At 44.3% G+C, this 71626-nt stretch overlaps 3 protein-coding genes and 1 long non-coding RNA gene across 4 annotated transcripts in view; 3 read left to right on the forward strand and 1 right to left on the reverse strand.

Annotated features, from left to right (window-relative positions):
- Positions 1-4372: 4372 nt before the first annotated feature.
- On the forward strand, positions 4373-8258 carry LOC134295953 (uncharacterized). Its single transcript, XM_062969529.1, has 2 exons — positions 4373-4866; positions 5125-8258. The coding sequence occupies exons 1-2, from the start codon at positions 4522-4524 to the stop codon at positions 6883-6885; spliced, it is 2106 nt and encodes a 701-aa protein (XP_062825599.1). The 5' UTR covers positions 4373-4521; the 3' UTR covers positions 6886-8258.
- Positions 8259-10206: 1948 nt separating this feature from the next.
- LOC103281626 (C-type lectin domain family 2 member B) lies at positions 10207-19670 on the forward strand. The gene is made up of 6 exons (XR_010002473.1): positions 10207-10912; positions 13260-13400; positions 13620-13807; positions 17418-17521; positions 18301-18482; positions 19120-19670. It is a non-coding gene; the product is annotated as a C-type lectin domain family 2 member B (long non-coding RNA).
- Positions 19671-31885: 12215 nt separating this feature from the next.
- On the reverse strand, positions 31886-52354 carry LOC134297076 (killer cell lectin-like receptor subfamily B member 1B allele A). Its single transcript, XM_062973700.1, has 6 exons — positions 51298-52354; positions 48153-48239; positions 46695-46811; positions 35769-35923; positions 32362-32477; positions 31886-32100 (listed from the first exon to the last, which is right to left on the reverse strand). Exons 1-6 carry the CDS (start codon positions 51380-51382, stop codon positions 31926-31928), a joined length of 735 nt encoding a protein of 244 aa, XP_062829770.1. The 5' UTR covers positions 51383-52354; the 3' UTR covers positions 31886-31925.
- Positions 52355-71214: 18860 nt separating this feature from the next.
- LOC134295862 (uncharacterized) overlaps positions 71215-71626 on the forward strand; it is a 2654-nt gene continuing 2242 nt past the window's right edge. The window contains exon 1 of the mRNA XM_062969332.1: positions 71215-71626. This exon is cut by the window's right edge and continues 303 nt beyond it. The gene's annotated coding sequence lies outside the window, so the exon portion shown is untranslated.

Below are 71626 nucleotides of genomic sequence, written 5' to 3' on the forward strand. Positions count from 1 at the left end.
GGTCGTTTGTTTGTTTTCCCTCCTTTGCATTTTGTTTCAGCCTCTGGCTGCAAAAGCCCAGGAAAGGTGGCTTGAAGTCTGCAAGAGCTGGCTGCAGTTTTCTTTGCAATGATTGGTCAAAGAGTACAACATCTTAGGACCGCCCTTTTTACCAGGGTCTAGTCTCCATTTTAGAGTTTCATTCTGGCTATAGTCTTCCAACGTGCTGGAGCTGTGCAAGGCTAACTGGGACAAATCATCCTCAAAACCAGGCCAATCTAAGCCTATCCAAATTAGATAAGTATTGAATTATACTGATCTGGAATAGGAAATCTAGTTAGAGGAGCAGGGTTATTCCATCGCTTCTAGAACTAATCTTTGCTGTAAAGATAGGGAAGGAAAGAGTTTCTCCTTCTAATATAGACAGCGTGATTAGGGTATAGTGGTTTTATAATCACCTTTGCCTTCTGGAACCAGGGATAATTCTGCAACTAAAACCTATGGAAATTTGTTTCATTTTCTGCAACTTTAAGATCTGTGCCAGGTTTACAACCTTGTATGAATAAACATCCTTTTTTGAAGTTCTCCAGACTCAGTCGTTCAATATTTTAGGACAGCTTATAGGGATTTGCAGTTCGCCCGGATAAAGGACGGCACGTTTCAGCGTTATAGTTTTTTTTTATTGTCTGGCGGACGGCACAGTTTTGAGGTCGATCAGCGGTTTTCCGCTTGAGCTAGCCTGCACGGCCATAGAGACTTTGATTTTGTTGGTCTGTTGCAGTGAAGCTTGCTGCCATTCCTTCAGCCTCTGCAGTATCCTGCTCTTCAGCTGCGGCTGTTTCTGCAATTGCACGGCTGTGCAAAACCCAGCAATCTACCCCGAGCTCCTTCGGTGGCAGGTATCGAGCCGCGGAGCTCCAGCAGCAGTCTTTGGGCTCACACAGAGGTGGTGAGTCCAGAAGCACCAGGCCGGGACCCAGATAAGCCTGGCAACTCCAAAAGAAAGTTCTGGCTGAGTCTTCACAGTGGATAGGATCTCGGCCGGGACAGTCGCCCGGCGGTGGTGACCTGCCTCATGGTCCGGCGGTGGTGACTTGCCTCATCATCCTGCGGTGGTGACCTGCCTCATTGACCTGCGGCGGTGACCTGTCTCATCATCCTGCGGTGGTGACCTGCCTCATTGACCTGCGGTGGTGACCTGTCTCATCGTCCTGCGGTGGTGACCTCCCTTCACAGCGGGGAGGAGGCGTCTCTTCTCTCCTCCTTTCCAAAGCCAGCCTCGGTGCTCCTTCGGCGGCAGGCCTCGAGCCGCGGAGCACAAGGTGCTTGAAAATTTGGCGAAGTCGCCATTTTGGCAGTTTACGTCACTCGGGCAAGGGAGGTATCAAGTGGCAAGTTGCTGTCAGTTGGCATTTTGCAGCTTGCCTACCAAAGTTTGGCGCCAAAGGTCACAATCTTTGTAAAGTATAGTTACTTAGTGATATATATTGCTATGGTTAAGTGCTGTGAATTGTATTATATATTGAATTTGCTTTTATTGTAAATTTACTTGCAGGTATATTGCATTTGCCTTTGTTGTAAATTTACTTGCTATTAAGAATACATAATGTCTATGCAATTTCAAGATGATGCAGATGGTATACCTCCTTCTGAGGCTGAAAGTAGGAATGAAAGGCCCCAAAGGATAAAGCACCCTTCAGCCAAGATGCTAGCCCATCTAATAGATGAAAAGGAGCTCCTCCATGTGAGGTTAGGTTCGGCATGGGAGCGAATTGTAACATTAATGGACAGAATTGAGAGCTTGGGTATTACAAGGGTGCCATCCATATTACAGACAGACCTTGAAGAGACCTTCGGTATTTGGAGGGGTTTGGTGTCTAAGATAGTCCAGGTCCTCGAGCGCATTAACGCCAAGGATTCAGAGTTAGAAATAGTGAGTGTCTTAGCTGACACTAATGAGAAAGAAAATAAGGTGAGGGCAATTCTAGATGCCTTGGAATTTAGTTCTCCATCTGTTAATCTAAGGTCTGAGCCAAAAGGAAATCAGTCTTCCTTATGCAGCCATGAGACCAATCTTTTAAAATTGCCTGCTGTGGCACTTAGTCTTAAGTCCAACCGCTCTAGCCAGGTATCTAAACTAAGGGAGTGTGCATCATCTAAACATAGCCACTCTAGCAAGTCTTCTGCTGCTGGGAGTGCCATCTCTTCCCTAGCTGCCTTGCACATTAAGGAGGCTGCACGTCTAGAGCTAAAGAGCAAGGTAGCGGGGGCGGAGGCTGATGCTAAGGCAGCTGATCTCACCCTTCCCTTTAAAGAAGAAGAGCAACGACTGCAAATAGAACAGGCCCGTAGACAAAGCGAAATGCAAATAGAACAGGCCCGTAGACAAAGCGAAATGCAAATGGAACAGGCCCAAAGGCAAGGTGAAATAGAAATGCTTAGAATAAGGATGGATGCTACTGCCAAAAAGGTAAGGGCTGAGACTTTGGCCAAGGCCCTAATTGAGCCACTCACAGAAGAAAATGTAAGTCAGTTGCCGAAGCAGGACCCTTCTTCCAAGGTGCTTGTGCATCTTAATAGCTTAAACAGCCAGTTTTCGGATGAGGAACAGGAAGACTTCTCTCCTTACCCAGAGCAGGGCCCCAAAGTCACTTTTGAGTTTCCTGCAGAGCAGAGCGTCATAGCGGGGAGCTCACCCTTGCCCGAGCTACCTGTGCCTCCTGCTAAATCCCTAGGTCAGTCAATCAGGGCCTCAAGGCCAAGTGCTAGTTGGCCCTTACAGACAGCTGCACAGGGAGCCACCGATTCGTCAGTGGTCGATGTCATCCCTCCAAGAGGCCAAAGGTTGACGCAAGGTGCACAGTGGGAGTCCACTCCACAACAGCAAACTCCTCAATTGTTCCCTTTGACGCCAGAGTCCCAGCTTGTCTCCATCATCAGAAGCCCCAGAAGAGATCTTAAGGACAAGGGTGTCGAAAAGTTTTCGGACAAGCCTGAGGAATTTCTTCTCTGGAAGGCCACCTTCCAGAGAGCAATCAGAGACTTAAAGTTATTGCCTGAGGAAGAACTGACTCTTCTGGCTGCATGGTTGGGCCCAGCCTCATCCTCACAAGTTAAGAAGATCTACGCAGCCCACGTAGCCGATCCCGACAAAGCCCTGGAAAAGGCCTGGGCCAGGTTGCAGCAGAGGTATGGGGCCAGCACAGAGATTGAAGCATCTCTTATGGACAAGCTCCAAAGGTTCCCAGCTTTGAAACTCAAAGACTTCAAACTCTTGTGGGACCTCAGCGATCTCCTTACGGAATTAGAGTTGGCCAAGGAGAATCCAGAACTGCCCGGTTTGAAGTGCCTCGATCAGCACCTGTCCCAGAGGCAGATCTTGACCAAGCTGCCCTTCACTTTGCAAGAACGCTGGGGACAGGAGGTCTTCAACTACAAGGAGGCCCACTCCCAGGCATACCCTCCATTTTCTCATTTGGTCCAGTTCATCACCAGGGCGGCCAGAGAAAGGAATGATCCGCAGACGGGCCTCCCCACCTTATACCAAGGGACCCAGCCAGAGAAGGCACCTAAAGTGGAGAAAAAACCATCCAGAGAGGCCAAAAGACCGGTTAGTGTTAAGGCTGTTGAAACTCAGCACAGGGCCAACGAATCCAAGTCAGAGGTGAAGGAGGTGCTCTGCCCCATTCACCAAAAGCCTCACAGTTTGGCCAACTGCCGGGAATTTGGCAAGAAGCCTTATAAAGAAAGACAACAGATTGTACAGAAGCTGGGCATATGTTTTAGGTGCTGTGGAGCAACTCCTCACTTTGCATCCAACTGCAAAGAGGACGTCAAATGCGCAAGGTGTAACAGCCTTAAGCATTGCACCGCGATGCACAACTCTGACGCTGTCTCCCGCGCCAAAGGGGACACGTCTTCCAAAGAAGGGTCATCTACTGAAGCCACCAACATGCAGACCGCGTCACGGATGCAGGAGGATGCTCCATCGGTCGCCTGTACTGAACTATGCTCTGACGTGCACCAGTTCAGAGTCTGCCATCCCATCTGCCTAGCAGATGTATATCCAGCCAGAAGACCTTGGCTTAAAAAGAGACTTTACGTGGCTTTGGATTCACAAAGCGACGCCTCCCTGGCGACTCCAGAGTTTTTCCAACTGTTTGACATAAAAACCCAGACGGTCGACTACACCATGTCCACCTGTGTAGGGAAGAAGAAGTTGCAGGGTCGCATAGCTTTGTTGTCTCCTCTTGTGACCAGAAGAGACTGTTCGAGTTACCAGACCTCATTGAGTGTAACTCTATTCCCCGGAACAAAAGGCAGATTGTCACCAGAGAAGTCGTGGAAGCCCATCCTCACTTGCGAAAGCTGAAGAACGCCTTACCTGCTTTCCGTCCAGATGTGGACATTGCCCTTCTGCTTGGTGCGGACTGTCCGAACTTGTTCTATGTGAACGACCAAGTTAAGGGACCTCCAGGGGCGCCCATTGCTCAGCTGCTACCACTAGGCTGGACAGTTACAGGCCCAGTGTGCATAAATAGGATGCACCCTCCATCGTCGGTGGGCACTCGTCAAGCGCACGTGCTTCAAGGCAGTCGCCCCACACTAATGCATAGCTGTTTGAGTCATATCTCGGTCTATTGTCAGGGGATAACACCAGAGTATTCTTCCATCTTTGAAGTCTCCGAAAGGGATGAAACTACAGCGCTTTCCAAAGATGAACAGAGGTTTTTAGAGATCATGAACTCTCAAGTTTCCCGGAGTCCCGAGGGAAATTGGATAGCCCCTCTGCCTTTTAAAGCAGAAAAACCCACTTTGCCAAACAACAGGCATGTGGCAGAAAATAGACTCTGGTCACTGAAGAAGAAGATGCAGAAAGACCCCAAGGTAAAGGAGCAAATCGTTGGCTTTATGGAAGACATGTTCCAAAGTAACTACGCCGAGGTCTCTGATCAAAGTGAGGTCAATGAAGAAAACTGGTTCCTGCCTTTCCATAAAGTCACGCATCCCCAAAAGCCTAACAAGGTCCGAATTGTATTCGATGCCAGTGCCACATGCCAAGGCATTTCTCTTAATAATGTTTATTTTCACACAGACAGTACAATTGTGCTTGGTTACATTAACAACATGACCAAGAAATTTAAGGTGTATGTGGCTAATAGAATCAACAACATTCTATCCAGTTCTACGCCTAGCCAGTGGCACCATGTCGCCACCAGCGACAACCCAGCTGACATCGCTTCCAGAGGAGCTTCAGCTCAACGAGTGTTAAGTTCAAGTTGGCTGACAGGCCCCAGATGCTTGACCGAAGTCAATTTTCCATCAGCCTTTTCTCCCACCGATAATACAGAATTGCCCGAGTCCGTTCCAGAGGTGAAAGTTTGCAAGATGACCACAGAAATCAAGATGGGCCAAAGATCTTGCCTGGAACCACACCGTTTTGAATGTTTTTCGGAGTGGCACAGTCTTCTTAGAGCAGTTGCTAGGCTTATACATCGTTTAGCTTGCAAAGATAGTGAGCCTTTACAGGTCCAGGATATGATAAAGGCTAAGAGCATCATATTCAAGTCAGTACAGAGATCTGCTTTCAAGCAGGAAATAGCTAGGCTAGAGCAAGGGCTCAACATCCCTAATCAAAGTCTTCTAAATGAGTTAAACCCATTTCTAGACAAGGAGGGTATTTTGAGAGTTGGAGGAAGGTTAGCCAAAGCTAAACTCAAGGCGTGCATAAAAAACCCCATCATCATACCCCCTAATAGTCACACTGCATTGCTGCTCGTTCGGCATCACCATGAAAGGATCCATCATCAGGGTAGAACTCTAACTGAGGCAGCCCTTAGAAATGAAGGTCTGTGGGTAGTTAATGCCAAAAGGTTGGTCAACAGTTGTATTTTCAAATGTGTTAAATGCAGGCGCCTTAGGCGAAACTGTCAAAGTCAGTTGATGGCAGAACTACCTCAGGATAGGACTTTGACAGACCCACCCTTTTCCCATGTGGGAATCGATGTGTTTGGTCCTTGGGAGGTTGTCAGTAGGAAAACCAGGGGTGGTGTTGTAAATAACAAGAGGTGGGCAGTTTTGTTTACTTGTTTAGTAATACGAGCTGTCCATATAGAAGTCATAGAAGGGATGGACACTTCATCATTTTTAAACGCATTAAAAAGGTTCATAGCCCTCAGAGGGCCAATTAAGTCAATTCGGTCGGACTGTGGCACCAATTTTGTAGGTGCGACCAAAGAACTCAATTGTGTGTCTAGGTTTGGGAGAGACCCAAAGGTTCAGAACTTTACGAATACTGAACAAATTATGTGGACTTTCAATGTTCCTCACGCCTCCCACATGGGTGGTGTTTGGGAGAGGATGATTGGTATTAGTCGCAAAATCCTTAATGCCATGCTTTTGAGTCATAGGTCATTGACGCATGATGTTTTGGTGACACTTATGGCGGAAGTTACCGCAATTATCAACAACCGGCCGCTGGTTCCCCTTACCAGTGACCCTGAGAACTTACAACCACTGACTCCTGCACTTATTTTGACACAAAAGGTGCCAGGATGGAAGGACATCATGTTGCCAGTTCCGGACGGAACTCACCGTGCCCTGTGGAAACAGGTGCAGTCCTTGGCCAACCACTTTTGGAAAAGGTGGAAAGCTGAGTACTTAAGCCAGCTTCAAGCTAGAAGAATCTGGCAAAGCCCACAGGACAACATTGAGGTTAACAACGTTGTGTTGTTAAAGGACAAAGACTTGCCCCGCCATGCATGGCCCATGGGCATTGTATTAAAGACCTTTCCTTGCCCGGATGGTAAGGTCAGGAAAGTTCAATTAAAGACTTGCAACAGAGACAAAGTGTCCATTTTGGACAGACCAATTAGTGACCTCGTGTTGCTTATTGGAGATGTTTAAAGTTCTAGTGTTTGTATTGTCATATGTGCAAAGGTGTTTGTATGTTTTTGAGTGGTAAATTCCCACATCCTGGGAATTTAAGCGGGGAGTGTTCCGTCCCCCAGGACGATGGTTTGCCTTACTTATTGGTCGTTTGTTTGTTTTCCCTCCTTTGCATTTTGTTTCAGCCTCTGGCTGCAAAAGCCCAGGAAAGGTGGCTTGAAGTCTGCAAGAGCTGGCTGCAGTTTTCTTTGCAATGATTGGTCAAAGAGTACAACATCTTAGGACCGCCCTTTTTACCAGGGTCTAGTCTCCATTTTAGAGTTTCATTCTGGCTATAGTCTTCCAACGTGCTGGAGCTGTGCAAGGCTAACTGGGACAAATCATCCTCAAAACCAGGCCAATCTAAGCCTATCCAAATTAGATAAGTATTGAATTATACTGATCTGGAATAGGAAATCTAGTTAGAGGAGCAGGGTTATTCCATCGCTTCTAGAACTAATCTTTGCTGTAAAGATAGGGAAGGAAAGAGTTTCTCCTTCTAATATAGACAGCGTGATTAGGGTATAGTGGTTTTATAATCACCTTTGCCTTCTGGAACCAGGGATAATTCTGCAACTAAAACCTATGGAAATTTGTTTCATTTTCTGCAACTTTAAGATCTGTGCCAGGTTTACAACCTTGTATGAATAAACATCCTTTTTTGAAGTTCTCCAGACTCAGTCGTTCAATATTTTAGGACAGCTTATAGGGATTTGCAGTTCGCCCGGATAAAGGACGGCACGTTTCAGCTTTATAGTTTTTTTTATTGTCTGGCGGACGGCACATGCCAGGTGCATTGTGAAAAGTCTTGTTGGCAGAAGATATATAAAGCCTGTATGTGCTCAATACTCTTCTCAATCCCTCTCAGGACCATTTGCCTGAGCAGTATATGTGAGTCTTTTGAGCAAAAGATCTGATGTGGATGTGTGATTCTTTCTGATTCAGTCATTTATTTTTGCAGTTCTGCACCTATTTACGTATGGAAAGGTAGGACAGAGCATTTTGATAACAATATGACTTTCCTTTCAGTTCTGGAAAGGGAACTTGAGACTTCCTTGCCCTTTCAACTTCCCCTGTCTCAAAGTTTGAGGTGATGTGATGTTAGGTTTGGATGCAAAAATCCTGGAGCTACTGCCATAAGAGTTGAGGCTAAAGTTGTTTGTAGCCACTAAAACATTGATCTTTCATTATGAGAAAAGCCTGAGAGTGAGGGCGGTTCCAGGCAGCCCTTTAACCTGGGAGTAAACGTGTTTGTTAAATGCAATTGTTCCCGAGTTACAATCCACCCCCCAGAAGAGCTTGCTTTTTTGGGGGGGGTTGGTATCCAAATGCCCTCCCAGAACCTCCCAAAACCCCTTTAAAAAACCTTTAAAAATAAAATAGGAATAAGAATGATGCGTCAGGAGAGCTCCATCAGCAGTCTGATGGTGGCTGGGTAAGTTATTTTATTTTTAAAGGCTTTTTAAGGGGTTTTTTGAGAAGGAGTGGGGGCTGTCTCGAGTTTCTTGAGCTCCAGGAGGTGAAGTAACCCAAGACAGATATCTGAATGGGGCAGCCCTGGGTTATGATTTTGAATTGTGTGATTTTAATTGATGTTTTAAACAATTGATGCTTTAACTGCTTGGATTTTAATTGTATTTGTTTATTTTGTGGACATATATGTGTATGGCATCGAATAGCTGCCTGTCGTAAGGCCACCTTGAGTCCCCTTTGGGGTGAGAAGGGCGGAGTACAAATGTGGTAAATAAATAAAAATAGATGGGCACTGGAAATCGTTTGGTGTGATCCCGAGTCCCATCTACACAGCCCTTGCACCTGGAAAGACCTGGGTCTTCTGAAAGACTTGGGTCATTCCAGCAGACAAATTACCAAAGCAGGATTTAGCAGGACAAAGCCATTTTGACCTCCTGTAGTAATTTTATATATGATCCTTGGGTGCCTTGAACTTCACAGGTGCCATTTCCTCATAAAATGAGGTTATGGCCCAGCCACACCTACAAAACCTAAATTAACTTTGACCTCCTTGCTGCAGCAGGGGTACTTCCACCTGGCTTCCACATCTAGGTTTTCTCGCAAGATCCCTTTTCTCCCACCCTACTGGATCTTAAACTACAAAGGGCATCTTCACAAGGATGTTTTAATTGCCCTGTGTGATAAGGTCATAAAAGATTAGTTCAGCATCTCCTGTTTAATGAAGGAAGTAGAAGTAGACTGGGTTTGCCTGCAGATTCAGGCCAATTTTAGTCATCGTAGAGCAAGAGATGCATCTGTAACTCTTGAAAGGAACAGCAGAATTAGGTCCCATTTACACTGCCATACAATCCAGATTCTGAATCCATATTATTTGCTTTATACTGGATTATATAGCAGTGTAGATGTCTATAATCCAGTTCAAAGCAGATAATATGGATTCAGAAACTGGATTGTATGGCAGTGTAGATCCAGCCAGAGCGATCTGCCTATAATTGACAAATTTCTCCTTATTGCTTTTGCATTCGTCCTTTTTATTTTGGCCATTCTTGTTTCTAGCATTTTTTCCCACTCATCCCAGAGTTTTTTTATTTCACTCTCACGCTTTGGAAAACTGCCTTTCACTTCCATCATTTCCCCTTGAAAAGTTCAGATTGGTTGTATTTTATCTCTTGGCTTCTGCAGGGTGCAGGCCAAGGTCACGGCTCCTTCCCCCAGAGAAAGACCATTTTAATATTTGCATTTATATTTGTGTGAAATAGCAACCTCTTCCATAAATATAAACAACTTAAAAAGATAACATTGTTTCCCTCCAAAGAACAGAGTCACCTCTTCATTTTCCTTGGCCATGCCGGGGAGCACTGGGGCATTAATCTGCATCTTGAACCTGCCATTAAATTATGAACAATTGTAGAGTGCATCTACAGTGTAAAGTTAATGCTGTTTAACATCACCTTAGCTGTCATGGTTCAATGCTATGGAACCACGGGAATTGTAGTTTTATATGTCCGTTAGCCTTCTTTCTACCTATTTCCATCTGTGTGTTTAGTTTATATGTGTTCATTTCAAAAAGCGTTAAACCACTGTGAATTTCTCTTTGAAGGAGATAATATCTAGCGAACTAGGTAAATATTTCTGTCTTTTCAGGTTGGACCTACACTGGGTTACATGAGTCTACACTGCCATAGAATCCAAAGGAGATAATCTGGGTTTTTATGACAGTGCAGATGAAGTCTCAGGCACCTTCTACACTGCCCTATATCCCAGGATCTGATCCCAGATTATCTGATAAAAACTAGATTATATGAGTCTCCAATGCCAGATAATCTGGGATGAACAGAAAATTTGGGATCAGATCCTGGGATATAGGGCAGTGTGGAAGAAGCCTCAGTGGGAGGACCTGATGATATCTTTGTTGAATGGGAATTATTGTCCAACATTTAGAAAAAAAAAACACTTTGGGAAAGGCTGTTGCTTGCCCACTGTGCCACATTTGTTACCTAGCTGTAGAAGCATAGCCAAAATAGTCTGGCAAAAGGCATTATAGATAGAACAACATTTTGAGATTGCATGTGAAATAAAACAATGAAAGAGCATTGTTTTTTTCTGTGTGTTTTTCCTCTACAGTTGAATGTTGAAGGCAGAACTTAAGGGAAGAACAGCTTCACAAAACAGGAGCTGTCACTTCAGCCTCTGAAGCTATTACACTGTCCAGAAAAGCAGACAAAAGTATCATTTTATACAGGACCACATGGGAAGACAATCAACCTAGTTTGGCTGAGCAAAGGCACAAAGTAAAGTGCATGATTAAATGGTACTTGAAGTGTGTTTTCTCTGTTCATATTACGTGAATAAAATCTCTAGGAAAATACAGTTTAATATAGGCAATTAAAATCTGTATATCTTCAAGAGAAAATGGCTGAATCCTGCATAATAGAAGCAAGCAAGAAATATGTTTTTGTGAAACCAAATGAAGAAGTGAACAGAGCAGGCAAAATATTTTTGGACAAAAAATACTCATCAGATTGTAAAAATGGTGAGTTGTGATAAGAAAAGAAAAAAATGTTTATGAATCCAACTAAAGAACAGAATGGAGCTATGAATGTAGTAGTAAAGTACATTTTGAAGAAGGTGAATTGTAGTAAGACAGTACTTTATCTGCAGAAAAACTGTGAATTTACTACTAGTCCAAATTGGGTGTAAAACCTGTTAGCCTACATCTGAAATAGATGAGCTTCCCTGCTTCCTGCATAGGAAGCAATTAATTTACTCATTGTATGTATGTATATTGTTCAGTCCCTGAGAAATCTATATATATAAAAGGGTAATGAAATTTCGGCCTAGGACAAAACAACAAAACTACATATCCCAGAAACACTAAACTTGGCAGCACAACCCCTCATCCATGCCTCTACGTTCATACAACAAAAAACTCCAGCTACTCCAGAAAACGGCCAGGCTTTGAGACTGCAAGGCTATTCACTGCTATTCCACCTGGCCAACAAAGGATTCCCATAAGCCACAGCAATGCGTGGCCAGGCAAAGCTAGTAATATATAACTCTTTGGCTCCAAGACTTCAAGCTCTTCTCTCATTTAAGTGCATGATATAAATGAAGAGACAACTAACTTCATGCAATTTTAGCAGTATTATTTGCCATGACTGTATCTTATGGAATCTTGGGATTTTTAGTTTCGTGAGGCACTAAAGCTCCCTGCTCAGAATTCTAAATTCTCCTCCCTAAACTACAAAACATAATTTCATAGGATGTTGCCATAGCAGTTAAAGGGGGAATCAAAACTGTGCAGTTGTATTATTTGAATGCCTCATTAATTAGTCTGATAAAAATATTACATATTACACCCATAAACACATTACATATTTTGACAGTCTACTTCCTATAATAATATATAATAACTTTATTTTTATATCCCACTCCCATCTCCCCAGAGGGGACTCGGGGCGGCTCACATGGGGACAAGCCCAGTTCCAAAATACAATAAAATACAGCATAATTAAACCAATGTAAAACAGGTAAAATAGTATAATCATACAAACCAGCATAAAATATCGACATAAAACATTAGAACATTAGAGTCTGAACAAAATATACAAACTGTAAGATAAAATTCAGCAGACTCTACAAAAGTGAATTAAGGATCTCATTACAGAGTTCAATCAATAAGAGTGGGGTGTGATAAAGTGCAGTAGTTGTGGCCACTAATAACTAACCGGGACTATTTATTTGAATACACATCAAAATAACCATGTTTTAAGGCCCTTTCTAAAGATGGATAGTGAGGGTACCAGCCTGATCTCCCTGGGGAGGGAATCTCTATAACATTGCTTAAGTAGGGAATGTCCTGCCATTCACCAAATCCAGCTTGTGTGGGGTTAGTTTCCCTGCTACCATTATCCACAAACATCACGCATCTCCCAAGTTCTGTCTCCTATAAGATGCAGGCCTGGGAAGGGAATCCCCTCTACAATCCTTCATAATACCTTCTGAGTGTTTAGATCTGTGGGTGGCTGTGAGGCAGGAATCTTTGTAGCTATATTAATTGGGTAGAAATCACAGTTGGGGAGGAGGCATTGGGTCTATGAAAGGCTATGGGGCAGAAATCTCTCACCACTGACATTAAATATTTGTATTCATCCTGTAGAAATCTCAGTTGGGGACGGCATTTTAGCAGTGCGCCCCTTCCATGAATGTGGCTTAAGAGCACATAGTTCATGGACATCTTTTTTATACCCTGCCATTTTTAATTGTTTATTCAGATTATTATATGTTATGTTTTAATTGCATCTTAGTTGGTAAATTTTATTGTTTGCTCCGGGCCTGGTCCCACATGTAAGCTGCTCCGAGTCCCTTTGGGGAGATGGTGGTGGAGTATAAAATTATTATTACTATCTTCACTAGAGGTATCTCTTGTAAAAGTTTACCTGTTGGGGGACCTTCATTCTTACTTTATGTTAGAACTGATGGCCCTGGATGAAAGAGAATGCTAGAAAATAACTTAGATGGCCTTCAAGAAGCAAAGTTGCTTCAGTCACTCTGCAGACATGGTTGTGGGTTAAAGGTTAAGATATCAGCAGCTCCCAACAATGCAAATGTGTTAGGACCAGAGAATAAATGGAGGGAGCTGTTGGACTGGCACCTTGGTTGTTTACTTTCAAAAAGCACCTGAGTGAGCATTTTTGGAAAGAGAGGATCAATAGACATTTAAAGATAAAGGAAGAAAGCTAGACGAAAGAAAAAAGTTGCTGATCCTCATGAAGAAGAATGTATCTTTCTTAAGCTCCTCTTGTTTATTGATGTTTTATCTTGTGTTCCTACACAGAACTTTGGGTACAATCTCACCCTGTCTTTTAATTTCTTTCAAGGTTTTTTTAGGAGAAACTACAGGAGGTACTACAAGAGTGAAAGAAGAAAATGGACTAATTACAGAACACATTTTTATTTAGGCATGATCAACGTTTCTCTTCTTCTTCTTAATGTTTGTTTATATTCCGTTTTATATGCAGGTGAGTGAAGAACTGCACTGGTCAAATTATACTTTATAATCAGTCAGTTTATTTCAAAATTTTGCAGATTCTTAACATATTTCTGAGTGGTCTAGAATGTTTCTTCATTTGATTAATTACTTTATGCTGTGCTTAACCTTTTTGCTACTAATGTTCTAAGAGCTACGGTTTGGCCAATATTGTTAACACTCTGGTTTCTTACATTCTTTTTATCATCAGAGAAAAGAAATGAAACATGCCCAGTTCTCCCCCCTGCTGCCCTTGTTGTTCCCTGTCCAAAGGGCTGGATTGGGTATCAGAGGAAATGCTACTACTTTTCAGAGACTGAAGGAAACTGGACCTTTGGCAGCAAATACTGTTCCTCCCACAATGCCTCCTTGGCTGTGGTTGACTCCCAAGAAGAAATGGTAGGTGTCAAAATTCAGATGCATAGTTCTCAGAGGTCTTTCATTGAATTCTATGGCATTTGCATTTTTACTATTTATTTATTTACTATATTTCTACCCCACTCTTCTCACCCCGAAGGGGATTCAGAGCGACTTACAGTTATGGCAGAATTCAATGCCACATTATGAATACAAATAAACAATACAACACATTGAACAATTAAACCAATAAAACATATAAATACAATTCATACAGATTAAAGCATAATGCCTAGTCTCCTAATCGTTATTCATGGCGCTGCGTTTAAGTTGAACTCCATATTACACTACTCACTGAACACTTGGTTCCAGATCCAGGTATTTAGCTTTTTCCTGAACACCAGGAAAGGAGGAGGGAGCTCCATAGTTGAGGGGCCACCACTGAGAAGGCCCTGTCTCTTGTCCCCACCAGTTGTACTTACAAGGGGGGTGGGATCAAGAGCAAGGCCTCCCCAGCAGATCTTAACACTCTAACTGGTTCATAGAGGGAGGTATGTTCGGACAGGCAAGTTGGGCCAGAATCGTTTAGGGTTTTATAGGCTAAAGCCTGCACTTTGAATTCAGGAGAACTCCTAAGCTGTGAACTTGTGCCTTCGGGGAGTGTAACCGCGTCCAGCACAGGCCGTAATCCTATACCCTCTTTGACCTTGCAGCTGACCAGGAATACCTTTGTCTTGTCTGGATTCAATTTCAATTTGTTCGTCCTCTTCTAGATTGTCACAGCTGCCAAGCACTGACTCAGAATCTGGACAGTCTCCTTAGCAGTAGGTGGAAAGGAGTTATAGAGTTATATATCACTATAGTTATCTATATATATATAAATGAGTAATGGCATCACGGCGACCCACAAAACAACAAAACTACAGGCCTCCCAACCTCGAAATTTGACAACACAATCCATCATCCACGCCTCTAGGTTGATACAACAAAAAGAAAAGAAAAATGAAGTCCTAATTAGAGGGAGAGCAATAATTGTTTTTATCCAATTGCTGCCAGTTTAGAGGGCTAATCTCTGCCCACTTTGTCTCCTAGCAACCGACTCAGCAAAGGGACAGCCAGGGTTCAGTTAGGGGACAGGCAGATCTAGGCCTCACTTAGGCTTCTTCCACAGATTATCTAATTTGCACTGGATTATATGGCAGTGTAGACTCAAGGCCCTTCCACACAGCTATATAACCCATTTATAATCGTATATTATCTGCTTTGCACTGGATTATCTTGACTCCACACTACCATATAATCCACTTCAGTGTGCATTTTATACAGCTGTGAAGAAGGGGCCTCATATAATCCAGTTCTAAGCAGATAATATAAGATTATCAATATACAGTAGAGTCTCACTTATCCAACATAAACAGGCTGGCAGGATAAGTGAATATGTTGGATAATAAGAAGGGATTCAGGAAAAGCCGATTAAACATCAAATTAGGTAATCGCTATACAAATTAAGCATCAAACATCATATTATACAACAAATTTGACAGAAAAAGTAGTTCCATGCGCAGTAATGCTATGTAGTAATTACAGTAGAGTCTCACTTATCCAACACTCGCTTATCCAACGTTCTGGATTATCCAACGCATTTTTGTAGTCAATGTTTTCAATATATCGTGATATTTTGGGGCCAAATTCACAAATAGAGTAATTACTACATAGCATTACTGCGTATTGAACTACTTTTTCTGCCAAATTTGTTGTCTAACATGATGTTTTGGTGCTTCATTTGTAAAATCATAACCTAATTTGATGTTTAATAGGCTTTTCCTTAATGCCTCCTTATTATCCAACATATTTGCTTATCCAACATTCTGCCGGCCCGTTTATGTTGAATAAGTGAGACTCTACTGTGCTGTATTTACAAATTTACCACTAAAATATCACAATGAATTTAAAACACTGACTACAAAAACATTGATTATGAAAAGGCAGACTGCGTTGGATAATCCAGAACATTGTATAAGCGAATGTTGGATAAGTGAGATTCTACTTTAATATGAAATAATTACTGGGATAGAATAATGCTGAACAATATAATTTCTAAAACCAGGACAGTAAATAAAGAACAACACTGAAAGCAGGGAAACTGGAAATTCCACAAAGGAAACAATCAGGGCCAGCTAACACCTCCCAAGAAAGGATTCTTCCAGAAAGGAAGCTGAGAAGGGAGTGAAGCACTGTGTATTACCAAAGTCATTATTATTACTATCATTACTATTATTATTATTATTATTATTATTATTGTTTTGTTGTCAACCGTGAAAATGAATACAATCTAGCTCCAAGTATTCAAAAACACTAATATCAGAATATATAAAAATTAATATGGTATAATAAAACAGAACAATACAAGCTCTAAAATCAGAACACTAAATAAAGAACAACACTCTGAAAACAGGGGAATTCCACACAGGAAACAATCAGGGCCAGCTAAACCTCCCAACAAAGTATTCCCATCACCAAAGTCTGGCAAATCCTCTGTTTTCTGAGGGCCACAGACAGTAGAAGCACATAAAATATCGCAAACAACACCACTCTGAAAACAAGGGAATTCCAGACAGGAAACAATCAGGGCCAGCTAACACCTCCCAACAAAAAATTCACTCAGGGAGGACACAGCCAGGCTTTAAAGCTGCAAGGCCATTAAATCCTAATCATTTCCCCTAATTGCAGCATTCATACTTGCCTCCAACAGACAAAAAAAACCAATCAGAAATATTGTATATTCACAACCTTTAGGAAATAATATCCCCTGATGGCACAGCGTGTTAAAGTGCTGACCTGCTGAACTTCTGGAGTGAAAGGCCACAGGTTTGAATTGGGGGAGTGGAGAGAGCCCCCACTGTTAGCTCCAGCTTCTGCCAACCCAGAAGTTCAAAAACATGCAAATGTGAGTGCATCAATAGGTACTGCTCCGGCGGGAAGGTAACGCTGCTCCATGCAGTCATCCCACATAACCTTGGAGGAGTCTACAGACAACGCCGGCTCTTCGGCTTAGAAATGGAGATGAGCACTAACCCCCAGAGTCAGACACGACTGGACTTAATGTCAGGGGAAACCGTTTACCCTTTACCTTAACTACCACCAATTCCTCAATACTTTATTTCCCATACCACCAGACTTCACCACAGCAACGCGTGGCCGGGCACAACTAATATATACTATAGCATTAAAATTATTGTATCAATCAGATTTATTGTGCTCTTGGTATAGAGTATTGTAGTCTGCTTTGGGTTCTTTTCCAAGAGTGAAAAGTATAAAAATGTCTTGACATCAAACGGAATAAACAAAGCAGAGGCAGCAAACTTGAAGGTACAGTGGATTTCACAGCTTTATTTTACAGCAAAATGAAGGGTTTGGAATTCTGTTAGATTTACTTAGTTTCTCAGCCCAACCTTTTTTGAAACTATATGAAGAAGATTATGAGAAGTCTGGGGCTGGAGATGGACTACCATACCACAAGCATCACATGTTCAAACCTATGGGGCTATGGGTCAATGTCTTGTCCAACAGTTTTATTTTTGTTTTGACTATTTCTCAAATAAGTTCTCAGTCTAAGTGGAGTTGCTAATCTGTGCTTCCTTCCTTCCTTAAGGAGTTCCTTTTACGCTACAAGCGCCCTCCCGATCACTGGATTGGTCTCCGGAAAGATTCTGGTCAACCCTGGAGATGGGTAAATGTCAGCCTTTCCCCAGAACAGTGAGTTTCTTTTTTTTGTTTGAAGCAAAAAAATTCCCAAATCAGGGTTGGCAGGTGAAAAAAAGAGAAATATCTGTACTACCTGTGTAAAAGAGATATTGATTGATGACTATCAAGGACAGATATTTCAACTACAGTACAATCATTATATGTAAAGAAACCTTTTCCAGTTTTCAACCAGACAACAAATATTCAGAAACCCCTAGTGTAGCAACATGTGTTCAGCTTCAACATTTGTTGTGCTTATAATGAAAATTATAAATGAGAATTCAACTTTCTCATGGATATCATTAACAATTATTAAAGCAGGAGAGAGAAAAAAAATGAAAGAATAGCAGGAAATTAGCGATACTCTTTTTAGACATAGAAAAAGCATTCGACAGCTTAAGCTGGGATTTTATGATGGAAGCTCTGCAAGCACATGATATGGGAGACCAATATATAAAAACAATAAGAACTATATACAAAGATCAATATGCACAGTTAATAATCAATGGGGAGAAAACACAAAGAATCAGAATAAGACGTGGTACCAGGCAAGGTTGTCCATTATCGCCACTCCTGTTTATTATGTGCATAGAGATGCTTATAAAACAAATAAATGGAAACAAGGATTTCTAATAATTTTCCTCTGAGTGGTGGCTGTGTCTTTTCAGCTCTAGTAAATAACCTGGCTCAGTCGTTATGCCTTGCTGTTCCAAAAGACACCTTCGATGTCTTCTATCTATCTTCATGCTAATTATAATTCCTTTGCCTGATAGAATTTTGTTACTTCTCAGACTCTGGGGACTTCCCACTGAAGAGGGAAAAAGATGTGCATATTTGAACCATAAAGGTATTGCCAGCTCCAGTTGCACAAGAGAAGAACCCTGGATTTGTAGCAGGGAGATAACTTGAGACATTGCCTGAACTTCTGAAGCCATTATTTCTGCTGTGCACATACACTGAGGCACTCCAAAAGGTACTGAACTTCTGCTTTGTGTGAAGCCTCCTGCCCCTTGAAGGAGAAAGTGCATTCAGTCCTTGCAGAGGGGGAGGCACCTGAGATTTCTAGCAATGATCAGTAATATAAACATTGAGCACCTTGAGGCAGAAAAGCAAGGACACATGCAGTACCAGATTCACAAAATATAACCAATCTCCCAAGTCCTAGACACAGAAAAAAATGACTGCTTCTTTTCTTGCAGACATTTTTGAGACATAGAATATATTAGGGTATCCCCACCCTGACCCCATTAGTGTGAGTTTGACATATTGACCTAAATTCTTTATGAGACCTGAGTAAAGTAGACCAACTGGAATTAAAGAATCATAGAATAATAGAGTTGGAAGAGACCACATGGGCCATTGTGCAGGAAAGCACAATCAAAGTATCCCCAACAGATGGCCATCCAGCCTCTGTTTAAATCAAGGAAGGAGCTTCCATCACACTCTGAGGCAGAGAGTTCCACTGCTGAACAGCTTGCACAGTCATGAAGTTCTTCCTAATGTTCAGGTGAAGTCTCTTTCCTGTAATTTGAACCCATTGCTCTGAGTCCTAGTTTCAAGACAGCAGAAAACAAGTCTTGTGTTTCTTACTTCCTTTTCCTTCTTCTTAGGTATAATGGCCCATTGCTTGATCCTTCTGGAAATATAAGGAGAAAGGACATGAAGCTCCTTAAGTTTGGTTTAATCCCATTGTTGCTTCTTCATATGGTTTGTGCCTAATTTTCTGGAGATGGAAGAATGCAAAGAAGTCATTGTTAATCTATCAAATGCTTGCTGCATCAGGATGTTTTCTGTCATCAAAAAGGGTTTTTTTTGAGTGGTGCAGTACCTCAGAACTTACTAGTGGGGCAGATGATTCACTTTATATTTGAAAACAATATCTTCCCCATTTCAATTTTAGTCTTCCAAATTTCAGAATGTTTTGGTCATCTGATTTTTTTGGAAATGTATAAAGATCCTACGAATAAAATCTTTTTAAAAAAACAAAGGAGGTACACCCTTGAATTTCTGCACAGAGACAAAATATGAGTACGGCATCAGTCCTGCAAAGTTTCAGAATGTTTTAGTCATCTACTGAGTTTAAATAATTTTTAAAACTTTTTACAAATAAAATATCTTTTAAAAATCCATAAGAGGTATTCCCTTGAATTTCTCCACAGCAACAGAGCATGAGGACGGCATCACTCCTGCAAAGTTTCAGAAACATTCACTTTACCACTAATTTTAAGGTTTTTTTTCCAATTTAAGCACCTTGGGCGAGTCACACTCTGTCAGCCTCAGATGCATGATGAGACAACATGAGCATGGCATAATTCCTGCCAAGTTTAATAATGCTCCGGTCACCACACTAATTTTTATAGGTTTTTTTTTAAATTAAGCAACTTGAGCAAGTCACTCTCTCAGTCTCTGATTAAATCATTAGAAATGGTTCAAAACAAAAACACAGAGGAAGACTTCGTGGTGAAAAGGAGTAGTAGGTCTGCATATTGATCATTCCAAGAAACAACTATGCTGGCTGCACAGCATAATAAAGTATGATTTGTAGGAGGGATGATTCTCAAGGAAGCAGTGCAGCCAGCTACTTCCTGTAATAACGGTATTATTGATTGATTGATTTGGAGAGAGTGGGAGTGCCGCCCACAAATGCATACCCAAATGCATAGATAATTTCAACAGAGGAAGATAGATGTCAATGAAGAGACATAAATAAAAATTATCAAAAAGCTAAGCAAGCTAGTAGTAGCGCTCCTATAAGTTTTAAGAAGCAAACAGGCAGAGTAACTGAACACAGCTAAGGACACGTTCGTTTTCTCTCCAAATACCACACCACCCACCACAGAAAATGGAAGCACTAAGTGTGGCTATATAGACCAAACTTAGTATAAAGCCGTGTGATCAGCTTTCTTCTTCTGATTGGCTGACAAGGAAAAAAAACTGCATTTGGCTGTCCTTGTGAATCACACCAGCCCATCCCTGCCCCTGGGGTGGCAGAGTAATATGTTACATTGGGGGGAAAAAAGTCAGAATCAACAAATTCTCTAAATTTATCCAAAACATTTGGAAGCTTGTGTTTTGATTTGTAAATGCTTCGGAAAGGTCCATTCCCACTTTGTATTTTGGCAGTTCATATCTTTTAATCTCAGAAAATTTCCAAAATCTGAAATGATGTCTGGAATTTTGCACATCTCTAATAAAGTGGTGAACTACAATTCACAACATCGTGGGTCAACCCCCCCCCCCCCCCCGCCCAACAAACCCCACCCGTACTCAAAGTTGGTTATGTTGTGTATGCTTATGTTTTATCCAGATCCATCGTCGGTTGGGTTCACAGTACTCTTTGATAGTGGGTGAACTATAACTACAAAAATCCAGGGTCAATCCTCTCTGGATGTAGGGTGAACTACGATTTGTCTCATGGTGAATCAGTCCACTCAAACCTCTCCATTATTTCTGTTGGTCCTGGAGGTTCTATGTGCGAGGTTTGCTCCAGATCCGTCATCGATGGAGTTCATAGTGCTCTCTGGGGGCAGGGTGGACTACAACTTCCATCATTTAGCATTATCTGTTGGTCTGTTGGTCATGGGGCTTCTGTGTGTCAGGTTTGGTTGAGATCCACCATCGGTGGGAATCAAAATGATCTCTGAGTTCAGAGTGAACTACAACTCTCACCCTAGTGTGTCAGTCCCCCAAACCTCTCCAGTATTTTCTTTTGGTCAATTGGGGGTTTGTGTGCCAAGTTTGGCTCAGATCTGTTGTCAGTGGGGCTCACAGTGGTCTCTGAAAGTGGGAGTCAATAGGAAATTGGCCACAAACATACATCGTTGTCTATACACTCACTTTTATTATATACTATATCTTAGGCACCTGGCAACAGTCAGATTAGGTAATTTGAAATGCTGTGTATTAGAAAAAGTCAGTCTTTGCTTTTGTTTTTTATGAATGCCCCCATTAGAAAATGCAATTGATGTGGGTGAGCTACAACTCCCCTCAAATTCTGCTAGTATTCAAAGTTGGTCATGTCATGTATGCGTTTCAGGTTTAGTCGAGATTGAACATCAGTTGGGTTCAGAGTAATCCCTGTATGTGTGAACTATAACTCTCAACCTCCCAACCTCCAAGATGAATCCTTTTCTAACCCTGTCAGTATTCAGTGTTGAGTATGTGTGTCAAATATGGTCCAGATCCGTTGTCAGTTGGGTTCATAGTGCTCTTTGAATGTGGGTAAATTACAACTCCCAAAATCATGGATCATTTCCCGCCAAACTCTGTCAGTATTCAAAGTCAGTCATTTTCAATCTGTGAGCTACGTTTGGTCCAGATCCATTGTGGGTTGGGTTCACAGTGCTCTCTGGATGGAAGTGAACTATAACTCACAGCATCCAAGGTCAATTCTCCTCAAACTTCACCAAGATTCACAGTTGGTCATATTTTGTGTGAGTGCCAAGTTTGGTCCAAATCCATCTTCAGCTGGATTCATGGCGTTTTTTTTTATTTTGGGTGTACTACAATGTCACGCTTACTTCAAACGATCAGCATGAACACAGACCAAAGGCAGCTGCTATCAAAACCAATCTTTATTGAAGAACACACGACTTGGGAAAGTCGAGAATGACATAATGTTTACATACAATCATTTTTATTACCTTTGTTACAACGTCATACCACACGTAAATATCATCACCCAAACCACACCCCATGTATCATATAACAATCACTACAACACAAACTACTCATTAAAATTGTTTTAATTCTCACTCCAGAATTTCCCATGCTTTGCTGCCAGGTGTCCGTAGGCGCTATCGAAGAGTGCATATTGTTATGGCTCCGATTCAAGAGCTTGCAGACTTAGCTCTTGGAATCGGTCCCATGACATGGTGCCCCCCCTTTCGCCGATCTCTTCTTCTGTACCTCGGTTGCCTTGACTCTGAAACAGAATAAACATGAACACTATGTATCCATTTTATCCAAAGTACCTATATACTTTTTCAATAAGCTGCGATGGAACACAGGGTGTATTTTCCCTAGGCTTTTTGGTAATTGTAATTGGAAAGTCACTTCGTTTATGATTTCCTGTATTCTGAAGGGCCCGATGAACTTGGGGCTCAGCTTTTTTGAGGGCAGACCCAGTTTTATGTTTTTTGTACTTAGCCATACTAGGTCCCCCTTTTCCAATTTATCGCCCTCCCTTCTTTTTCGATCTGCGAAGGTTTTATATTTTTTATGCGCTTCCTTTAAGGATGCAGTCACTTGGTCCCAACATTCTTGCATCTGAGTTTTCCATTTTCCCGCCCCTGTTTCTCCATTCTCTGGCCACTTTGGCAATTGGGGCAAAGGCTGAATTTCGTGCCCATAAATTACTTCAAATGGAGTTTTATTAGTTGCGGAGTGGATTGTAGAATTAAAGGCTAGTTCAGCAAATGCTAGCCACTTAGACCAATCATTTTGTCTCTTATTTGAGTATATGCGAAGGAACTGCCCAAGTGTCTGTTGGGTACGCTCTACCGCACCATTTGTCATAGGGTGGAAAGCGGAACTCATGCTCCTTTCCGCTCCTAATATTTCTAAGAATTTCCCCCAGAATTTTGCCGTGAATTGGACACCCCTGTCACTGACCACCCTGCTAGGACATCCGTGTAGCTTGTAAATGTGGTTTATGTATAAGTCAGCTAGTTTTTCTGCTGACGGTAGCTTTGCAAGCGCTATAAAGTGAGCTTGTTTGGAAAACAAGTCTAACACAGTCCATATATAACGATGCCCCTTGCTGACAGGTAATTCTCCCACAAAGTCCATGGCCACACATTCCCAAGGTCTGGTAGGTTCTGCCACAGGTTGCAATAGTCCCATAGGTTTGCCTCCCCGCGATTTGTTCATGGCGCAATCGTCACATTGGGTAACATAATTTTTTATGTCCTTTCTCATCCCTGGCCACCAACAATGTCTCGCTACGGATTTCGTCGTTTTTGTAATCCCCATATGTCCTGCGCTTTGTTTATTATGAAAACGGTGTAAAATCCTAGCCCTCAATATCGCAGGGATGTACAATTTCCTTTTTACAAACCATAATCCCCCCTTTTGTTCCCCTTTTTCTGCGTTGGATAAAATCCATTGGTCCCCTCCGTATGATTGCGCCAGTTCCTTTTCCCAAATACCTCCTTCGTTAATTTTAACCGCAGCCAAGTTCTCTCTTTCCTTTTGTGCCCTCGTGCCGACTGCTAACCCCCATTGTTTTTCGGAAAATAAAGTTCCTTCCTTTGCTGCGGCTATATTCTCATGTTGAGGCATGCGCGAAAGGGCATCGGCCAGAATGTTTTGTTTCCCTTGGAAAAACTTTAATTGGAAATTAAACCTACTGAAGTACTGTGCCCATCTAATTTGTTTGGGAGATAATTTTCGTGGGGACTTCAAGTACTGGAGATTTCTATGATCAGACCAGACTTCGAATGGGATTTTGCTTCCTTCGAGGAAGTGCCTCCAGCATTCCAATGCCTTCAGTATAGCTAACGCTTCCTTTTCCCATATGGGCCAACATTTTTCAGTTTCGCTAAACTTCCGGGATAAATACCCACATGGTTTCAAATTCCCATTTTGGTCCTTTTGCAATAATACTGCCCCATATGCACAGTCCGAAGCATCACAATGTATTATGAAAGGGCTCTGCACGTCTGGGTGTATTAGGATGGGTTCCTCCGTAAAGCGTTCTTTTAGAGTCTCAAAAGCTTTTTGGCATTCTGGCGTCCAACTCAGTTTAGCGCCAGGGGCTTTTACTTTTGCCGTTTCCCCTTTCCCTTTTGTTTTCAAAAGTTCGGTAAGGGGTGCAGCCAGTTGAGCAAAGTCCTTTATGAACGATCTATAGAAATTTGCGAATCCTAGGAACGATTGCAATTGCCTCCTTGTTTGAGGGACTCCCCATTCCCTTACGTCCGATACTTTGGACGGGTCCATAGCTAATCCATCTGAAGATATCCGATACCCCAAAAAGTCAATTTGTGTCTTGTTGAATTCACATTTGGAAAATTTTGCATACAGTTTAGCTTCCCTTAGCTTTTGCAAGACTTCCCGGACCAATTCAGTGTGCTGTTTTCTGTCCTCGCTTACGATAAGGATGTCGTCTAAAAATACAAATACTCCCCGGTATAACAGTGGACGTAGGATTTCGTTTATGAGCTGCATGAAGCAGGAGCCGCCGTTTTTTAATCCGAAAGGCAAAACTAAATATTCAAAAAGTCCGAAAGCGCAGGAAAATGCAGTTTTCTAAGTATCCTCGGGTTTAATTCTTAATTTATGGTAAGCTTCGATCAAATCAAGCTTGATAAATATGCTCCCCTTCTTCAACACAGTAATTAGTTCCTTTACTAAGGGCATAGGGTACTTATTATCCTTCGTAATCGCATTCAAATTTCGATAGTCAATGCACAGTCTGAACGAATTGTCTTTCTTTCTCCTAAATAACACGGGGGCTCCCAAAGGGGAGTTGGAAGGCTTAATGAATCCCCGTGCCAGATTTTTATCAATATACTTCCTCAATTCCTCTTTTTCCTGAACAGACATGGGGTAAACTTTGGGTTTTGGTAAATTTGCCCCTGGGGTTATTTCGATTCCCACTTCTATATTCCTTTTGGGAGGCAATTTGCTTGCTTCTTTTTGATTGAACACATCCACAAAGTCCCTGTATTCCGGGGGCAATAGTTCTTGGCTTACTTCTTCCGACTCATCTCCCTCACTCTCTTCCTCTGCTATCTTGCCTATCTCCCATTCCGTTTGTTGTTCTTTAAAAGACATGCTCTTTCCCCTCCAATCTACTTCGGGGTTTGCCTGCTCTAGCCACGGGATTCCCAGTATGACATTATACGTGGCGATAGGGGCTATTACAAAGGATATTCTTCCCTCCCATTTGCCTATTTTACATGGGATCCCCTGTATTTCCTTCGTGGATATTTCCCCAGCAGCAACCGATCCGTCCAATTGCGAGAACGCAATCGGAACTTTAAGTGCAGTTTGCTGGCATTTTAGCGCCTCCGCTAATTCTGGAGTTATAATGTTCCTAGAGCAGCCGCAATCCACGAATGCTCTACAGGTGGCTCGATTCTCTAGTCCCGATAAGCAGATTGGCACTACCATCATGCGTTTGTCTTGACTCACCAGCTGCTCCGGAGGCTCTGGGGCTTGCATCTCCTCCTCCGCTCGTCTCCCGGCCGCTGGCGTGAGTTTCGTGGCTTTGGGCGGTTCTCCCTTCCGGGCCCAACATTCTGCCGCCCGATGGCCCGTCTTCCCACACAGAAAGCAACCTGGCTTGGGCCTGTTGTCGTCGCCTTTGGATGTGATTCCGGGCCGCCCTCCGGGTCGCTCTTGCTTCCTCGTTTCCCCATGACCTCTCGCTGTCGGTCGCTGCTGGGCGCCGCCGCTCCGAAAGCACTTTATTTGGGACAGGGTAGATTCGACGCGCCCTGCTAGCTGAATCCAACCCTGTAACGTCTCTGGATCATCTCTGTGCGCCGCCCAGCTAAATACCTCGGGGCGCAGTCCTTCTTTAAATATTTCCACTTTTGCCACTTCAGACCACTCTGGTACCTTTTCCGCGAGATGGAGGAATTCTTCTGCGTACTCGGGTACCGTCTTGTCCCTTTGCTTAATGACTTTTAATTGGTCGCGAGCTCTTAATTGCTCCAGCGGGTCTCTAAAACGGTTCTCTAGTGCGACTAGAAATTGGGGCACTGATCTCAAGCACGGGTCGTGCCTGGCGTGTAATTGCACATACTAGCTGGCCGCCCCCCTTTTGAGGGTATTTCCGATGGCCCGAACCATGCTTCCTTCGGAGGGGAATGTATGCGCGTTATCCTCCATGTATCCTCTGATGCCAATGAGGAAAAAGTTCAATTCGGATGATTCCCCTCCGTATTCCAGTTTAAGCTCCTCTCTCCTAGGCATCCATTCTGCGGTACATTGCCTTTGAACGGGTGGCCTGGGAAGAGGTTGCATCAGGTTCCCCTGAACTGACCCTTTGACCACGCCGCGCCCCAGCCCGGCGGTCGCCCCCCGCGGTCCTCGGAATTCCGCCGCTGCCGTCGGCCCTTCCATCCATCTAAATGTAGGCCCTGCTGTAGCCCCTTCGTTCTGTCTTCCGTCGTCAGATGGCGCATCTTCTCCGTCCCCGTGGGTCTCCGTTTCCTCTCCGCCCTCCTCCACCAACCTGCTGGACCCGATCCCGGGTCCCAGCGGTATTTCGACTCCGATACCAATTCGGGGGGTTGGGATCCTTGTTGGGGTTGGCGGCCTCAGAGTTCCCAAGGTTCGCTGGCGATCCACCTCCCGCGCCATCCTCTCTCGGAACTCCAGCTCCTGCCAGTACTCCTCGTCTCCATCACCGCCTACTGCCGTTGGGCTCTGCGTTGACGCGCGCTGGCCCCTCTGGCTCCAGGCTTCATCCTTGCCCGGTCCTCTTTCGGTGCCGTATTGGGTGGGCTCCCTCTGGAGATTCTCTTCCAACAACGGCACCAATATTCCCATGGTTTCTGACAGCCGTGACAAGTTGGTCTCTAAGATGGACAACCGTAGCGCCACGGTCTCCGGCATGCTCCCCCCGGACCCCCAACTGGTCTCCGCAGCCGCTGAGACTCCTCTCCCTCCTCTGGGGATCCTCTGGGTCACTCCATTCGGCCTGGGGTAGCCGGTGGAGGAAGCGATGGCCTGTAGCGTTTCCTCTCCCAGCGGCCGGACATCTGGTAAGGGGCCCTCTGCCCCCCTCGGGCTCCGATCGCCCCCTCCACTCATTTTCACTTCACTGCGGCTCCGCAGGAGGGTGAGAATGGGATTCTCGACTTAATGTCACGCTTACTTCAAACGATCAGCATGAACACAGACCAAAGGCAGCTGCTATCAAAACCAATCTTTATTGAAGAACACACGACTTGGGAAAGTCGAGAATGACATAATGTTTACATACAATCATTTTTATTACCTTTGTTACAACGTCATACCACACGTAAATATCATCACCCAAACCACACCCCATGTATCATATAACAATCACTACAACACAAACTACTCATTAAAATTGTTTTAATTCTCACTCCAGAATTTCCCATGCTTTGCTGCCAGGTGTCCGTAGGCGCTATCGAAGAGTGCATATTGTTATGGCTCCGATTCAAGAGCTTGCAGACTTAGCTCTTGGAATCGGTCCCATGACACTACAATTTCCAAAACCATGAGTCAATTTTCCCCAAATTCCACCAGAATTTAAAGTTTCTCATGATGGGTGTGTGTGTGCCAAGTTTGGTTCAGACCCATTGGTTGGATTCACAGGGCTCTCTGGATGAAGATGAGTTACAGCTCTCAAAATTCAAGGTCAACTTCTCCAAGTCATGCAGGTATTCAAAGTTGGCCATGGGGGGTATGCAAGCCAATGCTAGTCCAGTCTCATCACCAGTTGGGTTCACAGCAGTCTTTGGATGGGAGTGAACTATAACTTTCCAGGGTCAATGTCATTTTTCCTTGAAATCCTACTAGAATTCAAAGTTGGCCAAGTTTGGTCTGTGCACTAAGTTTGGTCCAGATTTAGCATCTGTTAGGTTTCTAGTGCTCTTTGAATGTGGGTGAACTATAACTTCCTGAATCTAAGGTCAACTCCCTCCAAACCCTGCCAGTATTCAAAGTTGATCATGTTGGGTTTGCATGTCAAGTTTGGTCTATATCCATTGTCGGTTGGGTTTAGCGTATTCTCTAATATGGGTGAACTATAACTCCTGAACTCCAAGGTCAACCTCCCCCCCCCACAAAAAAAACCCCATTCAGTATTTTCTGTTGGCCAAGGGGGGGGGGGGGTTCTATGTGCCAGGTTTGGTCCAGATCCTTCATTGGTGGAGGTCACAGGATTCTCTGAAAGTGGGAGCCAATAGGAAATGGAGCCCCCATACATGTATACACATACAGTTAAAGGTAAAGGTTTCCTCCGACATTAAGTCTAGTCATGTCTGACTCTGGGGGTTGGTGCTCATCTCCATTTCTAAGCTGAAGAGCCGGCGTTGTCCGTAGACACCTCCAAGGTTATGTGGTCAGCATGACTGCATGGAGCGCCGTTACCTTCCCGCTGGAGCGGTACCTATTGATACTCACATTTGCATGTTTTTGAACTGCTAAGTTGACAGAAGCTGGGGCTAACAGCAGATACTCATTCTACTTCCCGGATTCGAACCTGCGACCTTTTGGTTCGCAAGTTCAGCAGCTCAGCACTTTAACACACTGTGCCACCGGAGTTATATAGATACTAGATATAGATATAGAAATAGATGCTTGAGACTAAAAATGTATTAAATCTGGCACCTAAAAGATAGCATAACATAAGCAAACTTCCTTGAAAAAAGAGAATTCCATCATGAAGATGCCACCAGAAACACACTCAGATATATCAACCCTACCTGAAAATGCAGTCTTTGCCCTCCCCTGTTAACTGGAAACAGTAATCAAAGAAAAGAGGCAGGAAAACCTATTGGAGACATTCCACAGAATAACCCATTGGCCAAGGAAAGGGACCAATGTTCCGAAAAGAAGTGGAAGTGCTTAAAATAGTGGTTTTCATATTTTGGTCCTCCAGGTATTTCAGACTTCAGAAGCTCCAGCTATCTTAGCTAATAGTCTGAAGATCAAAATTATTGAATTAACAAGGTTTGAGAATTTTAGGATATGTTTCTAGATATGCTTTAGAATACGTTCCAGATTGCTTCTGGAACATGGCCTTATAGCCCAGAAAACTCACAACAACCCAGTGATTCCGGCCATGAAAGCCTCCAACAACACAACTTTTGGATATTCCTGATCCTCAACTTACTTCATTAAAGCCACTGCATTTTTTTTTTGCATAGGTTCTGTCTCCCATTGGACAAGAAGTATCTTGTTGCCACTGCCACATTGGTTTTCCATTATGTGTCTGGATATTTCACACCAACTAATTGGTGGCAGCTAAGAGGAATTCTTAGAAGAGTTGTGGAGAGGGCTACCCACTGTCCGTACCTGGCTTCATACACTCTTCTGTGCTGAAAGTTGTCCCTACCAAATCAAATTCATTTGTGCTACAGTTCAGTTTCTTCAGTTCAACGGCCTCCATTTGTGCTGCTAAATTTTAACATCCATAATTGTTTCAAGGAATCAGGAGCAATCTGTTCATATTGAATTATTTTTGTCCCAAAGGCAATGGTGTAATTTGAGTTCATGATTCAGTTTTAATTTCAAAATAATTCTGCAATACATCCAACTTTCTGCCTGGAAGGAAATGAACTCTGTAGATAGAAATGGAAATATGCCATGGAGTTGAGAATTTTTCATTCCATGAATATATATGGCACTCATAAATGCTTGGTTTTTCATACACAGGGGGGCATGCATGTCATTAGTAAGGCTTCCTCTCTTAGTTTTCGTCTTAGTTTTCACTATTTTTTCCAGGATAGGGCAGTTCTGATTCCTGCATGTTGTTTTAAGGGCACAGAAACTATTGCTTACATGTGTCATTTTGTTCTTCTCAGATCTGGGGTATACCAATTCTTTCTTATAGCTGGGAGGATGATAAATTTGTTCTCTTTGAGATTATGGAGTTGCATGTGATGTTTCCTAGCAGAACTTTTAACCAGAGAGTTGGAATTTTGATTGAAAAAGCAAGAGCATGACAGAAAACCTTAAGAATATACAACTATCTGTACATGTTTTTGAATGAAGGCTATCGCCTTAATTTTAGGATAAACAATGAAAAGGTAATTTGTCCAATGGTATAGCAGCAAAAGAGGCCTGGAATTTGGAACATGAAATGGCATGGTCTATCAGGATTCCTTCTCCTTCAGCAGGCATCCTCTCTTGCAGGTTGCTGGGTTCACATGCCTGTTTAGTCCATGTTTCTGTATCATGTAAGTGCCGCAGACCTTTTTCTGTTCTGTCTATAATTCTGTTTTCTGAGCCGGTACTTACCAAAGAACCTTTTTGATACCATCAGTAGAATTAAGAAATTGCTTCATAGCCATAATATGCCAGACTTCTCCTACTTAGCATTGGAAGATAAGAAAAAAAGCAAGAAAGCCACCTGTGTTTCTACTGCTCAGGAGCAGCTGCACACTTTGTGGTTATGAAAACAGTTGGGCTGATTCTGTATCAGAACAGCATTCATTGTTGACACAGCCACCCTACTTCCTTGTCCTCCGCATCACTGGGACAGGGATAGCATCCACTTTGGTGGTCTTGTTGCCATTAGATTAGCCCTTACTTTGTCCACTTTCAGTAAAGACTTGAAAACTTGGATGTTCCAATGTGCCTTTGAATAATGGTTTAGCTCCTGATCAGGTTTGCCCAGCCCTAATTTATTGCTTTGGTTTTTCCAGAACTTTATTTCCAGCCCCAGACCTACTGTTTTGCGTTTGCACAAGCCTTGCCCTGCCCACTCGAGTCTGAACATGCCCACTTTTTCTGATTAATGGTTGATGTTGATTGATGTAGTTTTATGATGTTTTCACTTTTCTAGTTTTAATTGTTTTAATTTTGTAGTTTATTTGTTATATATTTTTGTAAATTATGTAACTTTGAATACCTTGTTTATGCTGAGCTTGTAAGCCACCTCGGGTCCCTTCAGGGAGGTGGGGTAGGATATAAGAATAAAGTTATTATCATTGTTGTTGTAGCAGCCGCCACACAGCTCCAGGCCCTCCTTGGGTACCATTGCTGACATTTGCAGTGTAACTCATAGAGAGGAAGAGGAACACCTCCTCTTTTTCCTCTCCCCTTCCCATGTTACGTGGGTGCCCTTGCAAATATCAGCCAAGCCAAGCGCTCTTTGGAGCTTCATGGCCACTGCAGCAATGGCACTTGGGGGTGGGATTATTTTCTTCCCCCTTCCCTCATTATTACCAAAGTACACCTTTTCATTTATTTGGCATTTTATTTTTGCATTTGCCTTTTTTCTTGCAAAGCTGGAATTGTGAAATTGCTCTGAAATAAAAATTAATAAATTACGGAAGAATGGTAGTGCAGGAAGGCAGAATTACCAGTAAGTGTGGAAGTACAATCATGGGACCACAAATTGTCAAATCGGTGCAATTTCACAATGGAAAAGAAATGCAAAAGTGCTCAATCCAGCATGTGTTCACCATCAATAACTGGACTGAAGTGGAATAGCAGACACATGCAACAAAGTCCTTAGCCCTAAGACCAGTTTCTAGTAGTGGTCTTCCATCCCCACTTTTAGAGTATGAAGGAGAAGCTACCTTCTAATAGTTTGACACCCATATCTGGATTGTTAGCAGCTAACAGAAAGTGAAGGAAAATTTTTCAGTCTAGTATCCTGAACTGAGTCTTGGCATAATGAATTGAACATGTCTTGGTGAGTGATTCTTATAGAAACAGATATGCATTCTAGGTGTGTTTTTATTTGTGTTTTGAGTTTCCATCAAAGAACAAAATTATTAACAACATAATTATGCCATGAATTAACATACAACATCAGATCAAAACTGTCCTTCTGACAAATCCATCTGAATTCAGTGCTGCAGATGTCAGCTATGACTTTGCTGTTCCTTATTGCTCCACAAGATTGTCCTTCATTGTGGTTTGGTTCTTGGATTCTATGGAAGAAAAGAGCATACATTCACAGCATGGGTTTCAAGACAGTAGTAACTTTTCTCAGTTTTAATAAAAATCAAGCTGCCAACTCTTCCTGAAATGCCACCTTGAAATCTCAGTGCTTCCCTGTCTCTGGGAAATCGCTCTGCTAAACCCCCTTTCTCTGACATTGACATTTGTACATCCAGATTGTCTCAGCAATAAAATCTCAATGTTTTATGCCCATTTTGAGAGGCAAAGGTGCTATGAAAAAATAAACTCACATATTCCGGTCCATTTGGGAGCCTGTAGTCCACATCCATTTCTTCTCTGGCAATGATAAAGACAGTCCAATCCAGTATGAGTAATGTTTCTCCTGGGTGATTTTTGTTATGAAATTCTGTATTATAAAGACAGCAAGTATTTGGAGTACTTACACAGAATGATCATTTTCTAGTTTTTGCCAACTTATGAGCAAGAGTGATCCCCCAGTAATCTCTGCCAAAACATTGTTTTCTGGGGGAAGGGGGGGGGACACCCCATTTTGTCCCCTAATTATAAGCAATAAACACAAATAAGATAACAAACTATCTTCCAGAATATTAATTAAAAACTGTTTACAGCTAGTCTTGCCACCAATAACTATGATATTTAGATATTATACAGAATATTTTCCATAGACCTTTTGTTTGTTTTTAAGCTAAACAAAAATAAAACATATTTTAAGTATATAGAACTACAAAAATCTACACAATCACATACTATCTCTTAGGAAGACAGGTGGACAAATATCAGCATTCTGGAAGAAGCAATAACCACCAGCACTGAAGCAATAATAATCTGACATTAGCTTTTCTTTTCTTTTCTTACTTTTTTTTAATTATGAAAAACAACAATATCCAAAAACCAAGAGCCCCTTACATTAAAGGATAATGACACCAGTTTAAAACCCCATCTTCCCATGGGAAAAATGTTCTTACCCAAACCCCAGAGGATACAAGAGACAATGATCCAGGTTAAAATCATTGCTTTCAATGGGATCCTATTGATCTGCATCAAAACCCAGAGGATAGAAGAGACTGCTGATGGTTGGGCAATGAAACAGGGCAGGAAACTTTGATGGCTCCCATTACACCTGCTTTTCAGTTCTAATGATATGAGTTAAGTATGAAATAGGTAGGAGCTCTGAACACGATTACGGCTCTTACTGGCTCGTGTTCTGAGTTCCCTCCTTTCAGGACATTTCAGCCTCTTTTTAACCCTGGAGCATGTAATGATCTTCGTGCCTCTCCATGCTTGAAAAGAGGCTGAAGTGTCCTATAAGGGGAAAATTCGTAAATGTGATGAGATCGATTGCTGGAGTTCCCTCCTTTCAGGACACATCTACCTCTTTTCAACCATAGAGGGCTATGCATGACTGCCAGAACTAGTTTAACTCATGTGGTGAGAGCTCAGTGCCTCTGCCATTAGCTTTGCTGAACCGACCACGTTATCCAAATACCCGATCACTGTCTCACAAAGCAGCTATTCTACTCTCCATCGATAAACTTCAGTGGACACTCAAGACAGATAAACTTCAGTAGACATTCATGGGGATTTGGTTAATCAGTTAAAATTCATGAGTAAACCAGTTTTAAAAAAAAACTGAAAAATTTCAGAGGGGAGGTTGAACCCTACCCCCCCCCCCCCCCCCAAGCTATGGTCCTGCCCACCACCAAGACTCTACCCTTGGAAGACAATCCAATTGACCATGACTGATCACCTACTACTACAGGACTACAATCAAGTAACTGTTAAAGATACCAAAAACAGAGAAAGCAAACAAAAATACATATACACACAACAACAAAAAGCAGACAAATAAATTATCTACAGACTTCTCTGGCCCCTTCTATATTGCCATATAATCTAGTTCAAAGCAGATAATCTGGAATTTATATGGCAGTGTAGAAGGAGCCTCAGGCCCCTTCCACACGGCTAAATAAAATCCCACATTTTCTGCTTTGAAATGGAATATATGGCAGTGTGGACTCAGATAACCCAGATATTGTGGGATTTTCTGCCTTGATATTCTGGGTTATAGGGCTGTGTGGAAGGGCCCCTTCTCTATCTAATAGTTGTTACCCCTTGTTAGTCTTCTTCCATTAAATATTATAGAGTCACAGTTATACTTTTACCTACATTTTATTAATTTGTGAATCATATATTTGACAAAAAGTATTGAATGATGACTAGATAGTCACGAGTGGAGTGCCGCAGGGCTCCGTCCTGGGCCCGGTTCTGTTCAACATCTTTATTAACGACTTAGACGAAGGGTTAGAAGGCACAATCATCAAGTTTGCAGACGACACCAAACTGGGAGGGATAGCTAACACTCCAGAAGACAGGAGCAGAATTCAAAATGATCTTAACTGACTCGAGAGGTGGGCCGAAACTAACAAAATGAAGTTCAACAGGGACAAATGCAAGATACTTCACTTTGGCAGAAAAAAAATGGAATGCAAAGATACAGAATGGGGGACGCCTGGCTAGACAGCAGTACGTGTGAAAAAGATCTTGGAGTCCTTGTGGACAACAAGTTAAACATGAGCCAGCAATGTGATGTGGCTGCTAAGAAAGCCAACGGGATTTTGGCCTGCATCAATAGGGGAATGGCGTCTAGATCCAGGGAAGTCATGCTCCCCCTCTATTCTGCCTTGGTCAGACCACACCTGGAATACTGCATCCAATTTTGGGAACCACAGTTGAAGGGAGATGTTGACAAGCTGGAATGTGTCCAGAGGAAGGCAACCAAAATGATCAAAGGTCTGGAGAACAAGGCCTATGAGGAGAGGCTTAAAGAACTGGGCATGTTTAGCCTGAAGAAGAGAAGGCTGAGAGGAGACATGATAGCCATGTACAAATATGTGAGGGGAAGTCATAGGGAGGAGGGAGCAAGCTTGTTTTCTGCTGCCCTGCAGACTAGGATGCGGAACAATGGCTTCAAACTACAGGAAAGGAGATTCCACCTGAACATCAGGAAGAACTTCCTCACTGTGAGGGCTGTTCAGCAGTGGAACTCTCTCCCCCAGACTGTGGTGGAGGCTCCTTCTTTGGAGGCTTTTAAACAGAGGCTGGATGACCATCTGTCGGGGGTGTTTTGAATGTGATTTCCTGCTTCTTGGCAGGGGTTGGACTGGATGGCCCATGAGGTCTCTTCCAACTCTACTATTCTATGATTCTATGAGATACAGATTGTATATACAGATTCAAACACAGATTTTAAAGACTGCAACACTTAAAAGTTTTGAGCCTGGATGTAAACTTGTCAATGTAACTTCTGCATTTATTTATTTATTATTTAAAACACTCAAGTTCTTTCCTTTGCATGTATGAAGCAATGACCAAATTCTGGAAAGTTCTTATGAGAAATGAATAGAATTACTTTTCAACTATTCTTACTCTGTTAAAATTTGATGCATTACCCATACAGTTTAGCCATCATTGGATAAAGCTCCCAGTGACAAACCACTCCTTATTTCAAAATAGAAAGGGAGCTTGCTGGGCTTTCTAATCCCACATCCTTCCGGTTCATAATTCAACATTGAGAGTTGCTTGGAATTAAACTTTGTTGATGTAATGGGACTAAATTCAAAGAACATATGGTATATATACAAATACACTTCAAGAGATGTGTCATTGTTTCCTTTACCAACATGTCCTTGTCTTGGATGATCAAGAGTCTGGCATCCCTTGCTGCACAGTCATCTCTGCTGTCATTCCAGTTTTTAATAGAATTGTGCCACCAATAGCACTTGCTCATGTGAAGATGCCAATAAGCAGGGCACACTTGACAGGAGGAATTCGCTGGGGAAGGAAGAAAGGTTGTTACTGTTTTGATTAGCATTGTATAGAAATATTACTACTACTACTACTACTACTACTACTACATGGGCACCCTGATGGCGCAGTGGGTTAAACCAAAGAGCTGCTGAACTTGCTGACCGAAAGATCGGTGGTTAAAATCCGGGAAGCAGGGTGAACTCCCGCTGTTAGCCCAGCTCCTGCCAACCTAGCAGTTTGAAAACATGCAAATGTGAGTAGATTAATAGGTACCCGCTCCGGCAGGAAGGTAACGGTGCTCCATGCAACCATGCTGGCCACATGACTTTGGAGGTGTCTTTGGACAATGCCGGCTCTTTGACTTAGAAATGGAGATGACCACCAACTCCCAGAGTCGGACAATAACTAGACGTAATGTCAGGGGAAATCTTTGCCTTTACTTCACTACTACTACTACTACAACATTTTATTTCTAGCCCACCTCTCCCTATAACTTGAGACAGGGAACTATATAGATTTAAAATACAATTAGAAAACATAAAAGCACATAAAACATAGATTGAAAACACAGAAATATAAACATAGATGGCCCATGTGGTGTCTTCCAACACTTATTATTCTATGATAGAATTAAAATATATATTAAATCATTCATGCCTATAAAAAGAAAGCATATCAAACAACATGCAAGGAGATACTACAAAAGAAAACAAGCTACACCGTTTCATTAATATGCTGTATTAAGGTCCCTTCTACACTGCCATATAATCCAGATTATCAAAGCAGATAATCCACATTATATGAGTCTACACTGTAATATAATCCAGTTCAAAGTAGTTAATCTGGATTTTATATGGCAGTGTAGATGGGGCCAAAGACATACACAATGGGAAAGTGAATTATACCCGTCTTCCCAGCTAATCATGGTAGGTGCTAAAATATTTTAATTTAAATATCCTATCATTCTTCAAATCCTTCTACTGACAACTCCATAATCTCTGAAAAAACAATGATCATTTCACAATCTTTTAAAAAAAGATAGTTCCTAATCAAAATGTTCAGTTTATACATCTCAGCAAAATCATGCAATTTCATGAACCAATCTTCCTGTGCCAGATAACCACATCCTTCCATTACTGTACATACAACACTCTGGCAATTATAATAATATATCATACAATTTTCCTGTATGACTTCTCCATTTTAGTTTTGGAGCCAGCAGAAATTCTCCAGTGAGTTTATGAAATTAATCCCTTATTTTACTCCATTTCAAGCACTCAAAATTGCTCCCACACACTGTTGGTTCGGACAAGGGAGGAGAAATGGGGTGGAATCACATCTTGCCCTTGCCTCTTCTTGCTGCCCTCTCACTGGGTCCCCTTTCCAGCACAAGTCAACCCAGCTTTTTACAGTGTGTGTGTGTTGCAACACAGACTCCTTAAAGCGCCAGACCAGACGTTAGTAAAAATACAGTTTATTAGTTCACAACCAAAAGGAGCCCAAAAGCAAACTCAAAAGGCTCAGAACACTTAATCTTCAGTGTGAAACACTGAATTGCCAGCAAACAACACAAAACCCCAGACCCTGGAAAATAACCTGGATTAAACTAGAGTATAATCCGGTTTAAAAACAAGCTTTGTTAAACAACGAAGAAGGCACTCCAATTCCCAGCAGGATGCAAGCAGGCAGGAAGGGACGAACGGGGGGGGGGGGGGGCAAAGATGTCTGGCGAAGTTAGTCAAACACAGTATCATTGTCGTTGAATCCAATCCAGGTCAAAGCAGGAGAAGGAAGCAAACACGAGAATCCAGTCCAGGTCATACACAGAGCCAAGGCGTAGAATGCAGCACGGCAGGTCCATAGCAGTCTTCCCAAACACGTCTTCCCAAACAGCTCCCAAGGACACACGAATACCCATCAACACCTTGCTGACTGCCAAGGTGACCCATTTCCCAAACCCACTTTTATTCACAAATCATCTTCAGAACTAGAATCAGCCAACACCCTGCTAGCAGCTGCAGCCTGTTGCCTCAATTCCTCCTCAGAGCTAGAATCAGGCAACGCCCCACCAAACCTCCTTTCAGCTGAAGCCCCTTGCCAATCCCTCCACCCAGTCCATCTTTTATCCAAACCCATAATTCCCCAAGACCCAGCTGGATCCTCACTGTGCCAACTGTGATGACTCATGGGCCTTGTAGTCCTGCTCATGACATTGTGATGCCTGATGAAGAAGAAAACTTGGGTTTTTTACCTCCCCAGTCAGAACTGGAATCTTCCCAGCCAGATTCTTCCCAGCCAGATCTGGGAACCTTGCACCTGCAAGAGAGTTGTGTTCCAGAAGTATGTCAAACAAACCCTGAGCCTACATCTCCTGTGTTTTCTCGCCATGAGTTTTGTAAACAACAGAGAGGTTTGGAAGCGGCCTCGCGCAGGAGTGCTAGAATAGCTGCTAAGAATTTAGCCAATTAAGCCTGCTTTCCGTGAGAATCTTTAAGGAGTCAAACATCTGGTCTCAGAGATTAGCTTTCGTTTCTGGTTCCCAGAGAACTGCTCTCGGCGGGAAAGTTAGACTCTATATAGGTGTTTTAACCGCGAAGTAACTTCGCGGAGTCAATTCGTCAGCCTCCGGAGCGAGTTGTGTCTGGACAGCGCGCTCCGTTCCAAGCCTCGTTCCTGTTCAAGCCTTGTCCTTGTTCTCAAGCCTTCGCTCCGGCTTCCCAGCCTTGTTTACCTTCGGACCTTGCCTCGCCTTCCAGGACTAAACCTTGCCTTGTTTCACGGATTTTACCAAGTAATTCCACGGACCTTGTTCTTGTTCCTCGTTACCTTGTGTCACGATTCAAGCCTTGTTTTCAAGTATCAAGTTAATTCCTAGCCTTGCTCAAGTTCATGGACTAAAGGACCTCGTCATCTCCCCTCACCTTGCCTGGCAAGGTGAGTGTTTCGGTAACTGGATTACAACTTTGGCCCTTAATATTGCATATTGGACATTGTTTCTTGGACTAATTTTGACCTTTCCTGAAAGGTCTGCTTCTGGACTAACTTTTACATTTGTTTTACCAACTTTATATACTCCTTCAATAAAGATAGTAGATAGATTCTGGCCTCTGTGTATGGTTATTGGTGCCTTGCAGCCTGGGTTCTGACAGTTTGACTCCGCCACCATAAGCACCAATTAACCAAGGCCAGAATGTCTACCGGAGCCGTGCCGGGTGGACAGCCACTTAGCTACAACATCAGCAAGGACGAAGTGGACCGCATCCGTGATAGACTCAACGCGCAGGATGGAGAAATAAAAGGGTTGAGAGAGCGCGGAATCCGCCTCCCGGCCATGGCGTTGCCAACCAAGTTTTCTGGAGAAGCCTCCAAGGTCCAAGTTTTCCGCCGCCAGTGCCAGGCTTACCTAGAGGCCCGTGCCGCCGAGTTTCCCCAAGAAGACATCAAGGTGGCGTGGGTTTACAGTCTTCTAGACGGGCCAGCGGCCAACTGGGCGACGGCACTGTTCGATAAAGCCTCTCCACACCTAAGATCAGCGCAACACTTCTTGGACCACCTTAAGGAGACCTGGGGAATTGAGGACAATTTGGAGGCAGCCGGTCACAAACTCCGCCGCCTCTTTCAAGGAGACAGACCCATGTCTCAGTACATAGCCGAGTTCCGAGTGCTGGCCCACAACACCGGCTGGAACGATGTAGCCCTCAGAGGACAATTTCGGGAGGGTCTCAACATTGAAATGCTGGAGGAAATCTCCAAGGTGGATCCTCCCCACACTCTTGAAGCACTCATTGATCAATGTTTACGGGCTGAAGTCATGATTGCCAACAGGAAACAGTGGGTACGAGGCCAGAGCGGTAGAGCTGGGGCAAAACCCCCCGCTCCCGCCAGCGTTCAGCCGCGTCCAGTGTGGAGACCCCCACCACCATCCCCATACCCCAGAGGGAGCGAGGAGGTGCCGATGCAGTTGGGCAATGTGCGTCCCAGATTAGATGCCGCCGAGAAGGCCCGCCGCCAACGCCTAAACCTCTGTTGGTATTGCGGGAATGCGGGCCACTTCGCCAGAGAGTGCCCAGCCAAAGGGAAGCCCGCCGCCCGTCTTGCGGCGGCGTCCTCCACGGAGACGAAGGCATCTGAGGCGGCTGGCACACAGCCGGCGGGGGAAGCCAACGACCGGGCGTAGAGAGGCTCGCCAACCCGGTCAAAAAACCCATTCAAGAGCCGCCAACCGGGGTCCTGTTCCTTCTAGTGGTCACCTTATGGTCAGCAAAAAAGGGACCCGTCATGATCCACGCCATGATAGACTCAGGAGCCACCAACAATTTCATTGATAGAGAGTATGCCGACTCTCTGGGATTACAATATCATGACTTCAAGAATGCCCGTGTGGTGCAAGCCATCGATGGCCGCCCTCTCAAGACGGGCCCCGTAAGCCAGTGGTCGGAACCCACCAGGATGTGGATAAGGGAACATATGGAAGAGATTTCCTTCTTTGTTACTGAGGTTCCCCACTTCCCTGTGATTTTGGGGATTCCATGGCTGACACTTCACGATCCAAGCATCTCCTGGTCCAACAGAGAACTGCAGTTTGCTTCAAAGTACTGCCAAAACCATTGCCTCGTAGCCAAGGTCTGCCATGCCACAGACACCGAGCCCATTATCACCTTGCCAAAGAAGTACTCCGAGTATTGGGATGTATTCAATGAAAAGGAAGCCGAAAAATTACCCCCACATAGACCTTATGACTGTGCCATTGACTTGGTGGAGGGGGCCCCGATCCCGCGAGGGCATCTCTACTCCCTGACTGAACCGGAGCAAGAAGCTCTCAGGGAATTCATAGAGACAAACCTTCGCAAGGGATTCATCAGACCCTCTCAATCCCCAGCCGCCTCCCCAGTGATGTTTGTGAAGAAGAAGTCAGGGGAATTACGCTTGGTGGTGGACTACAGAGCATTGAACAATATCACTAAGCGGAACAGCTATCCCCTGCCCTTAATCTCGGATCTACTAGACCGACTTCGAGGAGCCAAGGTCTACACCAAGCTGGACCTACGGGGGGCTTATAACCTAGTTCGCATCAGAGAAGGGGACGAGTGGAAGACCGCCTTCCAGACTAAATTCGGATTATTCGAGTCCCGAGTTATGAATTATGGTTTATGCGGAGCTCCCGCAACGTTCCAGCATTTTGTCAACGACATCTTTCAGGATTATCTAGATCGGTTCTTGATCATCTACCTGGACGATTTTTTGGTGTTTTCTAGATCACAATCAGAACATGAGAACCACGTTAAAATGGTGTTACAACGATTGCGGGATCATGGGCTTTATGCCAAGCTGGAAAAATGCGCTTTTGATCTACAAGAGGTAGATTTTCTGGGGTACCGCATCTCGCCTCTAGGGCTCTCCATGGACCCGGCAAAAGTTTCAGCAGTATTGGAATGGCGGGCGCCAACCAACAAGAAAGAGGTGCAGCGATTCTTGGGGTTCGCGAACTATTACCGCAAGTTCATTCCAGATTTTGCCCGCTGGTCTGACCCAATCACCAGCTGCATCCGTGGGAAACAGCCCTTCCGCTGGACTGATCAAGCAGAGAAAGGGTTCCAACAACTAAAGAAATTATTCACGTCCCAGCCAATCCTTCAGCATCCAGATCCTGAAACCCTTTTTGTTGTGCAAGCGGACGCCTCTGATGTGGCAATTGGAGCTGTACTCCTACAACCGGTGGGAGATCACCTTCATCCTTGTGCCTTTTATTCTCGTCAACTAACCGCACCAGAGAGAAACTATACCATTTGGGAAAAGGAACTATTAGCCATAAAGGCAGCTTTTGAAACTTGGAGACATTGGCTAGAAGGGGCCAAATTTCCCATTGAAGTCCATACTGATCATCGGAATCTAGAACATCTAAGAACTGCCCGCAAGCTAAATCAGAGGCAACAACGTTGGGCTTTATTCTTTGAACGTTTTAACTTCCAGATTCATTATGTAACCCCAGCCCAAACCAAGCAAGCAGACGCCCTGTCACGTAAACCGGAATACGCTGCAGGACACAAGGAGACCTTTGAATCCCAACTACTACAACCCGAGAACTTTGCCACGCTCACAGTGGGGAACACCAAATCCACTCTCATTGATTCAACTCCCTCTACTCCAGGGCCCCTCTGTGCTCAAGAAATCAGGGCTAGTCAGCAAGCAGATGCCTGGGCACAGGACCAACTTCGTCAAGGACTGCATTTTCCCTTTTCGCTTAAGGATGGACTGCTTTGCTATAGAAATCATGTTTATATCCCACCAGGACCGGGCAGGGAAAAAGCACTTCGTCTGTGTCATGACTGCAAGCCAGCAGGGCATTTCGGACTATTTAAAACCATGCATTTGATCCTAAGAGATTTCTGGTGGCCCAAGATCCGCAAGGATGTGGAAAAATATGTCAACACCTGCCCAGTATGCCAGCGCTCCAAGACAAGAAGGGAGAAGCCCTCAGGGCTTTTACACCCCCTTCCTACCCCATCTCGCCCATGGGAAATAATTTCTGCGGATTTTATCACTGACTTACCACCTTCCTGTGAATTTACCACGATCCTAGTGGTGGTGGACCTTTTTACCAAGTTAGCCCATTTCATTCCCTGCAATGGCCTCCCCACGGCCAAAGAGACTGCAGATTTATTCCTTCAACATGTTTTCAGATTGCATGGGTTGCCCAAGAGTTTGGTCACAGACCGTGGGTCCCAATTCACCTCTCGTTTCTGGAAGGCACTACAAAAACTATTGGGCATAGACTCTCGTTTATCTTCCGCTCATCATCCCCAAACAGATGGGCAAACGGAGCGCACTAATGCCACTTTGGAACAGTACCTTCGCTGTTATGTAAACTACCAACAGGACAATTGGGCTTCTCTGTTACCACTGTCGGAGTTTGCCTACAATAATGGAATCCAGGCTTCTACAAAAGAAACGCCGTTCTTTGCAAACTACGGTTTCCATCCACGTTTCTTTCCCCCTGTCATTGAAACTTCAGAAGTTCCCGCAGCAGAGGATTGGCTGCAGGAACTCACAGCGGTGCAACAACTTTTGCTCCAGCAACTGGACCAAGCCAAGGAGGACTATAAACGTCACGCGGACAAACATCGCCAGCAGGGCCCCGAAATCAAGGTAGGAGATCGGGTTTTTCTGTCCACTCGCTTTCTGCCCTCCCATCGCCCTTGCCGGAAGTTAGATGCCCGTTTCATTGGCCCCTATCCAGTGGTGGCGCAATTAAACCCCGTGACCTTCAAACTCCAACTTCCGCGTTCAATGCGCATTCACCCAGTGTTTCACCGCTCCCTGCTCCTTCCGGCGGATGGTGTGCGGCCAGATGTAAACCGGCCGGCCCCCATCCCTGTTTTGGTGGATGGAGAGGACGAGTTCGAGGTTCAGGACATTTTGGATTCTCGCTTTCACCGCCGCCGCCTGCAATATCTCATTGACTGGGTGGGTTTTGGCCCTGAGGAACGCTCTTGGGAAGACGCCTCCACAGTCCATGCTCCTGATCTAACCCGTCGCTTTCATCAGACCTATCCCGCCAAGCCTCGACCTCGCGCCTCGGGGAGAGAGTCCCGGTTTGGGAGGGGGCTTGAGGAGGGGGATAGTGTGATGACTCATGGGCCTTGTAGTCCTGCTCATGACATTGTGATGCCTGATGAAGAAGAAAACTTGGGTTTTTTACCTCCCCAGTCAGAACTGGAATCTTCCCAGCCAGATTCTTCCCAGCCAGATCTGGGAACCTTGCACCTGCAAGAGAGTTGTGTTCCAGAAGTATGTCAAACAAACCCTGAGCCTACATCTCCTGTGTTTTCTCGCCATGAGTTTTGTAAACAACAGAGAGGTTTGGAAGCGGCCTCGCACAGGAGTGCTAGAATAGCTGCTAAGAATTTAGCCAATTAAGCCTGCTTTCCATGAGAATCTTTAAGGAGTCAAACATCTGGTCTCAGAGATTAGCTTTCGTTTCTGGTTCCCAGAGAACTGCTCTCGGCGGGAAAGTTAGACTCTATATAGGTGTTTTAACCGCGAAGTAACTTCGCGGAGTCAATTCGTCAGCCTCCGGAGCGAGTTGTGTCTGGACAGCGCGCTCCGTTCCAAGCCTCGTTCCTGTTCAAGCCTTGTCCTTGTTCTCAAGCCTTCGCTCCGGCTTCCCAGCCTTGTTTACCTTCGGACCTTGCCTCGCCTTCCAGGACTAAACCTTGCCTTGTTTCACGGATTTTACCAAGTAATTCCACGGACCCTGTTCTTGTTCCTCGTTACCTTGTGTCACGATTCAAGCCTTGTTTTCAAGTATCAAGTTAATTCCTAGCCTTGCTCAAGTTCATGGACTAAAGGACCTCGTCATCTCCCCTCACCTTGCCTGGCAAGGTGAGTGTTTCGGTAACTGGATTACAACTTTGGCCCTTAATATTGCATATTGGACATTGTTTCTTGGACTAATTTTGACCTTTCCTGAAAGGTCTGCTTCTGGACTAACTTTTACATTTGTTTTACCAACTTTATATACTCCTTCAATAAAGATAGTAGATAGATTCTGGCCTCTGTGTATGGTTATTGGTGCCTTGCAGCCTGGGTTCTGACACCAACCCTCAAACATGTCGCTAATTGTGGGTTCTCTACAGATGTCCTGGATCTACCGCACCTTAGTCCAGTCCATTACCTCATCCTCTGAACTTGTCATCCCATTCTCCTGATTCTCAACCCCATCATCCCCCTCAAAGCCCTCAAATGTGTCATCATCAGTAGGCTCCATAAGTATTTCCCGGATCCGCTTCCTTTGTTGCTCCTCATCGGAGTCTTGCTCACGAGTAGTCTTTCTTCTTCTTCTAGTGCACCCAGTAGTATCATTACTCAAAGACTCCATCACAACAGTGTGTATGTGTGTGTGATTTATTTTGTACTAATGAAAGAAAGCTATACAAAACAACAACCAAAATATGAAAACATACACTAATCCATCCCCCACCCGTACACCCACATAAAAAGATTAATTAAAATGCATTTCCCACCTTTAAATTCTTTCATTTAAAAATAATTTTTCTGTTACATCTAAGTAATTTTGTTTGCTTCAGCCCAGGGCTTCTTCAACATTTCCTAGTCGTGACCCCTTTTCGACCAAGAAATTATTAGTTGACCCCAGGTATATCTTTATATATAAAAATACAGCCTGCATATGTTTGTGCACGCAGAACTCAAAAAGGAGTTGGTCAATCAACTTGAAATGTTGACATAACATGGTATACCAATACGCACATGTTTTAATAATGAGTTTGAGGGAGGGAGAACCACGGATTATGGGATATGCAGTGCTTTCAATCACTTCACCTCTCACAGACCACTACCACTTTCACCAATGACCTCACTTTACGTCCTGGTGAGTTTAGGGGAGAACAAACCATGGATGATGCGGTACCTTCATCCAAATCAGACCATTGCGACCCCAACTAATGACAGTCACGGACTATATTTGGCACACAGACACTCCATTGCCCCCTTCACGTCATGATGCTGACAGCAGGAGGATGGACCATGAATGATAGGATTTGCAGTACCTTCATCCGATTCAGCTCCAAATTCGACAGACTGCAGAAACCCACACAAATGATGGACATGGACAAAACAAGGCACACAGACTCCCCATGATCAACAGAAAATATTGGAAAAGTTTGGTGGATATTGGCCTTGATTTATGGGAGTTATAGTTCACCTGCATCCAGAGAAATTGTGACCCCCACCGACAAAGGACTGGGACCAAACTTGGCACAGAGAGCCCCCATGACCAACTAAACATACTGCTGTGGTATGTTGGAGTTGATTATGGGAGTTGTAGTTCACCCTTATCCAGGGTGCATTGAACACAGCCAACAACAGACCCAACATGGTCATCACTACATACACGTAGGAGTTGGGGGCGATTGCCCTGGGAATCCTACTCATTCCGACCGACATGGCATTAGAGTTCAAACGACTTCCATTACCAATATGCCTTGCAGCCTCGCGTTCGCAATGACTATCAATAAAGCGCAGGGGCTATCTTTGCAAGTGTGTGGTTTGAAATTAGAAAACCAATACTTCTCTCATGGGCAATTATACGTCACATCCTCCAGAGTTGGTAAACCATCTAAGTTTAATGTTTATGCAGAAAAAACACAAACCAGAAATGTAGTCAATCCATGAGCATTACAATAAAAACGTTTTTAAAAAACAACACCTCTTTTTCCTTCCTTTCTATGCATTCCACATAGGCCCAGCAACACAATGCTGGTTATTGAATTGAATGATATGTTTTCTCTCTGAATCTATGTTCACTGCAATACTTTTATTTACTTTCAGATTCATTACATATCATACTAAGCCACAGTGAAGCGTGGCTGGGTTTAGCTAGTAGGTATATGAAATAGATGCAAAATCAAACATTTATTGATAATAAACCAGCATTTGCAGAGCTTGCTAAACTGGCCTTTTTATGATGTATAGCTGAAGCATTTTCTGGAGAGTTCACTGTAAACACTGCATGTTGTTGTGAACAGATTCATGTAAATGTCTAAAATAGCCACTAGGTGGACTGCTACATAAATTATTCATGACTCCAACATTGAGCTAAGGATAGGATACCCCATTTGGGGTCGGGACCCACAGTTTAAGAAGCAGTGCTTTAGCCCATGCTCTCATTGTCTCAACTTTCTGGGAAATCATAGCTGCTCTTTTAAAGCCCCCCTCCCCCTTTTAACAAAATCTTTACTACAAATTGCAAAGCTACAGTATAGAGAAAATGCTATACCTGGGGAGTTTTCCTGGATTGTATTGCAGAGCTTGCTTCTTAGGTGAGATGTAAAGTTGGCCAGGTCGGTGTAGCATTTTGTCATGCCTCCATCTTTCTCAGCCTGCCTCTGCAAAACTGTGCAAAATTGACAGCTTTATTTCTCTATTTTATTTTAAAACTATTTTTCTCACTTTGCAATTATTACCTCTCAGCAGAGGCAGTGTATGACATCTAAAAAGAGATAGGATCATAGTTTAGAAACAAACCAAAATACTTTTCTTTAGGAACTGGCTTTAAAATACATTGGGTCACATAAACAGTGAAATTTTCATGAGAAAAATGTGTACCAGATCTGAGCATAAATATAAGGACAATCAGCACTGTTTTATAAATGCTTAATCAGCTTTGTATTTGTATTTGTATGGGCAAAGTTTTAGAATAGGCTAGGAATCTGTCTCAGAAGGATAGTATCAGAGATAGTATGATTAGTCAAATATTTGGGCAGGAATGCTGACCTGAAGGTTGGGTTGCTGACCTGAAGGTTGGCGGTTTGAATCCAACCTGAGGAGAGCACAAATGTGCTCCCTCTGTCAGCTCCAGGTCCATATGGGGACATGAGAGAAGCCTCCCACAAGGATGGAAAACATCAAACATCCGGGTGTTCCTTGGGCAATATCCTTGCAGATGGCCAATTCTCTCACACCAGAAGTGACTTGCAGATTCTCAAGTCGCTGTTGACACCCCCCCAAAAAAACCCCATTCACCACATATTCTTCTGTATAAGTCAAAATGGACAAAAATCTCCTCCAAAATGTGTGTGTGTGTTGTTCAATGTAGGAGTAGGAATCCAGCAAAAGGCAGTATTAATAAAAAAAGTGGGTTGGGCTCCTACCCCATTAACTCTCTCTTGGTCAAACCTGGCAAGAGAAAGCCAGCCCTCTCTCCTTTTCCTCCTCCTCTTTTTTGGCTGAAGTGGAGTTAATTCCCAACATTTTGGACATTTGGGGTCGAGCAGAACATCAGTGGCCATTTGTAATAAGGCTTCCTGCATAAGCTTTTCTGCAGAAAGATTGTGGCAGCCATTTTTAATAGGGTCAGACAACCCCCTGTAGTAGTATTTGAGCATTGGACTAGAACGCGGGAGATCGAGGTTTGAAAACCTACTCAGAAACTTTCTGGATACCCTTGAATAAATCATATTCTCTCATTCTTAAAGGAAGGCAAAGGCAAACTCTCTCTGAACAATCTTGCTTCATACAATAGCTTCCTTATGATCTTCATATGTCAGAAATTTGAAAGCACACATTAACAACAAAATAAAGCAAGATAATAATACTACAAAAAGGAATGGAGGGAGGGAGGGTAAAAGGAATGGGAAGGGGGAGAAGTTGGTTCTTTTTCTTTGAAAACTACCACTTATTTTCCAAAGGAGCCATTAAAACCACAAGTAGTCATGAAATGTAGCCTAAAACTCACCCAAGGCTACCCGAGCCACCAACAGGATGCTTCCAATGCATGCAATGCATAGAGTGATCTTTTGCCAGCTGGGTGATTGGGAAGCATCTGTGAAGGATGACAGCAAATTGTTAATGCTGAAACATCCTTAAAAACAAGCATTTATATTTGTTACCACACACCTGACAAACATCAGACAACCGATCGTTGGAGGAAAGGCCAGATTTATTTTCATTTTCTTTCCCCCTGATGTAGCATAACCTACATCAGATATTTTTCTGTGCATTTACCAATACACCAAATAGTCAACAACATCCACAATTCACTTCTCAGGAGACTTACAAATTGGTATCAACAGTACCATTTAATGTTAATTTGACTTATCCAGTCCCAATGATGAATTAATTGTGAGGCCACATAGCTCTTGTTGCTATGTTTATTTTTTCCTAGTTATTTATTCAAAAGTATATCCACCCTAATTTTTTTAAAGATAGCAATGTACAGGCCACCTTCACAGTTTCAGGCCTGACTTTTACAGATTTAATTATTCATGGATGTGATTAATTCTTTTCTCTATGAATCATTACGTCCTCCAATGTGAACATATGATCAGTTTCCAGCAGAGATTAAAAATACCAATTTCATTATTTGCAGTTTTTTACTCTCACAGGGGTCCTGTGCCCTTAATCTGAAACCCCATCTACACTGCCATATAAAATCCAGATTATCTACTTTTAACTTGAACTGGATTATATGACAATATAATGTGGTGGGCTATGATAGCTTTGTTTAAAGACACATGACAAAATGTATCTATTGTAGTTTTCTTTGTTTTCTTTTACATTATATTGGGACTGGGAGACCCTTTCGATGAATTTAAGAGTACCCCATCAGTGTTGTTTAATAATGGTAATGCATGGACATATAGGGTGCATTTAAAGTCTCATACCAATATAATTTTTCCAAAGGGTGAAGTTGGGTATGAGAAACAATAAAATTAAAGATCCTTTTCATATTCATGTCAGTTGCTCCATATCACTGACTTAACTATCAGACCTACATTTCCAAATGCAACACATCCAGCTTTATTTACTCTATGTCCCAACATTCATAGTCTCCACCAAACCTGTGCCAAAGTTTTGAATTTGTTTTGTAACAAAAAACAAACAAACCCTGGTCCGCGCAACACGTAAAAACTGTGATACAGACACTTGAGCTCTGCAGCAAACAACCAAATATTACTCCATTTGCTCTAAAGCCGTGGTTCTCAACCTGGGCCCCCCAGATGTTTTTGGCCTTCAACTCCCAGAAATCCTAACAGCTGGTAAACTGGCTGGGATTTCTGGGAGTTATAGGCCAAAAACATCTGGGGACCCCCGCTGCTCTAAACCATTGTCAAATTTTGCATTCTTCAGCGTGGATTCTTTATCAATTTCTAAGGTTTCGTGACTAGTATAGCAATTCCCATACACAGGAACAGATTGTATGCAACAATGTTGATTTTTCCTCTCAACACACTTGTCACGACAGTTTTTCCAAATTGTGAAATTTCTTCCACTAATTTGCTAATTACATTGCACCACCCTTTCTTCCATGAAAAGATATCTGACTTCAAAAATAGGATATGTGGATGGTCTTGTTATTATATTACAAATGGAATAAAAGATATGAGAAAAGTAGCATCAACAGTTGTTTTAATAGGTGCACTAGCTCTCTACGGTTTACCCATTTCCCATGAAGATTGGCATATAATACTGGGCTGCAGACATTCCATATAAGTGGCAATAGTTTCAGTTTGTCAATTCATAACATTTTTGAATTTGTTATGTTAAGTTTCCATCTCTGACTGTCAGCAATACATTTTTAGAAGGAATGAGAAGCTTTCTGCTCTTGACTTCAAGTCTGGTAGTTTGTAAAGGCAGGGCCACAGTAAGCAGAGAGCATGCCCTTGCCTAATCTTAGAATCATAGAATCCTAGAGTTGACAGAGCCATCCAGTCCAACCCCATTCTGTCAAGAAGCAGGAAAATTGCATTCAAAGCACCCTCTTATCAACATTTTTTTTCTCAATTCAAGTTTGTAAGCAAATATACGTACGGTTGTCACAACGATAACATGTCCCATGTAGTCTAAGGAGTTCTGCAATTGCAGTGTATAGGCTGTATCAAATAATAATTAATTTTGAAAACCTATTCTCTCATTAAAATATGTTAGATATGCCTCCATAATTTGGAAAAAGGCCTACTTATTTACAGACTTACAGAAATAGAGGGATGGGGGTAAAACGATCTAGTGAAATCTGGCTTTTTTTTAACTTGGAACATAATCTTGTTGAGTTCCTGGGGATATTTCCCGGGTAAGAATATTTCAATGTTCTCATATCTTTAAAACGGAAGAGAGGTTAATAACAAAAATACAAATTTAATAAGTAAATAACATATTTTCCCCACCCACCTGCCTCCTTCCCTGGGGTTTTATAATATGTTGGGAAACAATTGTAAAATTTCAATACAAATTTAGAGTGAATCAGAAATTGTTGTATTTTGGAGGTTTACTCAAACTCTGGTTTGGGATACACAATGCTCAGATTTTCAGCTGTTGTGAAATGTTGGATTTGATTTCATAATAAGTGTTGAAGCAAATCAGAAATGTTAGACTTGTGTGATTTACTAAGATCACTGATTTCAGAGACCACTATTCAGGTTAGAGTGTTCTGAAACAGATTTCTTTTTTGTTGTGAAATTTGCAAAAGTTTTATTTTTAGAGTGAATTGGACAATGCTGTTCCTTGGGTGTTTACTTGCAACCTGTTGAAATGTTCATCTTCTCACTTTTGAGGAACTGCAAAATGCAGGGGTTTATAGAAAAATGTTGTAAATCAACTGCAAAATTTCGACACTGGTTTGAAACGGGTTCCAAATCTCAGGATTCATAGAAAACACTGTTATCCCTAACCCAAACTCATATTTCCCTGTATTCCAGAAAAGGAAGAAATTGGCTCTGAGAAAATACAGCTCAGATGTCATTCCATTTCGGATCACCAACATTTACTGACATCAAATATATGTTAGAATTATAGTATTATCTGAGATTCTAGACCATTCATACAATTTTCAACTGTACAAAAAGGCAACCAAAATCAAACTAGCAACATGAATGCACACTTACAGGACTTCTGAGAGGGGTGGAATCTCCTTGAGGAGGGTGTTTCAGGAGGGATGTTGAGATCAGCAGAAACAATTTCTCCAGCCATGATGGAAACTGTACACAAACAGGATAGCTGTTTAGTGACAAAAGGAAGTTTGCAATTGTGAAGGATTTGTATTATAGGGAGATGACCAACCCAACTAAGTCAGGAAATGCTAATTACACCTAGCCGCGGAAATCCACTGACTGTGTGGAGGTGTGGGGGTGGGGGTCCAATTGGTTTTTTTTAAAGTCACACTGCTCTTTTTTAGGAATGTTAGCTTACTGTGTCTGTCTGGTATCTTGGAGATAAGGCAGGCTGACATTTATATATATCAAACAATTTTTGGTGCATTCCTAAGAGTGGGAGTTGTTATACAACAGAATCATTTAGGTTGCAATTTTCTTTCCTGAGTTTAAATGGGACTTATATCTAAGCACTAGAATGATACCACCAGAATAGCTTCTGCCCTGTGCTTGCTGCACATTATAGGGTCTATAATCCAAATTGGTAGCTCCTTCTTGAACCTGAAACTGAGACATCCAACCTGTTCAGATTATGAGCCTCTCCTGGTGTGTGTGTGTGTGTGTGTGTGTGTGTGTGTGTGTGTGTGCGTATATGTGTGTGTGTGTTACCTATATACAGTATAGGTAAAGGTAAAGGTTTTCCCCTGACGTTAAGTGCAGTCGTGACAGACTCTGGGGGTTGGTGCTCATCTCCATTTCTAGGTCGAAGAGCCGACATTGTCCACACTGTGATGTCTCATGGGCCTTGTAGTCCCGTTCCTAGTACTATTGTGGCAGACGAAGAGGAAAACATGGGATTCCCACCGATTCAGCCAGAATCGGAGCCCCTGCACCTGGAGGATGTTTGCCCTCAAGAAGTCAGCCAAACAAGCCTTCGGCAGAATTCTCCCCCGTTTTCCCGAAAAGACAATTATAATAGAGATAGAGGGGCTAGGGAGGCTAATCGCCGGAGTGCCAGAATCGCAGCCAAAATTAGCTGATTAGGTCTGCTTCCCTTGGGAAATTCTAAGGAGTCATGCATCTGAACGGAGTTGGGTTTCACTTCTCGTTCTCCAGGGAAAGGGTTCTTCTGGCGGGAAACGAGACCCTATTTAGGTGTTTTGCCACAAGGGAAACCTTGCGGAGTCAACTCGTCAGCTTGAGGAGTGAGATCGTGTGTGGACTTAGTAATCCCAGTTCCTTGTTTCCTGGACCTAGTTCCAAGCCTGCCTTCTTTCACGTTTCACCGTGGACCTCGCCACGGACCTTGTTCTTGCTTCTTGTTTGCCTCGGATCAAGTCTTGTTTATCCAAGAATCTAGTTTGTTTTCCTACCTTGTTGTCAAGCTTCAATGGACTAAAAGACCTTGTCATCTCCCCACACTATTGCTTGGCAAAGTGTGTGTTTCGGTTAATGGATTATAACTTTGGACTCTAATATCACATATTGGACATTATTTTCCTGGACTATATTTGACCTTTCCTGAAAGGTCTACTTCTGAACTATATTCTTCACTTGTTTTTATTGACTTTATATATTCCTTTAATAAAGATATTAGATAGAATCTGGCCTCTGTGCATGGTTATTGGTGCTCTGTAGCCTGGGTCTTGACAGTTTGACTCCGCCAACCTACGCACCAATTAACCTAGGCCAAGATGTCTACAGGAACCGGGGCGGAAGCCCAACCACTCAGCTACACCATTTCCAAGGAAGAATTTGACAGAATCCGAGATACACTCCGTACGCAGGAAGGGGAAATACGGGGCTTGAAAGAACGCGGTGTCCGGCTCCCTGCCCTAGCGCTCCCAACCAAGTTTTCTGGAGAAGCCTCCAAGGTTCATGTTTTCCGTCGCCAGTGCCAGGCGTACATAGAAGCCCGCCAAGCCGAGTTTCCCCAAGAAGAAGTCAAGGTGGCGTGGATTTACAGCCTCCTAGAAGGGCCTGCGGCCAATTGGGCGACGGCGCTATTTGATGCGGGTTCCATGCACCTGAGTTCCGCGCACAACTTCCTAAATCACCTTAGAGCGACATGGGGGATCGAGGACAACGAGGAGGCGGCCGGCCATAAACTCCGGCGTCTCTTCCAAGGGGACAGACCGTTGTCCCAGTACATAGCCGAGTTCCGGGTGTTGGCTCAGAACACCGGCTGGAACGATATAGCCCTCAGAGGACAGTTTCGTGAGGGTCTCAACATCGAGATGCAGGAAGAAATCTCTAAGGTGGAACCTCCAGATTCTATTGAGAGACTTATCAATCACTGTTTACAAGCCGAAGTCCTGCTTGCCAACAAAAAACAGTGGCTCCGAGGCCAGAGTGGAAGAGCCGGAGTGAAACCTCCCGCTTCCGCCAGTATTCAGCCATGTCCAGTGTGGAGACCCCCACCACCAGCCCCAAACCCCAGGGGAAGCGAGGAGGAGCCGATGCAGTTGGGCAATGTGCGCCCCAGACTAGATGTTGCCGAAAAGGCCCGCCGCCAACGTTTAAACCTCTGTTGGTACTGCGGGAATGGGGAGCACTTCGCCAAGGGATGCCCAGCCAAGGGAAAGCCCACCACCCGTCTGGCAGCGGCGTCCTCCGCGGAGCCGGAAGCGACCGCGGCGACTGGAATCAAGCCGGCGGGGGAAGCCAGCGACCGGGCGTAGAGAGGCTCGACAACCCGGTCAAAAACCCCGCTCAAGAGCCGCAAACCGGGGTCCTATTTCTTCTGGTGATTACGCTGTGGTCGGTGAAAAAGGGACCCGTCATGATCCATGCCATGATAGACTCAGGGGCAACAAACAATTTCATCGACAGAGAGTATGCCGACTATATTTGACCTTTCCTGAAAGGTCTACTTCTGAACTATATTCTTCACTTGTTATATATTCTTTATATATTCCTTTAATAAAGATATTAGATAGAATCTGGCCTCTGCGCATGGTTATTGGTGCTCTGTAGCCTGGGTCTTGACACGCACACACCTCCAAGGCCATGTGGCTGGCATGACTGCATGGAGCGCCATTACCTTCCCTTCGGAGCGGTACCTATTGATCTACTCACATTTGCATGTTTTCGAACTGCTAGGTTGGCAGGAGTTGGGGCTAACAACGGGCGCTCATTCCGCTCCTGGGATTTGAACCTGGGACCTTTCGGTCTGCAAGCTCAGCAGCTCAGCGCTTTAACACACTGCGCCTCCTCTGGTATATAAAACGTGTTGTTATGATCACAGTAAATATCATGAAAACATGAACTTGAGCTAAATTTAGATTTGTCAGACATTTCTCAACTAACCCATCCTTGAGAACACTTTATAATAATGTTCCCACTGTAAATGAGTATTTACCTTGGAATTTGTCTGCCTCCTATACTTGTCATCTTTCACCAGTAGAAGTACCCTTAGAAAGCTAAGAGGGAAGAAGAGGAAGTGGTTGTACATGGAGACTTACGTGAGCTTTCACTAGATAGAGAGCCACTGTCTGTATTGGATTTGGGTGGGTGGGGAGGGAAATGGAACTTTTCTTCATATATCTTTGCTTAGAGCCTCTTCTAAATCTTTTCTTGTTATTGCATAAATAGCTGTGTTTGTATTTTTCCATTGAAAATATTCACACAGAATTTTAGCATTGGAGGGAGCATCTCATCTATCTGCCTCCTGTACCAAACTATATAACTAAGGCACCTGAGACATAGTCCCTCAACCTCTACAATGGACTGTCCAGTCCATCACCTTCTGAGGTATCCTATTCCAAACATTTCATACAATCAGGATGTTCACCCTAATGTTTAGAATTTATAAAGAGTTATGGAGACTGGGCTATGTACATTAACACTAATTAAGTTGAATTATATCTTAGGGGAAAGATGTGTCAGCCAGTCATTTTGTTCACACTCTACCGTTTTGCAAAAAGTCAAAATGAAAACAGCTCACAGAATAAAAAGATTTTTAAAAAACCATGCATCAAATGAGCATAAATGTAGGATTAAAATAGTACACTACGTATAGAGTTAAAACCATTTAAAATTTATGAAACTATAGATTAAAAGCAGTGCAAAAGAAGTCCAATGTGTTGTCAAAGGCTTTCATGGCCGGGATCACAGGGCACCTCACAACCTCTGAGGATGCCTGCCATAGATGTGGGTGAAATGTCAGGAGAGAATACTTCTGGAAGATGGCCATACTGCCCAGAAAAAACACAACAACCTAGTGCAAAAGAAGACGAAATATATGAAAGCCTGCTGGAATATAAAAGTCTTCACTTAATAGTGAAAAGACAGCAAAAAGGCAAATTGCCTAGTCTTTGAGGAAGGAACTCCATAGAAGAAAGGGCTCCATGCTAATAGAAAATATGCTCTAGCTGTCTTCATCCAGGATCTCTGGTTCTTATTGTGGTGTTAACTAGATTAAACTGGCCTAGTCCTGCATTAAGGGACAAAATTCACTAAGGGACAAAATTCATCCTATATTACAGAGCAGTCCAGGCATTTGGCAACAGCGTGGACAGCAAGACTGGGTTAGAGGTGGAATAACTCATAGTTGACATGAGCCACCACAGCCATCCCTTTTATCTATATATATAAAAGAGTGATGGCATCAGGGCAGCGGACAAAACAACAAAACTACAGGCCCCCCAACCTCGAAATTTGACAATACATCCCATCATCCATGGCTCTAGGTTGATACAACAAAAAGAAAAGAAAAATAAAGTCCTAATTAGAGGGAGAGAAATAATTGTTTTTATCCAATTGCTGCCAGTTACAAGGCTAAGTTCTGTCCACTTGGTCTCCTAGCAACACACTCAGCCCAGGGGACAGGCACAAGAGTTTGGAGAGACCCCTAAGGGCCATCCAGCCCAACCCTTTCTACACAATCCAAGCATTCACAACACATGGACAACGTATAAATACTATACAATACTACACAGGGACATAGACCCCCTCTACCCTCACCACTTTCACAGTACACAAACAACCAAATGCATACTAAACATAAAGACAACCATACAACAGACATTCAATACCACCACTACCTCAACCATTTCTCACCAACACCACCAGACAACGCCACAGCAACGCGTGGCCGGGCACAGCTAGTAAACTTCTAGAGGAGTTTTAAAGCTTGCAGCTGTACAGGCCAAATTCTTAGATCCCAAAGGTATGTGCAGCTGTATGCTTTAAAATTGTTTGAATTTGGTTTTAAAAATTAAATAGTTTAATATGCTTTTACATGCTTATTTCCTCCTCATAAAATTTTAGATTTGTTCATTTCCCCCCAAAATTGATTGCATTGATTGTACCCTGTCCTCAGATCTTATAATATCTGAGAGTATATAAATCAGTCACTTTGTGTCCATAAGATTTTTTAAAGATATTTTAAAGATGTTTTTAAATTGTAAGATTTTAGCCTTTCTTGTAAGCCGCCCCGAGCCCTAGGGGAGTGGCGGCATATAAGTTTAAATAATAAATAAATAAATAAATAAATATTGGAAAAAACTGTGGAATATAAGTTGAATACATAAAACAAATATTCTTTATCAGACATGCTGACTGAAATTGATAGTTGGCTGTAGAAAAGCAGGGGAAATTATTGAACTGTTTAAATGACTCCATGACCATATAGGGCAGACACTACTACCCTGTTTTCCCGAAAATAAGACTTCCCCAGAAAATAAGACCTAGTAGAGGTTTTGCTGAATTGCTAAATATAAGGCCTCCCCCGAAAGTAAGACCTAGTTTTTGTTTGGAAGCATGCCCAACAAACAGAACACCAGAGCCTGCAGGATCGGTAAAAGTACGTACCATAGATTGTTATACATGGAAATAATGGTAGTAACAAGAAATTCTTGATAGGATTCACAGCTTGTTTGGTTATGCTGGTTTGTGATGACAACTACTGTATAGTATATAATAAACGTTCAATTTGTTTTGTTCAACAATTAATGTGAATTCTTCATGGAAAAATAAGTCATCACCTGAAAATAAGACCTAGCACATCTTTGGGAGCAAAAATTAATGTAAGACACTGTCTTATTTTCGGGGAAACACGGTAACAGATAAAGATATTGGGTTGCTGTGAGTTTTCCAGCCATGTTCCAGAAGCATTCTCTCCTGACGCTTCGCCACATCTATGGCAGACATCCTCAGAGGTTGTGAGGTCTGTTGGACACTAGGCAAGTGGGGTTTATATATCTGTGGCATGCCTAGGGTAGGATAAAGATAAAGATATTTTGTGTATTGAGTTCTTTTCCCAAAAAGAATAGATATGGACATTTTAACATAATTGTGGTGGATTTATTTTTTTATATATTTTTTTTTGGGGGGGGAGACAGCATTTTGCTAATATGTTTCTAACCTTAAAAACAAGAAGCACGTTTCTTCACAGAGTCAAATCTGAAGTGGAAAGAATTGTGGTAAACACCTTGACCATAAAGCATTCACATGTGGGTCTTAGACTGAAATGGAGCAAATGAGTCACACAAATTTGTTGGCCATCTGTAGACTGTAATGCTAACATTCATAAGAGAATTCTGACAGAATGGCTGACTCCTCGGCTGCTCTAGAAATGACCTCTTCTGCACAATGGTCTTCCTGTTAGAAAAGGATGTGGTTGCATACATAGCATGAAGGAGATGGTTATATTTATAGCTGTAGACTGTTACTAGAATGATAGGAACAAAATCTAAAGAAGTGACAAGTATGTGACAGAAGTGTGGATTTCTGCAGAAGAAAAAAAAGGAAGTATTGCTTCATGGTTGCATGAAGAGATCACTGTGAACTGGAGGCCAACAATATGCATCTTTTGAGCAAGGAGCTTCAACTTGCCTTCCTCCTTGAAGAGGTGCAGATTTCAAAATTATTGAGATAAATGTTACCAGGAAATGAGGACAAAAATAATACATATAGTCAGTTCTTGACATTTGCAACTTTAACTTTGGGAGATTTGATTAATATGTTCTCCTTAGGAATGTCTAGGTCCCGCAATGTAATTTCTATGATCAACTTCTCCCATACAGTTATATAGAAAGACCTAGAGATCTAGGCAGAAACACTTCTCTTATGCATTTGTAGCTCCTCCATTATGGTTCAATGGTTAACATCCATCAGAAATTGCTAGAGGTGTTCCATTACATAAAAATGTGATTTTTTTAAAAAAATGTGGTTTATCTACTTTTATGTGCTCCTAACCTCAACAAACGTGGAAGACCTGCCATACAAAACTCTGCAGATGTTTCTGTGTTTTGTATAAATCAGATGCAAGCAGCTTGGTGATATGCTGTATGAGATTATAAAGTACATTTGAATTTATTTTGCAGGTCATCAATACTTACAAAGTATTTAGAGTCTCCTTCACACCATGAAAAAACTTCTCAAAGTGGTAAAAATGTAAAAATATCAAGAGTAGGGGCCTCAGCCCAGTGCTGGAATGAAATAATTCATAGCTGCTGCTAATTCTTTCCAGAGGGATTAAAAGAGGCGGTGGTCTTTCCTCTGCTGAAAAAACCAGATTATATCGTTTGGTTCCCTCCAGCTACCGCCCAGTTTCGAATCTTTCATTTCTGGGCAAGGTGATTGAGAGGGCAGTAGCGGAGCAGTTGCAACAGTTCCTAGACAACACAGCCGGATTAGATCCCTTCCAGTCCGGCTTTTGTGCGGGGCACGGGACAGAGACTGTGCTGGTCTCCATCATGGATCATCTTCGATGCCAGCTTGATCAGGGCGGGTCGGTGCTGCTCATGTTATTAGACCTCACTGCAGCATTTGACACAGTCGATCATAATCTTTTAACCCACCGCCTTGCCGTTGTTGGAGTCAGGGGGACAGCTTTAAATTGGCTGGCCTCCTTTCTTCACAACCGTGGACAGCGAGTGGAGAGGGGAGGCCTGGCCTCTGAGAGGTCCCCTCTACATTGTGGGGTTCCTCAGGGGGCCATTCTCTCCCCTCTGTTGTTTAACATCTATATGCGACCACTTGCTCAGCTGGTCCGAGATTTCGGGCTCGAGTGTTATCAATATGCTGACGACACTCAGCTTGTGTTAAAGATGGAAGGCCGACCGGATTCTGTACCCGACAGTTTTCATCAGTGCCTCAAGGCCATTATTGGATGGTTGTGTTCCAGTAGGTTGAGGGTGAATCCAGCAAAGACGGAGATCCTATGGCTGGGCCGACCGGGCAGTGGGGATATCCAGTTGCCAATCCTGGATGGCGAAGCGCTACGCCCGTCTTCACTAGTAAAGAGTCTGGGAGTCCTCTTGGACCCTTCACTGACGATGGAGGCCCAGGTCTCCACCATTAGCAAAACCACCTTTTTTCATCTTCGGCAGGCTAGACGGCTAGCCCCCTATCTGTCTAGGGACAACCTGGCTACGGTGATCCAGGCTACGGTCATCTCGAGACTGGACTACTGTAATGCCCTTTACATCGGCCTTCCTGTGTCGGTGATCCGGAAGCTCAAATTGGTGCAAAATGCAGCTGCCTGGCTCCTTGCGGGAGTCCCGATGAGATGCCACATAACACCAATCTTACGGCAGCTGCACTGGTTACCAATTGAGCACCGGATCACTTTCAAAGTGATGGTGCTTACCTTCAAGGCCTTACATGGTCTAGGGCCGATGTACCTGAGGGACCGCCTCACTCCCTACAAAGTAGGCTTGATCGATCCACGAAAAATTTGATTCTAAACTCGTTGCAAAAGTAGAGGGGGGCAGCGTTTCGTTTTTGAAGGTATTTCCGAATTTTGCCCCCAAAAATTTTCGAAATTAACGAAAATTCGTTATCTTCAAAATTAATTCGTTAATGGCGGACGCGCATGCGCAGTCGTCCCAAAACAGCCCCGGGGGGGGGAGTTCGGGGGCTCTCCTGCTCTCATTTTTTCAGCTATACTGATCAAATTTGGTACAGTGGGAGAACACAATCCACCCTGTTTGTTTGCTAAATTGCAGAGCGTTTGCCCTTTCCTAAGATTTATTGCGCAATTTTATAGTTCATATAAAAAAACTTTACCAATTGCAAAAAATCTGTTCCTGCTTTTGAATTGTTATTTCCTGTTCATTCAATAGGGGTTCCATCACTGTGAAAGTCCTTCTTCTACTTGTGTAGCATTGTTTCAGTGCCCGTAAATCTGTCCAAATTTTAGGGCTTTGGGGGCCATTGGCCAAGAGACACATTTTGCTGCCTGCCACTATGCGCAATGACTTTCCCCAGGCATCCATATTGGAGGCCATTATACCCCAGTGGTCAAGCCCCTCCCCTCCCAAGAAATGTAAGATTTCTGCGACGTTGGTTTGATTTATTGCCTGATGGCAAAATGGGGGCTTGGATCCCACTCCCCTGGGGAGCCGTCCACCGTGGCCCGTCTCCCACCCCTGCCCCTTTCCCCAAAGCAGCAGGGCGTGGGCTAAAACTGCGGAAATAGACATGGGGGCATGGATCCCACACCCCTGACCCTTTTCCCTAAAGCAGTAGGGCGGGGGCTCAGCTGCTGAGATACACATGAGGGTTAGTATCCATTAAAAGCACTGGCAGGGGTAGTGGGAAAAATTGGAGCAAAAAGAAAGAAAAACTCAACATTGTGATCCGAACCGCAATGTCCAAGATGGAGAAAAAAGAAGAAAGAAAAAATCCCCGTGGGGATCCGAACCCCAATGTCTATCTCTGCATCAAAGACCCCATCCTGCGCCGGCGACAGTTGGCCGGCATGCATCCCGTACAGAGAGAGAGAGAAAAAAAGCAGAGGACCCCGTCCCAAAGGAAGGATCTGTGCAAAATTGCCCAAAGGGGTGCGGAACGACAGCCGCGAGAGAAGAGAGATGCGGTGCAACGTGGGAAACACGACCACGTAGGCCGAGAGGCAGCAAAAACCAAAGAAAAGAAAAGAAAGAAAAAGCCACAGCCGAAAAGGCCCACATATTAAAATGGGCCGGCCACAGTTGGCCGGCACGCATCCCAGAGAGGAAAAAATAGTGGCCGCCCCAAAGGAGGCATCTGTGCAAAATCGCCCAAAGTGGTGCGGAACGACAGCCGCGAGATAAGAGAGATGCGGTGCAACGTGGGAAACACGAACACGTAGGCCGACAGGCAGCAAAAACAAAAGAAAAGAAAAGAAAGAAAAAGCCACAGCCGAAAAGGCCCATACCTTAAAATACTAGGCCGGCCACAGTTGGCCGGCATGCATCCCATAGAGGAAAAAAGAGTGGCCCGCCACAAAGGAAGGATCTTAGCATAATTGCCTAAAGATGTACAGAGGGACAGCTGCGAGAGAAGAGAGATGCGGTGCATCGTGGGAAACACGTTCACGTAGTCCGACAGGCAGCAAAAACAAAAGAAAAGAAAAGGCCACAGGCGGCAAGGCCCACACTTTAAAATACTAGGCCGGCCACCGTTGGCCGGCACGCTTCCCAAAAAGGAAGAAAGAGTGGCCGCCCCCAAGGAGGCTTCAGTGCAAAATCGCACCAAGGGGTAAAGAACGACAGCCGCGAGAGAAGAGAGATGCGGTGCATCGTGGGAAACACGACCACGTAGGCCGACAGGCAGCAAAAACCAAAGAAAAGAAAAAGCCACAGGCGGCGAGGCCCACACGTTAAAATAGGCCGGCCACAGTTGGCCGGCACGCTTCCCAGAGAGGAAAAAAGAGTGGCCGCCCCAAAGGAGGCTTCTGTGCAAAATCGCAACAAGGGGTAAAGAACGACAGCCGTGAGAGAAGAGAGATGCGGCGCAACGTGGGAAACACGACCACGTAGCCCGACAGGCAGCAAAAACAAAAGAAAAGAAAAAGCCACAGGCGGCAAGGCCCACACGTTGAAATACTAGGCCGGCCACCGTTGGCTGGCACGCTTCCCAGAGAGGAAGAAAGAGTGGCCGCCCCCAAGGAGGCTTCTGTGCTAAATCGCACCAAGGGTTAAAGAAAGACAGCCGCGAGAGAAGAGAGATGCGGCGCAACGTGGGAAACACGACCACGAAGGCCGACAGGCAGCAAAAAACAAAGAAAAGAAAAGAAAGAAAAAGCCACAGGCGGCAAGGCCCACACTTTAAAATACTAGGCCGGCCACAGTTGGCCGGCACGCATCCCAGAGACAGAGAGAGAAGAAAAAAACCAGGAAATGTGGGCCCAAGCCCCTCAGACCCACCGTTGGCCGGCCCCACGCCCACACACCACAAGCCACGGGGAAGGGCATGCTTTCTTCCCGTCTGCTTTCGAAATGTGGGCCCAAGCCCCTCAGACCCGGGGGGCCGGCCACCGTTGGCCGGCCCCACGCCCACACCCCACAACCCACGGGGAAGGGCATGCTTACTTTCCGTCTGCTTTCGAAATGTGGGCCCAAGCCCCTCAGACCCGGGGGGCCGGCCACCGTTGGCCGGCCCCACACACACACCACAGACCCCACATGGGGAAGGGCATGCTTACTTTCCGTCTGCTTTCGAAATGTGGGCCCAAGCCCCTCAGACCCGGGGGGCCGGCCACCGTTGGCCGGCCCCACGCCCACACCCCACAACCCACGGGGAAGGGCATGCTTACTTTCCGTCTGCTTTCGAAATGTGGGCCCAAGACCCTCAGACCCGGGGGGCCGGCCACCGTTGGCCGGCCCCACACACACACCACAGACCCCACATGGGGAAGGGCATGCTTTCATTACGTATGCTTTTGAAATGTGGGCCCGATCCCCTTAGACCAGGGGGGCCAGCCACCGTTGGCCGGCCCCACGCCCACTCCCCACAACCCATGACACAAAGACACACTCCATGACAGCAAACCGTCTAGCCTCTGGAAAAAAACTAGCCATTTATGTAGTCAACAATTCCATTATATCGTGATATTTTGCAGCCAAATTCATAAATAAAGCAATAACAACATAACATTACTGCATATTGAACGACTTCTTCTGTCACATTGGTTGAATAACATGAATTTTTGGTGCTTTATTTGGAAAATCATAATGATGTGTAATAAGCTTCACTTCTAACAGTCCAATCTAAGATATTTCCTTATTGAAGCTTACGTAGGCCCGTTCAGCTTTGATCAGTGAGACTCTTCTGTATTCAAGGAAATGTTGGGTCAATGAGACATAAAATATAACTGAAGTCACAGTCAGCATACAGCATTACCAGCTTAAAAAACATTGGTGTAAAAATACGGCACGTGTCCGAGGGCTGAATAGAGAGGAGGTAGTTTGACGGTTAAAAAACAATGCATTGCGAAATACTATTGGCCTGGCAAGCAATTCAAGGCAACGAACGACCACACAGACCTCTAAGGCTTTTTGGAAGAGGGAGGTTTTAAGGCTCTGATGATGGGTTCATGTGTCAAGACCCAGGCTGCAGAGCACCAATAACCATACACAGAGGCCAAAATCTATCTAATATCTTTATTGAAGGAGTATATAAAGTTAATAAAAACAAGTGTAGAAAATAGTCCAGAATTAGACCTTTCAGGAAAGGTCAAAATTAGTCCAAAGAAACAATGTCCAATATGAAATATTAAGGTCCAAAGTTGTAATCCAATAACCGAAACACTCACTTTGCCAGGCAAAGTGAGGGGAGATGACAAGGTCCTTTATTCCATGAAACTTGAGCGAGGCTATGGAGTAACTTGAAACAAGGCTTGGTACAAGGCAGCAAGGAACGAGAAGCAAGGACAAGATCCGTGGAATTACTTGGCAAAATCCGGGAAACAAGGCAAGGCTGAGTCCTGAAAAAACAAGGCTAAGTCCTAGGAAACAAGGCAAGATCCGTGGAGGTAAACAAGGCTGAAAACGGGAACGAAGGCTTGGAAACAGGAGCGCGCTGTCCACACACAACTTACTCCCGTAGCTGACGAATTGACTCCGCAAGAACCCTTTGTGGGCAAAACACCTAAATAGGGTCTAGTTTTCCCACCAAAGAGCAGTTCTCTGGGAAACCAGAAACGAAAGCTAATCTCTGAGTCCAGATGCATGACTCCTTAAAGTTTCCCATGGAAAGCAGGCTTAATCAGCTGAATACTTAGCAGCTATCCTAGCACTCCTGCGAGACGCTGCTTGAACTCCCCTCTGTTGTTTACAAAACTCGTGGCGAGAAAACACAGGAGATTTAGGCTCAGGGCTTGTTTGACAGACTTCTGGAAGACAAATCTCTTGCAGGTGCAAGGTTCCCAAATCTGGCTGGGAAAGTTCCAAATCTGACTGAGACGGTGAAAAACCCAAGTTTTCCTCTTCATCTGGTACTACAGTGCCAGGAATGGGACTACATGGCCCATGACTCATCACACTATCCCCCTCCTCAAGCCCCCTCTCAAACTGGGACTCTCTCCCCGAGGCGCGAGGCCGCGGCTTGGCGGGATAGGTCTGATGGAAGCGGCGGGTTAGATCAGGAGCATGGACTGTGGAAGCGTCTTCCCAAGAGCGTTCCTCGGGGCCAAAACCCACCCAGTCAATGAGATATTGTAGGCGGCGGCGGTGAAAGCGAGAATCCAAAATGTCCTGAACCTCAAACTCCTCCTCCCCATCCAGCCAAACAGGAGGGGGGGCCGGCCGGTCTGTATCAGGGCGCACACCATCCGCCGGAAGGAGCAGGGAGCGATGGAACACTGGATGAATGCGCATAGAGCGTGGAAGTTGGAGTTTGAAAGTCACGGGGTTAAGTTGCGCCACCACTGGATAGGGACCAATGAAACGGGCATCTAACTTCCGGCAAGGGCGATGGGAGGGCAAAAAGCGAGTGGACAGAAGAACCCGGTCTCCTACCTTGATTTCGGGGCCCGGCTGGCGATGTTTGTCCGCGTGACGTTTATAGTCCTCCTTGGCTTGGTCTAGTTGCTGGAGCAAGAGTTGTTGCACCGCTGCGAGTTCCTGCAGCCAGTCCTCTGCTGCGGGAACTTCTGAGGTTTCAATGACAGGAGGAAAGAAACGTGGATGGAAGCCGTAGTTTGCAAAGAACGGGGTTTCTTTAGTAGAAGCCTGGACCCCATTGTTGTAGGCAAACTCTGACAGCGATAACAGGGAAGCCCAATTGTCCTGCTGGTAATTCACATAACAGCGAAGGTATTGTTCCAAAGTGGCATTGGTGCGCTCAGTTTGCCCATCTGTTTGGGGATGATGAGCCGAAGATAAACGAGAGTCTATGCCCAATAGTTTTTGTAGTGCTTTCCAGAAACGAGAGGTGAATTGGGACCCACGGTCTGTGACCAAACTCTTGGGCAATCCATGCAATCTGAAAACATGTTGGAGGAATAGATCTGCAGTCTCTTTGGCCGTGGGAAGGCCTTCACAGGGAATAAAATGGGCTAACTTGGTGAAAAGGTCCACCACCACTAGGATCGTGGTGAATCCACAGGAAGGTGGTAGATCAGTTATAAAATCCGCAGAGATTATTTCCCATGGGTGGGATGGAGTAGGGAGGGGATGTAGAAGCCCTGAGGGCTTTTCCCTTCTTGTCTTGGAGCGCTGGCATACTGGGCAGGTGTTGACATATTTTTCCACATCCTTGCGGATCTTGGGCCACCAGAAATCTCTTAGGATCAAATGCATAGTTTTAAATAGCCCGAAATGCCCTGCTGGCTTGCAGTCATGACACAAACGAAGTGCCTTTTCCCTGCCCGGTCCTGGGGGGATGTAAACATGATTTCTATAGCAAAGTAGCCCATCCTTAAGCGAAAAGGGAAAATGTAGTCCTTGGCGAAGTTGGTCCTGCGCCCAGGCATCTACTTGCTGACTAGCCCTGATTTCTTGAGCACAAAGGGGCCCTGGAGTAGAGGGAGTTGATTCAATGGGAGTGGATTTGGTGTTTCCCACTGTGAGCGTGGCAAAGTTCTCGGGTTGTAGCAGCTGGGACTCAAAGGTCTCCTTGCGCCCTGCAGCGTATTCCGGTTTCCGTGACAGAGCATCTGCTTGTTTGGTCTGGGCTGGGGTTACATAATGAATTTGGAAGTTAAAACGTTCAAAGAATAAAGCCCAGCGTTGTTGTCTCTGATTTAGCTTGCGGGCAGTTCTTAGATGCTCTAGATTCCGATGATCAGTATGGACTTCAATGGGAAATTTGGCCCCTTCTAACCAATGTCTCCAAGTTTCAAAGGCTGCCTTTATGGCCAATAGTTCCTTTTCCCAAATGGTGTAGTTTCTCTCTGGTGCGGTCAATTGACGGGAATAAAAGGCACAAGGATGAAGATGATCTCCCACCGGTTGTAGGAGTACAGCCCCAATTGCCACATCGGAGGCGTCCACCTGCACGACAAAAAGGGTTTCAGGATCTGGATGCTGAAGGATTGGCTGGGACGTGAATAATTTCTTTAGTTGCTGGAACCCTTTCTCTGCTTGATCTGTCCAGCGGAAGGGCTGTTTCCCACGGATGCAGCTGGTGATTGGGTCAGACCAGCGGGCAAAGTCTGGAATGAACTTGCGGTAGTAGTTCGCGAACCCCAAGAATCGTTGCACCTCTTTCTTGTTGGTGGGCGCCCGCCATTCCAATACTGCTGAAACCTTTGCCGGGTCCATGGAGAGCCCTAGTGGCGAGACGCGGTACCCCAGGAAATCTACCTCTTGTAGATCAAAAGCACATTTTTCCAGCTTGGCATAAAGTCCATGATCCCGCAATCGTTGTAACACCATTCTGACGTGGTTCTCATGTTCTGATTGTGATCTAGAAAACACCAAAAAATCGTCCAGGTAGATGATCAAGAACCGATCTAGATAATCCTGAAAGATGTCATTGACAAAATGCTGGAACGTTGCGGGAGCTCCACATAATCCATAATTCATAACTCGGGACTCGAATAATCCGAATTTAGTCTGGAAGGCGGTCTTCCACTCGTCCCCTTCTCTGATGCGAACTAGATTATACGCCCCCCGAAGATCCAGCTTGGTGTAGACCTTGGCTCCTCGAAGTCGGTCTAGTAGGTCCGAGATTAAGGGCAGGGGATAGCTGTTCCGCTTAGTGATATTGTTCAATGCTCTATAGTCCACCACCAAGCGTAATTCCCCTGACTTCTTTTTCACAAACATCATTGGGGAAGCGGCTGGGGATTGAGAGGGTCTGATGAATCCCTTGCGAAGGTTTGACTCTATGAACTCCCTGAGAGCTTCTTGCTCCGGTTCAGTCAGGGAGTAGAGATGTCCTCGCGGGATCGGGGCCCCCTCCACCAAGTCAATGGCACAGTCATAAGGTCTATGTGGGGGTAATCTCTCGGCCTCTTTTTCATTGAATACATCCCAATATTCTGAGTACTTCTTGGGCAAGGTGATAATGGGTTCAGTGTCTGTGGCATGGCAGACCTTGGCTACAAGGCAATGGTTTTGGCAATATTTTGAAGCAAACTGCAGTTCCCTGTTGGACCAGGAGATGCTTGGGTCGTGAAGCGTCAGCCATGGAATACCCAAAATCACAGGGAAATGGGGAACCTCGGTAACAAAGAAGGAAATCTCTTCCATATGTTCCCTTATCCACATTCTGGTGGGTTCCGACCACTGGCTTACGGGGCCCGTCTTGAGGGGGCGGCCATCGATGGCTTGCACCACACGGGCGTTCTTGAAGTCATGATATTGTAATCCCAGAGAGTCGGCATACTCTCTATCAATGAAATTGTTTGTGGCTCCTGAGTCTATCATGGCATGGACCATGACGGGTCCTTTTTTTGCTGACCACAAGGTGACCACTAGAAGAAACAGGACCCCAGTTGGCGGCTCTTGAGTGGGTTTTTTGACCGGGTTGGCGAGCCTCTCTACTCCCGGTCGCTGGCTTCCCCCGCCGGCTGTGCGCCAGCCGCCTCAGACGTCTTCGTCTCCGTGGAGGACGCCGCCGCCAGACGGGCGGTGGGCTTCCCTTTGGCTGGGCACTCTCTGGCGAAGTGGCCCCCGTTTCCGCAGTACCAACAAAGATTTAGGCGTTGGCGGCGGGCCTTCTCGGCGGCGTCTAACCTGGGACGCACATTGCCCAACTGCATCGGCACCTCCTCGCTCCCTCTGGGGTATGGGGCTGGTGGTGGGGGTCTCCATGCTGGACGCGGCTGGACGCTGGTGGGAGCGGGAGGTTTCACCCCAGCTCTACCGCTCTGGCCTCGGACCCATTGTTTTCTGTTGGCCAGCATGACTTCAGCTCGTAAACATTGATCAATGAGTGCTTCAAGAGAGTGAGGGGGATCCACCTTGGAAATTTCCTCCAACATCTCGATGTTGAGACCCTCCCGGAATTGTCCTCTGAGGGCTATATCATTCCATCCGGTGCTGTGGGCCAGCACTCGGAACTCGGCTATGTACTGGGACAAGGGTCTGTCCCCCTGAGAGAGGCGCCGGAGTTTATGGCCGGCCGCCTCCAAATTGTCTTCGATCCCCCAAGTCGCCTTAATGTGATCCAAGAAGTGTTGCGCTGATCTTAGATGCGGGGAAACTTGGTCGAACAGTGCCGTCGCCCAGTTGGCCGCTGGCCCGTCTAAAAGGCTGTAGATCCACGCCACTTTGATGTCTTCTTGGGGGAACTCGGCATTGCGGGCCTCTAGATAAGCCTGGCATTGGCGACGGAAAACATGAACCTTAGAAGCTTCTCCAGAAAACTTGGTTGGCAATGCCAAGGCCGGGAGACGGATTCCGCGTTCCTTCAACCCCTTTATTTCTCCCTCCTGCGCATTGAGCTTATCACGGATGCGGTCCACTTCCTCCTTGTCGATGGTGTAGCTGAGTGGCTGACCTCCCGGTCCGGCTCCGGTAGACATTCTGGCCTAGGTTAATTGGTGCTTAGGGTGGCGGAGTCAAACTGTCAAGACCCAGGCTGCAGAGCACCAATAACCATACACAGAGGCCAAAATCTATCTAATATCTTTATTGAAGGAGTATATAAAGTTAATAAAAACAAGTGTAGAAAATAGTCCAGAATTAGACCTTTCAGGAAAGGTCAAAATTAGTCCAAAGAAACAATGTCCAATATGAAATATTAAGGTCCAAAGTTGTAATCCAATAACCGAAACACTCACTTTGCCAGGCAAAGTGAGGGGAGATGACAAGGTCCTTTATTCCATGAAACTTGAGCGAGGCTATGGAGTAACTTGAAACAAGGCTTGGTACAAGGCAGCAAGGAACGAGAAGCAAGGACAAGATCCGTGGAATTACTTGGCAAAATCCGGGAAACAAGGCAAGGCTGAGTCCTGAAAAAACAAGGCTAAGTCCTAGGAAACAAGGCAAGATCCGTGGAGGTAAACAAGGCTGAAAACGGGAACGAAGGCTTGGAAACAGGAGCGCGCTGTCCACACACAACTTACTCCCGTAGCTGACGAATTGACTCCGCAAGAACCCTTTGTGGGCAAAACACCTAAATAGGGTCTAGTTTTCCCACCAAAGAGCAGTTCTCTGGGAAACCAGAAACGAAAGCTAATCTCTGAGTCCAGATGCATGACTCCTTAAAGTTTCCCATGGAAAGCAGGCTTAATCAGCTGAATACTTAGCAGCTATCCTAGCACTCCTGCGAGACGCTGCTTGAACTCCCCTCTGTTGTTTACAAAACTCGTGGCGAGAAAACACAGGAGATTTAGGCTCAGGGCTTGTTTGACAGACTTCTGGAAGACAAATCTCTTGCAGGTGCAAGGTTCCCAAATCTGGCTGGGAAAGTTCCAAATCTGACTGAGACGGTGAAAAACCCAAGTTTTCCTCTTCATCTGGTACTATAGTGCCAGGAATGGGACTACATGGCCCATGACTCATCACATCATGCTTCCATGGAGTTGCACTTCAGGGAAGACTTGTGTGTATTTCTGGTGTTATTACAGTTCTCCAGCAGATGAGCTGGATAGAGGGATATGACTTCTGTTGGTATACAGTTAAAGTAAAGTTGAGGAAGTACAATAATGAAAGATATTGTGTGTAATGGAGTAGTAATGAATCCAAAGTAGAAACAAAGCACTAATGTTGATTCAAAAGGGAACATGAAGACATAAGTAATTGTTTTTAATAGCAAATCAGAGTTTCTGAGTGGATTGATTCTCTCCTTATGAGTCTGCGGAAGATTTTCATCAAATACTGTAGACTACACCCGCTCAAGGCAATGGTACAGTGAAAGAAGACAATTTTGAGAAGTGGTAAAGGCTTAGGTGTCCCAATTTTTAAAGTGATTCCACCATCTTCTATCACTATACCCTCAGGCCAGCAAAAAACCATTCCCACGAGACGGAACCTGCGCCCACACCTCGAAAGCAGCCGCAAAGGCACACGCCCTGACGGGCAAATGCCACTGTCCGCGTGCGCGGCCAGAGGGCAAGAACAACCAAAGGCGGCCGTTCTACGGCCACAACGTTGAGTACACTGCCTTTATAGGTGAATGGGACACTGTCCCACTGTCTTTGATGATTCGACCCTCTGAGTTATACCAACAAGGCAGCAAGATGCGTTTCGCACTCGACGTAACCTGCGCCCACACCTCGAAAGCAGCCGCAAAGGCACACGCCCTGACGGGCAAACGCCACCGTCCGCGTGCGCGGCCAGAGGGAAAGGGGAACCAAAGGCGGTCGTCCCCCGGCCACTGCGTCGACCACACCCGCTCAAGCCGATGGGACAGTGAAAGATGAAAATTAAGAGAAGTGCTGGCCAAAGTCGAGGTGTTGTATTAATCCCTGCGGCAAAACACATCCTCAAAGGTTCAGATGGACAGATATCTCAGAAAAGTGTGAGTCTGGCGTATTCCTTCACCTAAAATGATTATCCGAAGTATCCTCATCAAATATAACATTGCTCTTTCTGTACAGGAACTCCGAGGATCTGAAGAAGACCAAACAGTCCCGGCTCATGTGGGAAATAATTTTTGACCAAAAAAAAGAAAAAAAGGGAATTGAATGAAATCCGAACTGAACCCTAAAAGGAAGCATTTCCTACCTTGGTTTTTATGGACTAATTTCCCACAGAAAATCCTTCTACCTCTAGAGCATCAGTATTACAGGAGAGAAAAAGTTTTGTAACTTCAGACTACAGAGATGGGCCAAAAGTAACTGTGACGGCGCGAGTGGCGCCATCTATATGTCAAACTATAAGTTTCAAGATTTGAATTGTTGTATCATGCCTGATTTTGCCCTTACCCTGTAAATGTAGTTGGATTGGTTATTTATATCTGTCAATCAATGTTGTTTGTACCTGTTACATTGCTCACTCAGCAAAACTGTTTGGCTCCACCTCTTCCTGGAGTAGGACTGTGTTTCCTCCTTTTCATTCCACTCTATCGGATGGACGTGAAAGAGAGGCTTGGCTCTGAAAGCCCTTCAAAAGTTACCTCTCAGCACCAATTCTGAGGTTCTTACCCTTGGGACTCACACTTCATGTTCAGGGCCAACCTGAACAACGTTGAGGAGTCTCAAGCGCCTTCACATCAGTCCTTTGGCAACAGAGGAAGA

This window comes from Anolis carolinensis, chromosome 2, assembly GCF_035594765.1.
Source record: "Anolis carolinensis isolate JA03-04 chromosome 2, rAnoCar3.1.pri, whole genome shotgun sequence".
Lineage (NCBI taxonomy): Eukaryota > Metazoa > Chordata > Lepidosauria > Squamata > Dactyloidae > Anolis > Anolis carolinensis.

What these genes read in the sequence shown, in the direction of transcription:
- LOC134295953 (XM_062969529.1), top strand. Translation starts at nt 4,522, where the DNA reads ATGCACCCTCCATCGTCGGTGGGCACTCGTCAAGCGCACGTGCTTCAA. An exon ending in AGATGCAGAAAGACCCCAAG is followed by an intron (nt 4,867 to 5,124) that starts GTAAAGGAGCAA and finishes AAGAAATTTAAG; the next exon opens with GTGTATGTGGCTAATAGAAT.
- LOC134297076 (XM_062973700.1), bottom strand. Translation starts at nt 51,382, where the DNA reads ATGGCTGGAGAAATTGTTTCTGCTGATCTCAACATCCCTCCTGAAACA. An exon ending in GGTGGCTCGGGTAGCCTTGG is followed by an intron (nt 46,812 to 48,152) that starts GTGAGTTTTAGG and finishes AATTTTGCACAG; the next exon opens with TTTTGCAGAGGCAGGCTGAG. An exon ending in AATCCAGGAAAACTCCCCAG is followed by an intron (nt 35,924 to 46,694) that starts GTATAGCATTTT and finishes TTCCTTCCCCAG; the next exon opens with CGAATTCCTCCTGTCAAGTG.